This window comes from Pongo abelii, chromosome 10, assembly GCF_028885655.2.
Source record: "Pongo abelii isolate AG06213 chromosome 10, NHGRI_mPonAbe1-v2.0_pri, whole genome shotgun sequence".
In the NCBI taxonomy this organism is placed as follows: Eukaryota; Metazoa; Chordata; class Mammalia; order Primates; family Hominidae; genus Pongo; species Pongo abelii.
In genome coordinates, this window is record NC_071995.2 from 50,890,298 (window position 1) to 50,944,691 (window position 54,394).

The following is a 54,394-nucleotide window of genomic DNA, read 5'->3' on the forward strand; positions in this document are numbered from 1 at the left end:
AGATATGCTACTGTTATTGTAGTGTCATTTCTTCTAGGCCCTCTGGGGCAAGAGAGTTAGGTAATACATGTATGTATACTAACCATGTGCATATAGGTATCTATAATCATTTCTGTATCTATTCATCTGACTATATATTAAGCTAAATACAAGTTCACACTGCTGTTTCCCATTCTAACCCAGTACCACAGAGTTCATTATCTAGCCTTTCCGCCTTGTGGATCTGTGACTTCTCCCTCTGACAGTGAGAAACCTGGCTCCCAACATTCATTACTTATTTGTTCAACCCCAATATATATGTAAAGCACTTTCAAAATTTTTAACCCATACTCCAATAAGAAACAGATGTACCAGTTACAGTACAGTGTTTCTGTAAAGTGCATCCTTCTTTTTGTTTTTAGCCTTTGAGAGTTTCCAGTGAAAACACTGTTTTCCAAAGTTACTTAGGTCAGCTCCTTTTCTTCTCACCCTCCTCAGTGTGTGTCATAAATGTGTAATATAATTGGATTAATTTGTCACAGTCTGCATTCTATCCCAGAATACTCTGGCATCCTGGCTGATTTTCTCAGTTGTTTATCGTATGTTGGATAAACACATATTAGCACTAAGTTCTCTGGGAGCACAATTCCTGCTTATGTCCATATCTCCCAGTTACATCTACATAAATAGGTGCCCTGTGAATATATTGAATGACTGAATATACTTTTATTCATTTAAATATTAAAAAAAGCAAGACGCAGATCCTTAGTTGCTCCTTTTTGTTCACTAATGATTCCCAACTCCCAACCATCTGGCTGGCTCCAGCCCAGTCTAGAAAAGTCCTGTTCCCTTTCCAGCTCTCCTTCCTCTGATGTACTGAGACACTGGGGACCCAGGTGGAGCACACATGCACGCACACAAATCAACACGCATATGCTGTTTTGCTCTCCCTGCCCTTTTACCTTTACAACCGTTACACAAAGATGTGCTTTCCTCCTGGGGATGCCTTCACCATCCCCTCTCTTCATCCCTATCCATCTCTTCTCCCAAACTCTCTTGTAAAGCCCTATTCCCTGGGAAGCCCTGTTTGATTTACCCTCTGGGCAGTTTTCCCTCTCCTGACAGCATTCTGGGCCTTTACCTGAGAGCAGGGAGAGGATGAAGAAAAGAGAGAGGAAGCGCTGAAGGGGTGGGAGGGCCAAGAGAGCTCCTGGAGTAGGCTGGGCTAGCACTGAGGTCCAGGAGGATGGCGGAGCCTCCAGAAGTGTTGCAGTGTCTCCATCACCTCTCTGTCCCTCCCCCAGGACTGCCTTTGCTCCCACCAAAAACACCGATATTTCCTGGTGTCTATTCTAAACTCCTTCTATGGGCTGGAAGCTGGAGGCCCAGAGATAAAAAAGGAATGGGGGCCGTATTCTCAAAACACCCACAATCTAACTGGAAAAATGACGCAGGAAAAGAGGAGCAAAAATATAAAATAGCAACACAATAATGTGGATGAATTAAAAGGAAGGCAGGGTGTCAACTGGCCAAGTAGGTGAGGAAGAGGTGCCAGAATTTGGTTAGTGATGGGCTAGGTGTGGTGTCTCATGCCTGTAATCCCAGTACTCTGGGAGGCTGAGGTGGGAGGATCACTTGAGTCTAGGAGCTCAAGCTCCTATATTGTCCAGCCTGGACAATATAATAATAAGATCCTGTCTATATAAAAATACCTTTTTTTTTTGAGGGGGGTTTCACTCTTGTTGCCCAGGCTGGAGTACAATGGTGTCATCTCAGCTCACTGCAACCTCCGCCTCCTGGATTCAAGCAATTCTCCTTCCTCAGCCTCCCAAGTGGCTGGGATTACAGGCATGCGCCATCACGCCAGGCTAATTTTTTTGTATTTTCAGTAGAGACGAGGTTTCACCATGTTGGTTTCACCAGGCTGGTTTCGAATTCCTGACCTCAGGTGATCTGCCCTCCTCGGCCTCCCAAAGTGCTGGGATTACAGGCGTGAGCCACCACACCCGGCCTAAAAAATTAAAAAATTAGCCAGATGTGGTGGTGCATGACTGTGGTCCCAACTACTCTGGAGGCTGAAGTGGAAGGATCACTTGAGCCCATGAGGTTGAGGCTGCAGTGAGCTGTGACTGAGCCACTGCACTCCAGCCTGGGTGACAGAGTGAGACCCTGTTTCAAAAAAAAAAAAAAGAATGTGGCTAGCGATGAGGGGAGTGAAGGGAGGGTCCTTGTAAGCTGAAAGCTTGGAGTTCAGGGGAAGAAATGATCTCTGAGCACCAATTATGCCTCATCCTCACTTCCCCTTATCCCATTTCAATCCCCAAGATGAAAAACTACCAGGGGGTTCTGGGGAAGGTGATTCAGCCAGCTAACTGAAGCAGAGTGTGTTTCAGGGTCGTTGTCCACGGGACCCTGAATATCAGGTGGAGCACAGGTTCTATGGTGGGGGAGGACATCGAGGAACAACACACACCGGGACCTGTGGGGTCGGGGGGCGAGGGGAGGGAGAGCATCAGGTCAAATAGCTAAGGCATATGGGGCTTAATACATAAATATATGGGCCGGGCACAGTGGCTCATGCCTGTAATCCCAGCATTTTGAGATGCTGAGGTGGGCAGATCATGAGGTCAGGAGTTGGAGACCAGCATGATCAACATGGTGAAACCTCTTCTCTACTAAAAATACAAAAATTAGCCGGGCACGGTGGCACGTGGCTGTAATCCCAGCTACTCAGGAGGCTGAGGCAGAAGAATCGCTTGAACCCAGGAGGCGGAGGTTGCAGTGAGCTGAGTTCGCGTCACTGCACTCCAGCCTGGGCAACGGAGCATCAGACTCCGTCTCAAAAAAAACGAAAAACAAAAAACATAAATACATAAGTGATGGATTGATAGGTGCAGCAAACCACTGTGGCACACGTTTACCTATGTAACAAACCTGCACATTCTTCACATACATCCCAGAACTTAAAGTAAAATTTAAAAACTAAGAAATAAAAAGTAAAGTGCCCCCCAAGTCCTTGAGGAGAAGAGAATTATGGGATCAGGAGCACGTTTCAGCAGGACCAGTTTGGATGGTATGTGTGGGAGAGATGGCAGAAAACAGAGGCTTCAGTTTAGCTGAGGTTTACACAGTAGTTCCCATCAGGCCCACGTCAGCCTTAGGCCATGTCATGATGTGATGTGGTCATTGAACTTCCTCTCTGGGACTTTCTGTCTGTGGACTGTGCCACTGCTTCTCGTCTCAAATTTAAAGCTGAATATGGTCCCCACAGGCCCCTTCCTTTATCCCTTGTTCTCAAAAGGAAGTCAGCACTTGGGGCACCATGAATTTAGAGGGACGGGTTGAGTGTGAGAGACACAGCATGAAGGACCAGAAGACCAGGGTATAATGTAAATGAGGAGGAGGAAGTTCCAGCAGAGTTTGTTTATGGAAAAGCTTAAGTGATAGCCCAGGCTATTTAGACTTTCCTCAGCCTGGAAGAAACTTAGCAAACCCTTCTCACACAAAGGCCAGACAGAATCCCAGGGTTTTGTACCTTGGCCCACACTCTTTGTCTGAGTGCTGAACATGTGCTTCAGATTTCTGCCCTGGGTACTAAGGCAGAGGGCATCCCAATGGCAGGAAGGCAGAGTTCAAGCGTCTCAGTCTGCAAAGAGACTGGTTAGACTCTCAGCGCTGATAGCCATACAACTGGGGATCATGCTAGAGGGAGGGGGAAACAGGGAAGTGTAATCCTGGGGTGGTGGGTGGAACTGGACTATGCAATCGGGCTTAGAATCTAGAAAGTAACAGAGCTGGGCAGGTGGGAGCAGCAGGCAGGGAGAATCTGAGGAGGCGGTGGTAGCAGTGTGGGAAGGTGGGGCTGGAAATTGAGGAGGATTGAGGAGGGAGTGGTGGATGTTAGAAGGTGGCAAAGTGTTGGGCTTTTTCTGAACGATAACCTACAAAGGAGTAGCACAGACTTTTTTTTTTTTTTTTTTTTTTTTTTTTTGAGACAGGGTCTCACTCTGGTTGTTCCAGGCTGGAGTGCAGTGGTGTGATCTCAGATCACCCCTTCCACCTTAGCCTCCTAGGTAGCTGGGACTAAAGGCATGCGCCACCACATCTGGCTGATGTTTTGTATTTTTAGTAGAGATAGGGTTTGGTCATGTTGCCCAGGCTGGTCTGGAACTCCTGGGCTCAATTGATCCTCCCACCTTGGCCTCCCAGAGTGCTGGGATTACAGGCATGAACCACTGTGACAAACATCTTTAAAGAGCCAATCAATCTGGGTGCAGTGGCTCATGTCTATAATTCCAGCACTCTGGGAGGCCGAGGCAGGAGGATCACTTGAGCCCAGGAGTTCCAGACCAGCCTGGGCAACATGTCGAAACCCCGTCTCTGCTAAAAATACAATTAGCCAGGCGTGGTGGTGTGTGCCTGTAGTCCCAGCTACCTGGGAGGCTAAGGTGGGAGGATCTTCTGAACCTGGGAGGTCAAGGTTACAGTGAGCCGTGATGGAGTCACTGCACTCCAGCCTGGGAAATAAAATGAGACCCTGCCTCAAAAAAAAAAAAAATCTAGAACCAGACCAGAAATACCATTTTGACCCAGTGATCCCATTACTGGGTATATACTCAAAGGAATATAAATCATTCTATTATAAAAATACATGCACATATATGTTTATTGCAGCACTATTCACAATAGCAAAGACATGGAACCAACCCAAATGCATGGAATACTATGCAGCCATAAAAAGGAATGAGATCATGTCCTCTGCAGGGACATGGATGAAGCTGGAAGCCATCATTCTCAGCAAACTAACACAGGAACAGAAAACCAAACACTACATGTTCTCACTCATAAGTGGGGGCTGAAAACAATGAGAACACATGGACACAGGGAGGGGAACAACACACACTGGGGCTGTCGGGGGGGTGCGAGGGGAGGGAGAGCATCAGGTCAAATAGCTAATGCATGTGGGACTTAATACCTAGGTGTTGGGTTGATGGGCAGCAAACCACATGGCACACGTTTACCTATATAACAAACCTGCACATTCTGCACATGTATCCCAGAACTTAAAATAAAATAAAATAAAATTTAAAGTTAAAAAAGAGCCACACTGGAATCCTGAAAGAGCACAGCCATCTCTTTCCCCTTCCCAACTTCCCACAGGCTTTCCATCTTATTCAGGAGCACCAACCCGAAGTCCAGGAGAAAGACTCTAAGACCCTAGCCAGAACCATGTGTAGGACAAAATAAACAGTGATAAAGAGTGTGCGGCAGGACCCCAGTACCCTGGAACCCATCTCTGACCAGCCTTGGTTCCAGGGAGCTTGGTCAGAGCTTGTGGCAGGGGGTTGAAGAGCCTTGGTGGAAGAGGTGCTTTCTCTTACCCCTTTCCCAATTTTGCCCTTCCTCTCCTCTGCCCTGGTCTACTTCTCCCATCAGCAGTAGCTTCTCCCATCAGCTGCCCCACAACCCTCTCCTCCCTGCCTCTCCAGTCTGCATCAGTATCTCAGGGCAACAGGAAAACACCATTCTCCTAACACAGGTCCTAGGGTCCCAGGGTTGCATGGTGAAGGGGGCGGTGCTGACAATGAGGTTCGTATTATTTCTATTTACCTAAAAGTTCAAGAAGCCCTTGCTGACATTGTTGCTTGGGGCCCAGCATTTAAACTTAGTCACTGCCCAGAGCCCTTGTTTTAGGAAAGAATGAGATGGTCCCTGTTGCATAACCCAGAGCTGGGTGGGTGTGGGTTGCCGAAGGAAACAGTCCTTCTTCCTCTCTCTTGTGAGGCCTGGCTAGGAGTGCCTGGGATGGGCGGGACGTTGCCTGGGGAAGGTGGGTGGGGAGCGGTGGAACCCGACCCTTGGAGCGAAGGCGGACAAGTAGGCAGGCAAAGATGCTCAGAGTAGTCCCTCCCCATAATCCCCTGGGCACAAGACAGTCTGATGAATCTAGAAAACCCCATGGATGACTGACTGGGAGGGAAGGAGACGGATTCTGGGAGAGGAGAGGAATGGAGGAGCGAGCTTACCTGAAGGACGGGGATGGGAAGCGGGGTGGGGTCTGCTCTCTGGCCACTGTCCCCAAGGGCCTCCCGAATACGAGTTCCTCTAATTCTGTCCCTCTCTAGTTTCAACCTGCCAATTTCCCCCTTTCCCTGCCTTCCAGCCTGTTCTCACCCTGCACACAGCCCTCTCCAATCCTTCCAGACTCCGCATGCGCCCACCACAATGCTAGGGTCTCCCACGGTTCATTCAAAGTGTATCCCTCCCTGCCTCCCGGCCCTTCCCCCTATTGGCTTACCCCAATCTGGTTCCCCTCGGGCCCCTTTTCTCCATAGTCACATCTCAGGGGTGCTTTCTCTTACTCCTTTCCCAATTTTGCCCTCCCTCTCCTCTGCGCCGGTCTACTTCTCCCATCAGCAGTAGAATTTCCCAAGACCCCGTTATCCACCCTCTCCCTCTTTTCTCTGTCCCTCCACAGTTGCCCACTCCTCTCGTGATCCACACACACCATCTCTTCTCAGTTCCCTTTCAGCACCCGTCTTCTCACTCCCCACCGGGTCCCTGCACGCCCCTCGTCGTCCTACACACACACACTAAGTGGATTGCACTCTCGTCCTCCCCTTCTTCCGCTCCTCCCCACCCTCCAGTCCCTCCAGCCAGCTGTACAGCTCCCAAATTCCGGGCCGAGATTCCCGGGAACAAAGCAAGAAAAATCACAGCAATTTGGGAAGTAAACAGAAACTGGAAAGGGAGGGGGAAAGAAGAGTGGGGAGGACCCAGGTTGGGGGGGCCCTCTCCAGTCCCACCCAGTTTAGGGAATGCCCCTGCCCTCTCCCCCACCCCCCCTTCACCTGGTTCTTAAAGGGCCCGGCCCCTGGCCGGCGGCTACTTAAGACAGAGGGGCGGCGGCGGGCAGCAGCTGCGCTGCGACTGCTCTGGAAGGAGAGGACGGGGCACAAACCCTGACCATGACCCCCCATAGGCTGCTGCCGCCGCTGCTACTGCTGCTAGCTCTGCTGCTCGCTGCCAGCCCAGGAGGCGCCTTGGCGCGGTGCCCAGGCTGCGGGCACCGGGTGCAGGCGGGTTGTCCAGGGGGCTGCGTGGAGGAGGAGGATGGGGGGTCGCCAGCCGAGGGCTGCGCGGAAGCTGAGGGCTGTCTCAGGAGGGAGGGGCAGGAGTGCGGGGTCTACACCCCTAACTGCGCCCCAGGACTGCAGTGCCATCCGCCCGAGGACGACGAGGCGCCTTTGCGGGCGCTGCTGCTCGGCCGAGGCCGCTGCCTTCCGGCCCGCGCGCCCGCTGGTGAGTCCGCGCCCCGCCCCTGCCCCGCCCACGTGAGACCCGCGTCCTCCAGGCAGGGTCCCGGGGAGACGGGAGTGGGTGGCCCTGCAAGCCTTTCCGCCCTGGCCCTTGACGATTCCGACTTTGGGGGGCACATTTGTGTGGGGGAGAAGGGGCAAGTGCAGGAAGCTGAGGTGCGGCCAGGGGAGCTGGGGATACAGCAGAAGGTGTCTGTGCTCTCGGCCTTCCTTTTTGCTCCATTTATTTTCCCTTGATGGAGTGTGTGTGCAGGTGGGAACTTGGGGGAGGCAGGGGGAGAAATGGAGGGTTTTAGGGCCATCCCATGGGCTCCAGCAGGCCCAGCTCCTACAACCCTAGACGGCCAAGCTGGGGAAAGGACCCAAATGTTGTTCTCAGCTTCCACTTGGAGAAAGAGGGAGGGGAACCCCAGACTCCGAAATTCTGCACACACTGAGAAATGACTCTTTTCCTCCTAATACCAGTGTTCGAAGCACCTAAACAGGAGGGGTCTAGAACCGAAGAGGCCCCAAATCCAGAGCTGTATTAGACTTGAGTAGGGACTGAGGGCAAGCTAGGGCCTAGGGTAGGGAAGAGGGGAGAAAGAGTAGGGGAAAGAGGGAATCTGCCAAATCAGGGTTATGATTTAAACCTGCTCAGAACCGTTCACCCATCCTACCCCACCCTGCTCCAGGGAGGAGAGCAGAAGCTGAGTCACTGGGTGGGTGGGACAGAAATGAATCAGCCCTGAAAACATGGGGGGCAGCAGGGAGATGGGGAGGGCAGGAAATGCAAACTGCGCATCCCAGACTCTCTGGGTTCCTTCCACGGGAGGGGATGGAGAATTCACTTGGAGTTTCTTTCAGTCCCAAATGCCCGAGTGCAGGCTTCTGGGGGTCCTCCTAGAAGGTGATCTGGATGGATGAGAGGAGGCAGTTTGGAACTAAATGGTTGGGTGCTAAATGTAGGGAATGAAGGACAAGGTCTGGGGAGGGGTGGGCATCTTGAGGAAGAAGGATCAGACTCAGGATTGCAGGGGAAATGTCTCCTGGGTTGTGAGTGATAGTTAGCTGGGAGCTTGTCTTTGGGCACAGAGGGAGAGGATCCCTTCAGGGGTTCTGATATCTGATTAGATATTAGGCAAATTCCAAGGAGTCAGTACATGCTCCCCTTTCTGCCTTTTCCTATCCCTGACTTATTTCCTCACCCCTTCCCAGTCCTGAGCTCTCCCCGGACCCTCCGGAAACTTTCTCCAGAGCCAGCAGCAACCTGCAGGTTGGAAGCCCCTCATTCCTTGCACCTTCTTAATCTACCCTCAGCCTATCTTGGTTAAGGGTTAAATCCATGTGCTCCTGGGACCACTGGGGTTGAGCTGGCCTGGGTCACAGGGTACCAGAAGGGAGAGGTTCCCACTGCAGTGCCCCAGAAGTAACCACATCTCAGGCCTGGGAGGGGTGGGTTGAGTCATAGCAAGGTCACAGCAGGGACACACATTCCTTTTGGGTCCCTGTTGGCCCCCCTCCTACATCCGTTGCTCTTCTGCCCCAGCTCGCTGGCTTCATGCGCCCCCTTCTGGCCTCTGGTGGAACAGCCAGGTCTTTTCACCCAAAGCCCAAAGCCCCAAATAGTCCTTTGCATTTGTTCTCCATTTTTCATATATTATTTATTGTAATTAATTAATTGATTGATTTTTAAATTAATTATTTTTTTAAGGTATTTATTTATTTTGAGACAAAGTCTCACTCTGTTGCCCAGGCTGGAGTGCAGTGGTCCAGCATCTCACTGCAACCTCCGCCCCGCCGAGTTCAAGCGATTCTCCTGTCTCAGCCTCTGGAGTAGCTGGGACTACAGGAGCCTGACACCACGCCAGGCTAATTTTTGTATTTTTAGTAGAGACGGGGTTTCACCATGTTGGCCAGGCTGGTCTCGAACGCCTGACCCCAAGTGATCTGCCCACCTTGGCCTCCCAAAGTGCTGGGATGACAGGCATGAGCCACTGCGCCCCGCCAATAATTTATTTATTTTTGAGACAGGGTCTCACTCTGTTGTCCACGCTGAAGTGCAGTAGCACAATCATGGCTCACTGCAGTCTTAACTTCTGGGGCTGAAGCAGTCCTCCTGCCTCAGCCTCTCAAGTAGCTGGGACTGCAGGTGCACGCCACCACACCTTGGTAATTTTATAAATTTTTTGTAGAGATGAGGTTCTCATTATGTTGCCCAGGCTGGTCTCAAACTCCTGGGCTTGAGCGATCCTCCCACCTCCGCGTCTCAAAGTGCTGGGATTACAGGCGTGAGCCATCGCACCCATCCTCATTTTCCATTTTTGCTTTCCAAAATGCATCTCCTTTATAAGCCTTAAAAATCAGTATGGGAAATACTGGGGAATATTGTCAGGAAAAGTAATATAACTATCTGTCAGAGAAAGAAACTAGGGCCAGCGTCATGCAACAGCGGGGCATAAGGCCCTCCCTTCCTTACTTCAGCAGGTGATGTGGGCAAGGCCCTTCTCCACATGGCTCTGCCTGATTTCTGACCTCTCCTTCTCCTGTTCCTCCTCCAGTTGCAGAGGAGAATCCTAAGGAGAGTAAACCCCAAGCAGGCACTGCCCGCCCACAGGATGTGAACCGCAGAGACCAACAGAGGAATCCAGGCACCTCTACCACGCCCTCCCAGCCCAATTCTGTGGGTGTCCAAGACACTGAGATGGTGCGTTTGGAGCTGGTAGGGAGCAGGAGGGGTGGGAAGCCCTGGAGACTTCCATCTGAGACTCCTCCCTTGGGCTTGGAGACGTCTCCATTGTCTGTTCTGGGTGCTTGCCTGGTGGGCCAGAAGGTTAGAACGGGGAGCTGGGCTGGAGCAGTTCTAAGCTGCCTACTCTCCCTCCCCCAGGGCCCATGCCGTAGACATCTGGACTCAGTGCTGCAGCAACTCCAGACTGAGGTCTACCGAGGGGCTCAAACACTCTATGTGCCCAATTGTGATCATCGAGGCTTCTACCGGAAGCGGCAGGTGAGTATTTTTCTTCTCCTCCTGCTTCCAGCAGAAGGCTCCTGCCAGGGAGTGGGGGCGGTGGGGCTTACAAAGCTGCATAAATAAGACACTGCCCCATCTTTAAGGATCTTCCAACTTTAGGAGAACATAGAGAATATAATTTATTAAACAAACTTAGAGAATAATCAACCACACACTGTGAGAGAAAACCTACTTAAGGAATGGCCTAACTCAGTGGCTCTCGAACTTGAGGCATCAGAATCCTCCGGAGGGCTTATGCCGCACAGATGGCTGAGCCTTCCTGATACAGGAGGTGTGGGGTGGGGCCTGACAATATGCGTTTCTAAGATGTTCCCTGGTGATCCAGATTTGGGAACGTCACTTTGAAAACTACTGTTCCAGGCTAGCAGAATGCACACAATTTATTGGTTGAAGAGGGGCAACTAAAGAGAGGGAACCCTGGGCCGGGCGCAGTGGCTCATGCCTGTAATCCCAGCACTTTGGGAGGCCAAGGCTGGTGGATCACGAGGTCAGGAGTTCAAGATCAGCCTGAACAACCTGGTGAAACCCCATCTCTATTAAAAATTACAAAAATTAGCCAGATGTGGTGGCGTGCACCTGTAATCCCAGCTACTCAGGAGGCTGAGGCAGGAGAATTGCTTGAACCCAGGAGGCGGAGGTTGCAATGAGCAGAGATCATGCCACTGCATTCCAGCCAGGGCGACAGAGCGAGACTCCATCTCAAAAAAAAAAAAGAGAGAGGGAACCCAGTGGCCCTTGCTGTCCCGAGGGGACCCTCAGGTGTTTTTGCATCCTCAGACTCAGACGTCCCCTCTCATTCTCCTGCTGGAAGCCTCTGGCCTCACTCCTGACCTGTGTGCCTCTCTCTCCAGTGCCGCTCCTCCCAGGGGCAGCGCCGAGGTCCCTGCTGGTGTGTGGATCGGATGGGCAAGTCCCTGCCAGGGTCTCCAGATGGCAATGGAAGCTCCTCCTGCCCCACTGGGAGTAGCGGCTAAAGCTGAGGTATAGAGGGGCTGCAGGGCCACTGGAAGGAACGTGGAGCTGTCATCACTCAACAAAAATCCCGAGGCCCTCGATCCACCTTCAGGCCCTGCCCCATGGGCCCCTCACCCCTGGGCCTTTACACATGCGGTTGGAAAGAGTGTTGGTGTTGGCTGGGGTGTCAATAAAGCTGTGCTTGGGGTCGCTGGCTTGTGTCTCTGTGTCTGCCTCACAGTTCTGGAGCCCCTGGCCCTCTCTTTACCCCACTACAGCTCACTCACAGCATTTCTCCTTTCCTGTGGATACCTTTAGTCCTTCCTGTGACAGCCAGGCAGAAGCTTCAAGCTATCAAGCCTCACAGAGCTGCCCACCAGGAGTTGGGAATGGGAAGGGGAGACACTGAGATCATGGCCTTAATCTGAAGTTGTGACCTTGTTTCTAACACTGATCTTTGGACACAAAGGGAGGGGAAGGATTAATAGTTAATCCCAGCAGGAACCCAGCAAAGAGGAACTCTCAAAGCACGTACCCTTCTGTTACTTCCTACTAAAAAAAGAAGGAAATTATTACTAATATATGAGCTCATCCCATGGCCCTGAACCATGTGATTTTACCTGGACAATCTCATTTTGAGCTTACAATAACCTTGTGATATAGGGATTTTTGCCCCTATTTTTCAGAGGAGGAAACTGGCTTAAAATTTGGGGTCACTTGCCTGAAATTATATAGCTGGTAAATGACAGAGGGAGGTTTGCATCCGGTTCTTCCATATGTGACAATACCTGGTATTCCTTAGGTGCTGAATACGTGTTTGTTTAGCCTCCTTTCTGCCTACATGCTCACCCAAGCAGGTGTCAGGAAGTGCAGATGTTCGGGGGCCCTGACACTCAGCCTTTCCTGGAGGGGCCCCAGTTCCGTGAGTAGCACGGTGCCAACCCCATCAGGATATTACCACATGCATCAATCACACACCTTGTGGTGAAAGCGAGCTGAACGCATTGATACATGAAGGCATTTCTGACTCCTCCCTGACCTTCAGCCTGCTGGGAGAGAGACTGGAAGGCCAGCCATGCTAGGTGACAAGCTGCTGATAGGCAAAGTTCACCTCCCCACAATGTACCCAGCCACTATTCCTGTGTGTGTGTGGCAGGGTAGATAGCACCCTTGGAGCTGGGCATCTGGATGGTGGTTGGGGTGTTAGGGGATGTGGCCATCCCTGCGACAGACAGCAGAGTGAGGCCTGAATCTGAGAAGCTCTGCCCTCCAGATCAGATAACCTATCGCGCTCCCAGAGGCCCCCTCCTCCTGAAAGGACTTTAGTCTTTGGAGCTGTCACCTGAGCTGAGTGGGACAAGAGCTCTGCAGGGCAGGCCACGCTGCGAAGGAAGGAGGGAACACGGGGCAAGGGCTGCCTGCTGCCTACTGGAGACCGCACCATGGAGCCAGGCAGGGCCCGTCTGCGTCTGCAGAGGACAGAAGGGCTGGGAGGGGAGCGGGAGCGCCAACCCTGTGGAGATGGTGAGCCGCCCTCAGGGGTGCAGAAGGCACAGGCGGGTCGGGGGAGAGGAGGGGGAGAGATGCGCTGTGGAGAGAAGGCTCCAACTGCCTGATGCCAATCCTTCCTGCTGTCCAGAGAGGCCAAGGAAGGCAGACCCTGGCCTCAGCCTCGAGCCACTAGCTGGAAGATGGAACAGAAAAGAGCTATGTTAGAGCTGTGGCCTGGCCTTATCTTTCTGACTCTTCAGCCCCAGATAGTGAATGGAGTAGCTTCCCGTTCCCTGAGTGCCCTGTTCCCAGTAACGTCACCAGGCCCCCTGCTTGCCTATAGCCTCCTCACCACTGGCAACAGCAACTTCCCCTTCTAGTAGCCCCAACCATGATACTAGATATTGGCTGGTTGGGGTGAGGGCAGCTGCTGAGCACACAAAGCATTTCCTGAACACAGGATGCCTCTGGGTCTGCAGAACCCCGATTCCTCCTGTTGACTGTGCCTTTGACCCCTCCTCCCAGGAAACACTGAGACGCACAGAGCCCCGGACTTGGTACAATGGACCCGACACATGGAGGTGAGGGATGTCAGAGGTCAGAGGTCAAGTGGACAGATCCTTGGTAGCAGGAAGCAGGAGTGAGGCTTGGTGATAAAGATGACCTTTTTTTTTTTTTTGAAACAAAGTCTCGCTCTGTTGCTCAGGCTGGAGTGCATCGGCACAATCTCGGCTCACTGCAACCTCTGCCTCCCAGGTTCAAGCGAGTAGCTGGACTACAGATGAGTGCCACCAGGTGTGGCTAATTTTTTTTTTTTTTTTTTTTTTTTGTATTTTTAGTAGAGACGGGGTTTCACCATATTGACCAGGCTGGTCTTGAACTCCTGACCTCAAGTGATCCACCCGCCTTGGCCTCCCCACGTGCTGGGATTACAGGTGTGAGCCACCGTGCCCAGCCTGATGACTTGTTCCTGAGTGCAAAGATCAGGTTGGAATTAAGGATGGAGATGGAGGGGTTTGAAGCACAGGTCCCAAAGGTCACCAAAAGTCAGCCAGTAGATAGAGTCTTCCTGCTAGTGCGGCTGGAGGCCAGGGGTGAGGAGTGACAATCAGAGGTGACCAGGCTGGAATTCAGACCCAGGGAGGGGAAGCCTTGCTCCTGCTGTCACTCCCTGATCCTCACTGCTGCCCCAGGAAGCCAGAAGGAGATCAATTCTGGGCAGGAATCATGGCTTGTTCATCTTTTTATCACAGCTCTTAGCATTGCGGGGTCCTACCCCGCCAGCAGACCCATCACCACCCCACCAATGCCTGCCCTTCCCCCCACAGGCCTGCCACCACTGATCCCCCATTCCTGCTGACCCCCCAGATTTTTTCTTTTTTTTTAAAGCACTGTGCCTGGCATAGACAGAAACTCAGTGAATGTCTGGTGAATGAAAGGATGGCTGACTGGAGGGACAGTGGGCTCTGCCCTGGCTTTGTCCCGTAGGCTATGAAGGCACAATTGCTGGAGCAAGCGCAGGGACAACTGAGGGAGCTGCTGGATCGGGCCATGCGGGAAGCTATACAATCCTACCTATCACAAGACAAACCTCTGCCCCCGCCTCCCCCAGGTTCCTTGAGCAGGTGAGTCTGGGGAACGGCTGTGCAGGCTCCTCTGTAGCAAGGATCATGAGCTATAAACATCACGTTATGTGCCCTTGCCAGCTTTAGCAGGACCACAACTCCAGCCTTCCCTCTTTCCCCCTTGTCTTCCTAACACTGGCCTCCATCTACTAGGCCTCGCTCTGCCCTGGCCCTGACCTTCCACCCGGTCCTGCCCTCTGGCCCTAGCCCTGACCTTTCCCTACCACTCCCCTTGGCTCCCAAGTATTGACCTTCTGCATGGCCCTGCCCTCTGCCCACTTACTTTTTCCTGACCCTGAACAAACATCTCAATTCAGGACCCAGGAGCCATCCCTGGGGAAACAGAAAGTTTTCATCATCCGCAAGTCCCTGCTTGAGTAAGTCGGGGTGATGACAAGTAATGGGAGGAAAAGAAAGGGCTTTGGCTAGGGGTCAAGGTACCTCATTTCTCATCCCCAGGCTCTAGGTGGTTTGTGGGGAGGACTTGGAAAGGGTTTCTAAGGTGCGGGTCCCCTATTTGCCCTGGGCATGGTTGTGGAAGAAAGGCCTTTAGCTAGAAGTTCTGGATCGCTAGGCCCCATGCCTCATGTGTACAGTGTCTGAGCTAGTTCACACGACCCTGAGGACCCTCCCACACTGACTTTCGGGCCCCTGTCCCTCCAGTGAGCTGATGGAGGTGCAGCATTTCCGCACCATCTACCACATGTTCATCGCTGGCCTGTGTGTCTTCATCATCAGCACCCTGGCCATCGACTTCATTGATGAGGGCAGGTAGGTCCCCTTCCCACCTGGGACAGGCACACCTATCTGATCAGACCCTCTGGGTCCTCAGTGCCCCACCTGCCCTTGGGGCAAGAGGACACACGTTCTGCCTTTGGTTATTCGACATGTACCAACACTGCTCCCAACAACCTTCCCACCTGAAACACTCTCTAGGATCCCTTCCTTCCCCAGCCTTGGTTGGTCCTTTGTCTGTCCTCCCAGGGCCAGCCACTCTCAAATGCTTCTCAGTGACACCTTGCCCTGAGGCAGATGTGTGTGTGTGTGTGCACACATGCACACCCATACACACTCCTTTCCAAGTCAGTTCTATTCAAGTAACCTCTATTGAGCACCTCCCGAGTACCAGTCCTAGTGGCCAGAGAAATGAGGGGGGCAGACCCCACTCCTGTCTGTGAGGCACTCCCAGTCTTGTGGGGAAGACAGACATGTACCCAAGTGCCTGGGTGGGTCATTTCCCCCACAGAGCACCCCACCCAACTGTGAGGATGAGCCTCAGAGACCTGTATACCCCTGGAGGTCTGTATTTTCATGCCTCCCACTATTCCCAAACCAAACTGAGGGTTGGGCTGCTATTTCTCATGGCCCAATAACGAGATGCAGATGAACTGGGGAGGAAGAGAGTTTTTATTTCTGTAACCAGTTACAGGGAGAAGGCCTGGAAATTATCACCAGGCCAACTAAAAATTACAATTTCCAGAGCATATATACCTTCTAAGCTCTACATCTATGTGTAAGTGTGCATTCATCTAAAGACATAAGTGATTAACTTCTTTTAATCTATAATTAAAGTCTGAGTCTTGAAGACCTTCTTCTGGAGCCTCAGTAAATTTACTTAATCTAAATGGGTCCAGGTGCTGGGGTGATTACCCTTCTCTTGTCTCCTGCTAAATCACGGAGGTTTGGGGAGTTTCTTCAGACCCCCAGCAAAACTTGTTTAATCATGCTTTGAGGTTCAGGAAAGGCCTAGGCAAAACTCTTGGTGGGCTTTTGTTACATTCCAGCCTTTGTATAAAGGCACTGGTTTTTAATATTTAACTTAACCACTCAGTCAGTACTGAAACAGTTGTTATGGAGGTCTGCATTAGTGAGACCTGCTTGTCACAGTCCCCACTGTCAATTTACACATGACTTTTATCATGCGTGTATATTTATTTATCATGAGAATCGCAGGGAGATGGGGAGTCATAATCTTTCTGGCTACTTCCTGCTGAAAGGGGGTTGTCGTTATGGGGCACCAAAAGCAGCAGTGGAGTGGAAGAGGTTGATTTGTTCCCAGCAGCACTCTTTCGGGGCCTTAGAGGCAGCACCTGCTGAAAGATAATAGTATGCAACAACACATAAATAGGCTACTGATCTTTTCTTCTGAAGTTTAAGTTGTCTAGTCTTCAGTGTGCAGGGCTTTAAGAAAGCACAGCTTAGGTTTCAGTGATCACCAATTAGGAAGAATGGGGAAAAAGGAAAAGAGGAAAAAATTGAAAACATTATTTTGGAGACCTGTAGCCAGAAAAGTTAGAATTTAATCCAAACTGCAGAAAATAATAAAAACTGAAAAACATCAGGCAAGACTAGAATATAACAACAGATGTACTTTTTTTTTTTTTTTTTTTTGAGACAGAGTCTCAGTCCGTTGCCCAGGCTAGAGTGCAGTGGCATGATCTTGGCGCACTGCAACCCCCGCCTCCCGGGTTCAAGCGAATCTCCAACCTCAGCCTCCTGAGTAGCTGGGACTACAGGCATGTGTTACTGTGTTCGGCTCATTTTTGTATTTTTAGTAGAGACTGGGTTTCACCATGTTGGCCAGACTGGTCTCGAACTCCTGACCTCAGGCGATCTGCCCACCTCGGCCTCCCAAAGTGCTGGGATTACAGGTGTGAGCCACTGAGCCCAGCCATAGTTTTTGAAACATAATTTTTCTCTCTCCAGTTTCCCATTTTTATTAAAAGACAGATCATAGTAGGACTGGTTTGCTTTATTATACTTGGCTTAATTATTTGTATACAGTACAGCAAGAATAATTAGTTTCACATAGGCCTTTTAAATTGGCTTTGATGGAACTTTGTTCCATAAAGGAATCTGAGATAAGTCCTTTTAAAGCCGAGCCCAGCCATGGATTTGTACCAATAAATACCTATGAGTTGGGTGAATTCCTCTCCTCTTGAGGTTCCAAGATAACTTGGGGTTCCTGGCCTGTCAGAAAATACATTTTTTTACCTACCACAGATCAGAAACCCTGGACAGGGACTGTGTACACAAAATATGATGCCAGTTTTCAAGGGCTTTATTGGCTTCATAAGTCAAGTTTGAGTCCTTAAAAAAGAGTACACCATTCCAGTCAAAGCCTTGGCAAAATAACCAGTTTTTCCAATTATGTCCTGTTACAAAAGAAAACAGATTCTTATTGTACTTATGCAAATAACTATTTACAAATACTTTCCAAATTCTGGAGAAATCAGGTAGAGAGAAACAAACATGCTCCAAATTTTATTCATAGGAGTATACTTTACTTAATTGTTAAAAGCTATTAATAGCTCAAAAGAAAAGTTTCCTTGACTCTGCAAAGCAAAACAAAGGACTAGCAACATTTTAAGCAAAAAGTGAAAAAGATCACTTCAGTCTCCTATTAGTTCAGTTCATGCAGTTAATTCCTGTCCTGCTTCATATTAATGAATATTTTAACTCTTCAAGAGTCCTGAATGTTTTTCCTCCATTGTAATGTCACAATCTACAAAGTTATCAGAAACCTGCATTCAAGAGCACCTGTTAGAGCTTTATAGCTGAATATAAAACCACCTTCTAAAGAGGACCAAAACAAGACAACAATTGTTTATGGATGACAGTTTTAGGGTAGCCATAGTTAAAGACACAATTGACAAGGAAATCTGTTACCTCTGTAGCACACAACAATTTAACATAACAATGGCTGGGCACAGAGGCTTATGCCTGTAATCCCAGCACTTTGGGAGGCCGAGGTGGGCGGATCACGAGGTCAGGAGTTCAAGACCAACCTGGCCAATATGGTGAAACCCCGTCTCTACTAAAAATACAAAAATTAGCTGAGCATGGTAGTACGCGCCTGTAGTCCCAGCTACTTGAGAGACTGAGGCAGAAGAATCACTTGAACCTGGGAGGCGGAGGTTGCAGTGAGCCAAGATCACGCCACTGCACTCCAGCCTGGGCAACAGAGTGAGACTCCATCTAAAAAAATAAATAAATAAATAACAATTATAATTATTATCGATAATGTACACTAAGATATATCAGAATTATAGGAGTCTCCCATAACTTTGGAACACATACCAATAACATTTATACAAACATAGCCCAAAGAAAGTCAAACCCCATTTTATATTTGGTAATGCTTCCTGTATGATTTTTGGTACCAAATAAGCCAAATTTCACCTTTATATTAGTGTACTATTAACGTTAAACCCAATTATTTATTTAGTTATTTATTTTCTTTTTTGAGACACAGTCTCACTCCGTCACCCAGGCTGGAGTGTAGTGGCATGATCTTGGCTCACTGCAATCTCTGAATCCTGGATTCAAGTGATTCTCCTGCCTCAGCCTCCCAAGTAATTGGAATTACAGGCATACACCACCACACCCAGCTAATTTTTTTGTGTGTATTCTTAGTAGAGATGGGGTTTCATCATGTCGGCCAGGCTGTTCTTGAACTCCTGACCTCAAGTGATCCACCCGCCTTGACATTCCCAAAGTGCTGGGATTATAGGTGTGAGCCACTGCACCTGGCCTTAAACCTAAGTCTTAATAAAACCTTATACACATGTTTACCCAATTGTAATGTTTGACCATAAGGTAAGATTTGTATAGACTTTTTAGAACCCTTTACAATTTTTGTTAAAGAGCAGGTTAGTGCTCTAAGAGAAACCCATTGTGCTTTTATTTTAATGCTCAATTTACAGAAGAAACTGGATGATACCCCTTTAACTTTAGCCAATATGTTTACACACAGAATTTCCTTTACAATCAACCTTCCACAACTTGCTTAAACCTCTGTCTTTATCTTACCCAACTTAAAACAATCCTTTTACCTTTTAATCTAGGGAAAAATCCATATTCTCATGCCTTCTTATAATCTTTTTACCAAAAGTATATTTTACTTTTCTTATACACCTTGCACATAAATTGTTTCTTCAACAGTGTTAAATATATATTACATTGTTAACTCTTAGCAACTTTTATTTTTGGTGAAAACCTTGGTAAGTTTGGGATTTTAATTATGTACTAGGTGTGGAGCCTAGGACCTAGACAGAAGTACAGATAAGGTCTGACTTATTCCAGCGTCTAACTCCATGTGTCCTAGGACTTACCTAGCTGTAAAGCAGGTAAGCTGTACAGCTAAGAATCATAAAGCATTTAGGAGGCCTAATCACCTTTAAATTGTGTAACATTTCTTGTATAAATTTCCTTTTATAAATTCTTTCAGGACTTCCACAGACAATCTCTGAGTCATAAAGCATTTAGGAGGCCTAATCACCTTTAAATTGTATAACATTTCTTGTATAAATTTCCTTTAATAAATTCTTTCAGGACTTCCACAGACAATCTCTGACATGCCTTGACTTTCTGATTTGTCCTAAACATGTTTCTCTTTAAACAACCAGTTATTTTACTCTAAGACAAGAATTTACCATACAAGATCCTTTCTTATATAAATTCTCTTTTCTTTAATATATTTTTGCATATCTGGTGGGCATGGCTAATTTCACATGTCCCTAGCCTTATCTAGAATCTAACGCTCCAAAACAAATTTAACAATTTTTAAGTCAAAGAAGCAGTTTATGACCTAAAGCATTTAGCAAACCTAATATTTCACATCCATAATTTAAACCAAATGTTTATATTTTTGAAGATATTTTTATTTTACCAATAATCTTTAAAATTGTCTTTATTTTTATAACTTTCTTTGTCTCTCTTATTTCCTGTTTTTTTACCTTGTTTTATATATAACCTTTAAATAAGGTTTGAATTAGACAAAAATTAGTTACCCTTTAAAAAGGACACAATTTTTAGAATGTTTTCCTACAATATATTTTTATTGGAAAATACCCAAATAATATCTGTTGTTTAACTTTAGATTCTAAATTATGACAAGTTTGTTTGTATTTATCCCATTACATTTATCTAATTATTTATTTTAATCATTTGCCTAAACTATGAAAACTGCAATAGTCATAATTTAAAGTTATGAAACCGCCACTGCAAAATTATAACTGAGACAGTGAGAATGATCTGACCTGACTCCATCTTGCTTCTAACCTCCAAGCCATTCTTCTTCATTAACTTAGTTTATAGTGTAGCTTTATTTTATTTATTTATTTATTTTTGAGATGGAGTCTCGCTCTGTCACCCAGACTGGAGTACAGTGGCACAATCTCAGCTCACTGCAGGCTCCGCCTCCCGGGTTCACACCATTCTCCTGCCTCAGCCTCCCGAGTAGCTGGGACTACAGATGCCCGCCACCACGCCCGGCTAATTTTTTGTATTTTTAGTAGAGACGGGTTTTCACCATGTTAGCCAGGATGGTCTCAATCTCCTGACCTCGTGATCTGCCTGCCTCAGCCTCCCAAAGTGCTGAGATTACAGGTGTGAGCCACCTTGCCCAGCCTATAGTGTAGCTTTAAAACAGAGAATGATAGCAGTCCTTTCCCAGAATGAACTTTCTTCATGTCTGTGGACTAGACTGTCTAAGGCCGCAAGAGTAGAAGTTAGGGCATTTTACTAAATAATTCAAGATGTAGCTATCTTCATTAAACAATATTAATGTTTCATTTATTAAAAATGACATGAGCAAAGATCATTCTGTTTTGGGCTGAGTTATAGTTTTGTAGCCTCTATGCCAAATTTTGATACCTTATAGTATTTGGCAGAGATAAGTATGGAATTGCTTGATCAATAAATGCAAACAAAAATGTATGCTGGCAACTCTTAAGACATTTCTAGTATTACTTTACCAATAATTTTTAAAGCTAGCTGATTTATTAAAGATTTTATTTAAATCACATATACTTGAAAAAGCATTTGACTAATCTTTCCTTTTTTCTGTTAAAGTATTTAAGTGCTTTTATTTTTCTTTGAGCCAATTAATTAGAACACTTTTATGTATTTTCAGTAGTGAAACATGGTATACACAAGACATAAATACACAGACGAATTAGGCATGCCAATAGAAGTACATTTTATAGATTCCTAAGACCTCCTTTTTCCTCTCTTTTAACTGGATCTTTGTGCTCTGGGCAGAGCCAACACTGAATCCTGGGTTTTTAAAAAGGGAGAATTATTCTGAAGCCAGATCATGTAAGGCTTTTACAGTGCACTTACATTCTTTTTTCCCAAAGACACTTCTATGTCTCTCAATTACACTTCTTCTTAAAAACCCCAGAGTAGCTTCTGTTGTAATAGCTATTAATCAAGAAAACAGAATTCAGTCAACTGAGAAGGAAAAAAACTTTTACTCAAAAAGACAAGGTCCTGGCCGGGCGCAGTGGCTCACGCCTGTAATCCCAGCACTTTAGGAGGCCGAGGCGGGCAGATCACCTGAGGTCGGGAGTTTGAGACCAGCCTGACCAATATGGAGAAATCCTGTCTCTACTAAAAATAAAAAATTAGCCAGGCGTGGTAACACATACCTGTAATCCTAGCTACTTGGGAGGCTGAAGCAGGAGAATTGCTTGAACCTGGGAGGTGGAGGTTGTGGTGAGCCAAGATTGCACCATTGCACTCCAGCCTGGGTGACAGAGCAAAACTCTGTCTCAAAAAAAAAAAAACAAAACAAACAAAAAAAAAAGACAAGGTCCTAGGAGAGAAATAAAAACAAAACCAAAAACATGAAAGCCTTTTAAATACAAACGTGCAAACATGCACACATACATATACACATCTTGGATGTTAGCTTTTAATTAAGCTGACTCTCAACCATTGAGCGTCTAGAAGATATTTCTCCTTCCCAGTGGCCTCTCAGCAGGAATGGACCCAACATCTCCCATTTTCTTTTTTTTTCTTTTCTTTTCTTTCTTTTTTTTTTTTTTTTTTTAAGACAGAGTCTTGCTTGGTCGCCCAGGCTGGAGTGCAGTGGTGCAATCTCAGCTCACTGCAACCTCTGCCTCCTGGGTTCAAACAATTCTCTGCCTCAGCCTCCCAAGTAGCTGGGATTACAGACGTCCGCCACCACGCCTGGCTAATTTTTTTAGTAGAAATGGGGTTTCACCATCTTGGCCAGGCTGGTCTCAAACTCCTGAACTCATGACCCAGCCACCTCGGCCTCCCAAAGTGCTGGGATTATAGGCGTGAGCTACTGCACCCAGCCAATACCTCCTATTTTCAAGTTTACATGCTATCAAAGGGAATAAGACAGATACACAAATAAGTGGAGACAAATTTTGGACAACACAAGGGGGAGTGCACTCAGGCAAAACAGACTCAAAACCAGCTCAAAACCTGATCTCAACCAAAATGCAAACCAGGCGTATGAGTGAGCCCTATTGCTTCCCTGGGTGGTACCGGACAAATGGCTTAACAAGTCCAATAGGAAAACAATAGGCTCCCGGCATATGATCTGTTTAACTCACCCTTTGAGCGTGTGTGCTTCTGATCTCTGTTCTTCCCCAGTAGTGAAAGGGACGTGCAGTTTTGCACACGGGACAGCCTTCGGGAGGGTCCCCAAGAAAAATCTCACAGGCAGCTGCTTGGACCCTCCTGAAGACCATCTCATCACAAGCCGCTGGTGGCTGAACACAGCACCATCCCGGTCTCTCCTGGCTGGCTTGCCACATTTTGTTCCCAGATCAAACTGAGGGTTGGGCTGCTATTTCTTGTGGCCCAGTAACGAGATGCAGATGAACTGGGGAGGAAGAGAGTTTTTATTTCTGCGGTTACAGGGAGAAGGCCTGGAAATTATCACCAGGCCAACTAAAAATTATAAAATTTTCCAGAGCTTATATACCTTCTAAGCTCTATGTCTATGTGTAGGTGTGCATTCATCTAAAGACATAAGTGATTAACTTCTTTTAATCTGTAACTAAGGTCTGAGTCTTGAAGACCTTCTTCTGGAGCCTCAGTAAGTTTACTTAAGCTAAATGGGTCCAGGTGCTGGGGTGATTACCCTTCTCTTATCTCCTGCTAAATCACAGAGGTTTGGGGAGTTCCTTCAGAATCCCAATAAACTCATTTGTGGAGGCCTGGGGAGTTTCTTCAGACCCCCAATAAAACTTGTTTAATCATACTTTGAGGTTCAGGAAAGGCCCAGGCAAAACTCTTGGTGGGCTTTTGTTACATTCTGGCCTTTGTATAAGGGCACTGGTTTTTAATATTTAACTTAACCACTCAATCAGTACTGAAACAGTTGTTATGGAGGCCTGTATTAGTGAAACCTGGCCTGCCACATCCCCTCTCCCTATGTGGGGCTTGGGAAGCAATTAAAAAAACAGCTCCAAGGATCCACAGGTTCAGCAACAGCACTGCCTTTTGGTAAAATTTTTGTTGTCAGTTATACAAGTATTAAAAGGACAAAATCTACTGCTAGGTTTGCATAAGAAAAAAATAAATTAAAAAAACTAAAAATGATAAAATCTCAGTAAAAAGCTCAAATACATGTTTTCCTGTAAAGGAGGTCCTTCTTGACCACCTCCTTCAATCCCACACTGCTCTCGGAGGATTTTAAACAGTTTCTGGCTGGGTGCAGTGGCTCATGCCTGTAATCCCAGCACTTTGGGAGGCCGAGGCAGGCGGATCACTTGAGGTCAGCAATTCAAGACCAGCCTGGCCAATATGGTGAAACCCTGTCTCTACTGAAAAAAAAAAAATTAGCCAGTCGTGGTGGTGCAAGCCTGTAGTCCCAGCTATTCAGGAGGCTGAGGCAGGATAATTGCTTGAACCTGGGAGGCGGAGGTTGCAGTGAGCAGAAATTGTGCCACTGCACTCCAGCCTGGGTGACAGAGCGAGACTCTGTCTCTAAAAAAAAACAGTTTCTGAGTTTCCCTCCAGAGCATTTTCCATGCATTAACATTCAGTACCAAAGACAGGTACATTGTGGAGGTTTCACGTAAATAAGAAACTGTACCTATTATTTTGTAATTTGATTTTACTCCCTAACAATTTATTTTAGGGATCTTTTCATGTTAGTCCATTGGTTTGAAGGACTGCAGAGTATGGAGGTGCCAGATTTGTTCACTTAGTCCTTCGGACACTTAGGTTGTTTTCAGTTTTTCCCCTTAACAAACCATACACTATTAACCTAGGCTAACAAAACACTGAACAACCGGCATCCTATTAGCTCCAATCTACAACAACAGACGCTCCAAAGGAACAAAACTAAGGAAAGTCAGTCTAGTTACCTCATATCCTAACGTGTTGTATATAGAGTACTGAGCCCTTACCAACACCATGAAATCAGAGGGGGCTCTCAAGGTCATTTAGAATCAAACTCATGCCATGACTGAGTCTCCTGGAGAAACGCCCTGTGCCACAGACGTGCCGTCTTGAACACCTCCAGAGATGGGGAGCTCACAACCTGATCGAGATACCTCAGTTCATCTTCCAGGAGCTCAGACTGAAGAGGAAGGGGACAAGAATGGGCTTCACTTGTCTACTTTGTCTCTCCTTCCCCACTCCAAGGCTGCTGCTGGAGTTTGACCTACTCATCTTCAGCTTCGGACAGCTGCCGTTGGCGCTGGTGACCTGGGTGCCCATGTTTCTGTCCACCCTGTTGGCGCCATACCAAGCCCTGCGGCTGTGGGTCAGGCAGGGGGCCAGGGGCACCTGGACGCCGGCGACCGGCCTGGGCTGTGCGCTGCTAGCCACCCACGCCGTGGTGCTCTGCGCGCTGCCGGTCCACGTGGCCGTGCAGCATCAGCTCCCGCCCGCCTCCCGTTGTGTCCTGGTCTTCGAGCAGGTGAGGGCCGAGCCCTGCTGAGGGACAGGAAGGAACGAGCTGGTGGGGCCATCTCAGCTGTCCCCCAAAGAGGGGGCGGGGCCCACGAGAGGGAGGGCGCTGGAGACGGCATTGGCAGGGGCGGAGCTAGTTACCAGGGGTGGAGTTCATTATGAGGGATTTGGGAAACCTGCAGGCTGGAAGGCAAACACTGTGACACCGCTATCACAGGAGGTTGACCAGAAGACTCCGCTCTGGCCTCTTATCCCAGCAGCCTTCATTCATCCCAGCATACGTTAGGCTATACGGCCATCCAACAAATAGAAAAAGTATGGGCTCTGACCAGACAGATCTTACACTCTGCCTGCCTCTCAGAGGTAACCCAGAGCACAGAGAGGTTAAGCGATTTGCTTAAAGCCACACAGCAACTTGGCCTCCCCTTCCACTCTGCCACAGGTTAGGTTCCTGATGAAAAGCTACTCCTTCCTGAGAGAGGCTGTGCCTGGGACCCTTCGTGCCAGACGAGGTGAGGCCTTCATCTTGCCCGGTTGTGAACTCAGTCCTCTTGGCTGACTGAATGAAGCCAGCAGGTTCAGGATCCTGATAAAAGCCCTGCCTTCCTAAGCCCGGGTTGCCCACCAGGCACAGCCCTGGCATCCAGCTGGGCTCTGTGGGCCTTCATTGTTAGGCATTCTCAGCCCCTGCCTCTGACAGATGGCACCTCTGTTACCCAGGACTTCTGGCACTTTCCTATTTCCTATTTCCAGGCCCAGCCTGTCACCCAGGCTTTGTTGTTCCATTTATAGAGCACAGGCAGAGTATATTTAGCATCATTCTTAAGGGCCCTAGAATTTTTGGAATGACAAGTTGGCACTGGCTCCAACTTAAAGTCACCAGCTGCATTAGCCCTTAACAAGAGCCCTTAAAGTCACCAGCTACAGGCTGAGCACAGTGGCTCACACAGGTAATCCCAGCACTCTGGGACACTGAGACAGGAGGATCGTTTGAGCCCAGGAGTTCAACACCAGCCTGAGCAATATAGTGAGATGGGGTCTCACTTCAAAAAACTTTTTTAAATTAGCCAGGTATGGTGGCTAATGCCTGTGGTCCCAGCTGTGTGGAAGGCTGAGGTGAGATTACTTGAGTCCAGGAGGTGGAGGCTGCAGTGAGCCATGACTGTGTCACTGTACTCCAGCCTGGGCAACAGACTGAGATCCCATCTCAAAAAAAAAAAAAAGTGAGGGACATGCAAATCTTTCTTTCACTCACTTGAACACTTAAAGACCATTTCAACGTTATTAATTGGCCTAATTTCAATTTTTTTCTTTTTTTGAGATGGAGTCTTGCCCTGTTTCCCAGGCTAGAGTGCAATGGCATGATCTTGGCTCACTGCAGCCTCCACCTTCTGGGTTCAAGCGATTCTCCTGCCTCAGCCTCCTGAGTAGCTGGGATTATAGGTGTGCGTCACCACACCCAGCTAACTTTTTTGTACTTTTAGTAGAGACAGGGTTTCACCATGTTGGCCAGGGTGGTCTCGAACTCCTGACCTCCAGTGATCCACCCACCTCGGCCTCCCAAAGTGCTGGGATTACAGGAATGAGCCACCACGCCCGGCCAATTTTTTTTTTTTTTTTTAGAGACAGGGTCTTGCTGTGTTGCCCAGGCTGGTCTTGAACTCCTGGGCTTAAGCAATCCTCCTGCCTTGGCCTCCCAAAGTGTTGGGATTACAGGAGTGAGCCATTGAGCCTGGACCCTAATTTCAATATCGTTGTATCTCAAAGAATAGGAAGGCTCGAGGAGAACAGAAGAGATGGGAGAATGGCCAGTCAGTGGAGTAGTCAAAACATACACAGAATTTGTCAGTTAAGTTTGCTCTCTAATTTGGGTGTGTTTCATGATGCCCTAAAACAATTACAATAGTAACATTAAAAATCACTGGTCACAGTGATTTTTGCCGAGGTGAGAAGATGGAGTAGAAGGGTGGACCTGTGACTCATGGTGGTGGAGAGGGGACATTTCTGGGAGGCCTGGGGAGGCAGTGGGAGGGTGGTGCCAAGGGAAGAGGAGGCCAGTGCTGGGCCAGAGGTCCAATGCCACCGGCAGCTGCCAGTGTCCCTCTCCAGTTATGTGTCCCCACACCCCCTCCAGGTCCTGGGCTGTGTGCTCTATGCCTGTGCACCATACCACATATAATAATAAGAAGAAAGAAATATTTCAGGAATTACCAAAATGTGACACAGTGGCATGAAGTGAGCACTTGCCGTTAGAAAAAGTGGCACTGATAGCCTTGTCTCTTGCAGGGTTGCCACAAACTTTCAATTTGTAAAAGAGGCAATATCTGGGAAGTGCAGTAAAATAAGATATGCCTATATTAGGAAGTCCAGACAGAAGGGGAAGGAGAATGGGTTGTCGAACGTGTGGGTACCAAATGAAGCTCTGGCCACAGCAGGCCCTGCACTGGAAGATAGGGTGCCTGAAATGAAAGCAGAAGAGACAGTGTTAAAGAGCCAGTTCCGCTCCTGCCCAGCTTAGCTCCCCTAGCCTGCAACCAGGTCCTACGTCCAGCTCCTTGCTTATCCCCCACCCCCACCCTATCCATTTCTCCACTCACCAATCCCACCACCCTTCCCCAGCAGCCCCCTCACCTCTGCCCTCCGCCCTTCCCCTTACTAATCCACCCCTCTCATTCCTCCCCAGGTGAGGGGATCCAGGCCCCCAGTTTCTCCAGCTACCTCTACTTCCTCTTCTGCCCAACACTCATCTACAGGGAGACTTACCCCAGGTAAGACCCTGCACTCCTTCCCCAAATACCCAGGCCCATCAGGAACCTTACCCTTCTACTCTCCCCTCCCTGAGGTCCTCAGGCTCACCTCAGGCACTGGCCACTTTCTCAGGAAGCATCTCATAATAAAGATGGGAAATAGGTGACTGCTAGACTACGCTGTCTCCTTGCCCGGCCTATGATGACACTAGGGCAACCCACTTTCCTGGTTTACCCAGGACTGTCCTGATTTTAGTACTGAAAATCCTACCTATCCTACACACCCTTGTTGACATCCATGCTTAAAACCCACTTGTCATCTCTGTTATGGAAAGTTCAAAGTATCCTAGACCCCACCACCCTAGATAATCCTCCCAGGCCTGAGCAATTAAGGGAACTGAGGAGAGAGGGCCCCAGAACCTGTGCCCAAGCTGAACAGAGAACAACATGAAAGAATGAGAAACATATTGTCCCCATTGCCGCTGCAGGACGCCCTATGTCAGGTGGAATTATGTGGCCAAGAACTTTGCCCAGGTGAGAAGATAAGGTAGGAGGGTGGACCTGTGACTCATGGTGGTGGAGAGGGGACATTTCTGGGAGGCCTGGGGAGGCAGTGGGAGGGTGATGCCAAGGGAAGAGAAGGCCAGTGCTGGGCCAGAGGTCCAATGCCACCGGCAGCTGCCAGCATCCCTCTCCAGTTATGTGTCCCCATGCCCCCTCCAGGCCCTGGGATGCGTGCTCTATGCCTGCTTCATCCTGGGTCGCCTCTGTGTTCCTGTCTTTGCCAACATGAGCCGAGAGCCCTTTAGCACCCGTGCCCTGGTGCTCTCTATCCTGCACGCCACGTTGCCAGGTGAGCCAACTAAGGTAGGGCTAGAGCAGCTGTGCCCTGGGGAAGGCTAATCAAGGAAGGCCTTGCTAGTTACCTTCCCTCGGTTTCAACATGTTCTCCTTCTGAGTCTCCCCTCACATCTGTCCCCTCCTATCAGGGCCATTGCCATGGTCTCAGTTCAGACCATCTGCTCCCCCTCCACATCAGCCTCCTAACCCATCTCCCTGGCATCCAGATCTTTCCTGTCCCATCTACCCCAACACTGCTGCCCAGGCGAACTTTCCTACTACAACGAATCATTCCCTACCCTCCTTCAAAAACTCTAGTGATAAGTCAATACTGGCACTTTCGGATCAGATGTGAACCCTTGATGTGGCATCCAAGGCTCCCTCCCACACAGCCCCAGCCTATCTTCTCATCCTACCACAAGCCCTGAAAGATATGTACTTCCATGCCTCCAGGCCTTTGCCCATACTGGCCCCTCAGCTTGAAATACCCTTTCCTAATTTTCAGCCATGGAATCTAGTTGCTTCTTGGAGGCCCATGGCTGAGATGCCCCCTCCTGTGGGAAGCCTTCCTTTTGTAGCCATCAGTTACCATGACCCACCTGTTTCTCTGTACTCCCAGGCACATCAATGCCACCATACTTAGCTCCCATTACATTTGCCCTGGACACATGGTTGGACATCTTTCTGTCTCTGTCTCTGTGTGTGTCTCACTTCAATTACTCTGTGAGCTCCCAATGGCCCTTTGAGATTCATCTCTATCCCCAACATCTGGCACGAAGTGATGCCAAGTAAATGTACATGAACACATGGATGAATAAATGAATGCATAAGGCCAGTCACAGTGGCTCACACCTGTAATCCCAACACTTTGGGAGGCCAAAGGAGGAGGACCGCTTGAGGCCAGGAGTTGGAGACTAGATTGGACAATATAGTGAGATCTCATCTCTACAAAAAATTTAAAAATAGCCGGGCATGGTGGCTCACTCCTGTAATCCCAGCACTTTGGGAGGCCAAGGCGGGTGGATCACGAGGTCAGGAGATCAAGACCATCCTGGCTAACACGGTGAAACCCCGTCTGTACTAAAAATACAAAAAATTAGCCAGGCGTGGTGGCGGGCGCCTGTAGTCCCAGCTACTCGGGAGGCTGAGGCAGGAGAATGGCATGAACCCGGGAGGCGGAGCTTGCAGTGAGCTGATATCGCGCCACTGCACTCCAGACTGGGAAAGAGAGTGAGACTCCATATCAAAAAAAATAATAATAATAATAAATTAGCTGGGAGTGGTGGCTCACGTCTGTAGTTCCAGCTACTTGGGAGGCTGAGGTGGGAGGATCACTTGAGTCCAGGAGTTTGAGGCTGCAGCGAGCTATGATCACACCACTGCAGTCCAGCCTGTCTCAAAAAAAAAAAAAAAAAAAAAAAGGAATGCATAAATTTGTGAATTACCAATAAATGAATGGTAAGAGTTGGGGCCCTGGTTTCTGGGCAGGGGCTCCTCAGAACCCAGATCAGGGCTGCCTGTGGGTCCATGTGGGCCAGCCTGACCTGCAGCCTCTTGTCCCCATCCACCAGGAATCTTCATGCTGCTACTCATCTTCTTTGCCTTCCTCCATTGCTGGCTCAACGCCTTTGCCGAGATGCTACGATTTGGAGACAGGATGTTCTACCGGGTGGGGCCTGGACCTAGGCCAGTTGGAAGCTGGAGGCAGGGAGGGTTAGGGAGGGATCTGGGGAAGATGGTGGCCAGGTTGGGCGTCACTTCAGCCATGCTGTTCACCTCCCATAATAAGAAATGTAGTCCTCCAGATGTGGTTATAATGCCACCCCTCCACCTCCTGACAAGCCAGGGCTAACTGCTTTTGTGTGCATGGTACTACAAAATCTTCTCCTGAGAGAGGGAGTAGGAGGGAGGACAGGGCCTCCATGACCTGAGGAGGGAGCTGGGAGGGTGTCTGCTGTCACTGTTCTGCCAGGAGCCAGCCCTTCTGGAACACTGGGATGGGGTGCAGGCAGAGGGAGCAATGGGGAGGAGCCGGAACCCAGATGCTTGCTTACCTCCTTTCCCCCACCCTGACCCCACCTTCTCCAGGACTGGTGGAACTCAACGTCCTTCTCCAACTACTACCGCACTTGGAACGTGGTGGTCCACGACTGGCTATACAGCTACGTGTATCAGGATGGGCTGCGGGTATGAGCCCTGCAGACCCCTTCAGCTCCCACAGTTAATGGAGGCTCTCCTTCCTTCCCTCTCCTTCCCTCCTGCTGCAGTGTGGCAACTACACCACTCACCTTTCCCAGGCCTAAGGGCCCTTTTGATTTCATCTGTCCTCATTTTCTCATTTTACCCAACCCAATGGATAAAAAATCCTTGCAATCTTAACTTTCTTCCATCTTTATCCTTAATTCCACCCCGTCCACAGGGCATTGTTTCCCACCTTAGCCTTCTAAGGAACATGCACATAGCAATTTTCAGCTACCAAGGGTTTTTACATACATTTAATCAGCACAGTAACCCTGAGAAATAAGTATTATTATATCCTCATTTTAAAATGGCACATAAGTCCCAATGGGATAGTAGCATGCTCTTTTTTTTTTTTTTTTTTGAGATGGAGTCTCGCCCTGTTGCCCAGGCTGGAGTGCAGTGGCACGATCTTGGCTCACCTGCAACCTCTGCCTCCTGGGTTCAAGCGATTCTCCTGCCTCAGCCTTTTGAGTAGCTGGGATTACAGGCGAATGCCACCATGCTCAGCTAATTTTTGTATTTTTAGTAGAGACGAGGTTTCACCATATTGGCCGGGCTGGTCTTGAACTCCTGACCTCGTGATCTGCCCGCCTCGGCCTCCCAAAGTGCTGGGATTACAGACGTAAGTGACCGTGCCCAGCCAGCATGCTCTTAAATAAGATTGATGTCACCCCTTCTGACCTCAGATCCCATATTCTTTCCACTGCACCACACTCCCCCTGGCTTCCTTAAGGTGGGGGCTCTTTGTGGAGGAGCTCAGGGAGACTCACTCTTCACTCCTTTCCTCACCCTGCCAGCTCCTTGGTGCCCGGGCCCGAGGAGTAGCCATGCTGGGTGTGTTCCTGGTCTCCGCAGTGGCCCATGAGTATATCTTCTGCTTTGTCCTGGGGTTCTTCTATCCCGTCATGCTGATACTCTTCCTTGTCATTGGAGGTGAGCTGGCCTCTGTGCCACTGGAGGGGAGCCATCCAGAGGGAGGCCTGGGTCCTGCTCCTAGAGATCCCAGACTGATGGTGGGAGGCCTCGCCCCCAGGACTGAAGGCGAGGCTGCTGAGACTGAGAGGTGGAGTTGGGGGGGACTTGGAAAGCAGGGAGGGAGGCAGCATTGGGAGGCAGCCAAGCTGTATCCCGGGGCATGTGGGAGGAGGTTTCTGGTTGGAGAAGAACATTTGAATAGATCACTCATGGAGGAAGACAAAGAGGAGGATGAGGTTGAGAGGCTCAGTATGAGATTCAGGATATTGAAGTGCAAACTGAAGAATTCTGGTTTTTTACATGGGCCACTTTAGACCTCTACGAATTTCTGCACCTGAGTTCAAGATCTTCTCCAATGGGGCCTTCTTGTTCCATCTCTTCCCAATACCCTGGAATGGGAGGGAAGCCAGGGAGACAAGGCACTCCTGGAGCTGGAATGACAACCTTTCCTCCTGCACCAGGAATGTTGAACTTCATGATGCATGACCAACGCACCGGCCCGGCATGGAACGTGCTGATGTGGACCATGCTGTTTCTAGGCCAGGGAATCCAGGTCAGCCTGTACTGCCAGGAGTGGTACGCACGGCGGCACTGCCCCTTACCCCAGGTAAGAGACCACAACCCTCATCCAGCTCCCCATCCATGAGGACACACAGACCAACAGCCAGTCCCTGCTTGTTCCCCAACTCACCAGCTACAGTCAGGCACCAGGGCCTGGCTTGGGGGTGATGGACTCTCACGTCTTGGATGCATGGGTTGGTCACCAGGAATTATCTCATTCACAACTTATTCTTCTCTGGCTCAGAGAACCTTCTGGGGGCTGGTGACACCTCGATCTTGGTCCTGCCATACCTAGAGGTCAGGACAGATGACGCTACCTGCCCAGATGACACCACCAAGTTCTCTGCCTGCAAAACCTGGGACCAGGACTCCTGTCTGCATTCCCAAATTGGCTCTGAGTCAAGGCAACCTGCACACAAGACCCCACCAAGGAATGTGCAAGGACTGAGATCTGCAGACTTGTGGGTAACTGAGCACAGACCTCAGCATGGGGGTGACCAGGGTGATTCTTCAGTCCCTATCCGCATGGGCTGGGTATAGGATACCCTCCTACCCCCTGACTGTCTTAGGGAGACTTGGGGTACCTTATGGATTTGATGAATGTGGGGGAACTCAGAGGAACTGGGGCCACCAAGGTTTGAAAAGGGTTTGGTTCTTGACTTTGTATTCCTTCCAATACAGCAATAAACTTTGTCTCCCTTTTTATTCATTCATTTATTCATTCATTCATTGATAATTTGTTGAAGGCTCACTTGGATTTTTGTAGAGTTGTGTCTGTAGAGGCAAGACTTTGTGGTAGGATGCGTGAGAATCTTGGGTGCCCCCTGCCTTACCTTCTCTATGCCACCCCCATCTCCCAGAAACCTGACCCTTCTTCCACCTTTTCTCCAGCTCATATTGAATTTTCTAGCCCCTTTAATCCTTCTGCTCCTGGCATGCCCTAGCACATTTTGAGAGGACACGTAGCAGGCCCCTTTCCTTTAGCAGACCCAGGAGAGGAATGCCTTGTATAGACCTGAAGCGAAGCTTTTAATTTCGTGAACCCCAGTTTCTACAACTATAAAAGGGACATTAAAATTAGGAGTGTCCTGACTGAAAGAGACAGAAGGTCAAAATACTTCTGTTCAAAACTATTTCAGAAACCAGACTGTGTGGTCTGCCCTCCCCACACTGATTCCCTGCCTGATGTGGTTCTGGGGAGACATCTGTGTAAGAAAAGTGGGGAACATTAGTCTCAGGGGAGCTGAGGACCAAAAAATCCAGGGTCCCTAAGAGAGAGAGATGGGGTATTTCTTTTTTTTTTTTTTTTGAGATGGAGTCTCGCTCTGTCGCTCAGGCTGGAGTGCAGTGGCACGATCTCGGCTCACTACAAGCTCCGCCTCCCAGGTTCACACCATTCTCCTGCCTCAGCCTCCCAAGTAGCTGGGCCACAGGCGCCCGCCACCACGCCCGGCTAATTTTTTTTTTTTGTATTTTCAGTAGAGACGGGGTTTCACTGTGTTAACCAGGATGGTCTCAATCTCCTGACCTCGTGATCCACCCATCTCAGCCTCCCAAAGTGCTGGGATTACAGGTGTGAGCCACTGCGCCTGGCATAAGACATCTTTTTATGTCAATAAATATAGATCTATCTTGTCACTTTTATTTATTTATTTGTTTTTGTTTTTTTTTTTTTTGAGATGGAGTCTCGCTCTGTCACCCAGGCGGGAGTGCAGTGGCGTGATCTCGGCTCACTGCAGCCTCCACCTCCTGGGTTCAAGCGACTCTCCTCCCTCAGACTCCCGAGTAGCTGGGACTACAGGTGCCCGCTACCACGCCCAGCTAATTTTTGTATTTTTAGTAGAGACAGGGTTTCACCATGTTGGTCAGGCTGGTCTCAAACTCCTGACCTCATGATCCACCCGCCTTGGCTTCCCAAAGTGCTGGGATTACAGGCGTGAGCCATCACGTCCAGACTCTTTTCTCCCTCTTTTTATGCCTTCTTTTGAATAAATTATGATTCCACAAGTGGAATGAATGGTACATTTTTATTTCATTTCTGTTATCTTATTGTATGTTCTTTACTCATCCCATGATTTAGCTTTTTAGCTCATGTTGCTACTCATTTCATTTCCCCTACCCCATTGTTATTTTGGATGTTCTACTATATTTTTCCATTCTCTTGTTAGTTACCTTCCCTTCCAGCAATAATAATAAAACACACATTATGATTATTTGAAAATATGCCAATTATGTATTCCATTAAGATGTTTCATGTCCTGCACTTCTACCAATAAGAGACATTTAGAATACTTTTTCTTACCTCTCTCACTCTGCTTCCAACTCCTAGGTTTTTCTGAGATAGGATAGTACTTTTGGTTGTAGATATAATTAGATGTCTATCAAGCTCCATGAACATTTAACTGTGTAATATTTTTCTTTCTAAGTTTGTTGCTCATTACTTGTTCTTTATTCTCTTCACCTTCCTCTATCTTGATTTCTCTGTTCTGTTACCAAACCATTCTTTCAGGTGAGGTATGAGATTGATATACTCTCTGAATCCTTTGGATCTCCAAATATGTATCTTTTGCCCTGACAGGTGAAAGTTTTCTCAGCTGGGTATGAGATTCCTGTGTAAGGCTGGGTGCAGTGACTCACACCTGTAATCCCAGCACTTTGGGAGGCCAAGGTGGGTGGATCACTTGAGGTCAGGAGTTCGAGACCAACCTGGCCAACGTAGTGAAACCCCATCTCTACTAAAAATACAAAAATTAGCCAGGCGTCATGGCAGGTGCCTGTAGTCCCAGCTACTCGTGAGGCTGAGGCAGGAGAATCACTTAAACTGGGAGGTGGAGGTTGCAGTGAGTTGAGATTGCACCACTGCACTCCAGCCTGGGTGACAGAACAAGACTCAGTCTCAAAAAAATAAAAATAAAAATAAATAAAAGACTCCTGGCCAGGCGCAGTGGCTCACGCCTGTAATCCCAGCACTTTGGGAGGCTGAGGCAGGTGGATCACAAGGTCAGGAGTTTGAGACCAGCCTGACCAACATGGTGAAACCCCGTCTCTACTAAAAATACAAAAATTAGCCAGGAGTGGTGGCGCATGCTTGTAATCTCGGCTACTCAGGAAGCTGAGGCAGGAGAATCACTTGAACCCAGGAGGCGAAGGTTGCAGTGAGCCAAGATTGCGCCACCACACTCCAACCTGGGCAACAGAGCAAGACTCCATCTCAAAAAAAAAAAAAAAAAGAAAGAAAGATTCCCATGTAGTCATTTATTTCTCTCAGTTTTCCCACTTTGAGTTTCCAGTGTTGCAGATGAAAAGTCCCATACCAATGTGATTTGTTTCCTTTTGTAGATAACTTGCTCTTTCTGTCTAAAAACTTGAAAATGTCTTTCTTTAACCTTGAAGTTTGGGAGTTTCATGCCTGTGTGTATGTCTTTTCTTGTTGTATCTTCCTGTTTCCTTGCAGTCTTCAAGCTCAGATATTTCTTCACATCAGCAAAATTTTCTTCTATTCTTTATTGCCTCTCCTCCGTCTGTTCCTTTTCCCCCTTTTGGAACTAATATAGTTGAATTTTAGGACTACTGGATCTATTCTCCAAGAATCACATTTTCCTCATTATTTCCATCTCTTCATAGTATTTGCGCCATGCTTTGAAATATTATTTCCACTTGTTCTTCCAAGCCACTAATTTGAGTCTCAGCAGTGACTATTCTCTCTTTCAATACATATACTAATTTTTTTTGTTGAAAATGTTGTTTTTTTAGTTCCAGAAAGTTGTTTCTTTATTTTTCCTTTTTTCTTTCTTCTTCCTCTTTTTTTTTTTTTTTTTTCATACTACTTGAATCTCTTTAAGTGCTCCTAATGGTTTAAGCTATCACATACCTCTTTCAGTGGCTACTGTGCTTTCTGGTGGGCAGGGAAACCAGATATCATAACTGCATCCCTGTGGGGCCCAGGCTCTCTGAGTCACATTCTTCCAGTGTTCCCATGGTCCTGATCTCTCTGCTCTGGGTGCTTCAAAGCTGGTCTCTATGCAGTGAGAGTGAGGAAGCTCCTCACCAGGTCTCCACACCAGGACATCCACCCTTTAACCCTAAGTGAAGCCTTTACTTGGCACCCTGCAGCCTGGCTCCAGCAGCAACATGGCTAAGTGTTTGGAGATAAGGGTGGAAAAGAGTGGAAACTGCCTTAGAACTGTAGTTCTCAAACTCCATTGTGCATTAGAACTACCTTCAGGGTTTGTTAATACAGAGTTTCTGATTCATTAAGTCTGGGGTCAAGCCTGAGAATGTGCATTTCTAACAAGTTTCCAGGGCAAGCCCTTGCTGCTGATCGAGGGACCACTGCTTTAGCATACACCAAACCAAGCCCTCTTTCTTCTCCTCCTTTTTTTCCTTTTTCTTCTTCAAAATTATACTTTCTTTTCTTTCTTACTTTTTTTCTTTTTTTTTGAGACAAAATCTTGCTCTGTCATCCAGGCTGGAGTATAGGAGTGCGATCTCAGCTCACTGCAACCTCCCGCTCAAGAGATTCTCATGCCTCTGCCTCTGGAGTAGCTGGCATTACAGGTGTGCCCCACTGCACCTGGCTAATTTTTTCTATTTTTAATAGAAATGGGATTTCACTGTGTTGGTCAGGCTGGTCTTGAACTCCTGGACTCAAATGATCTGCCTACCTCAGCCTATCAAAATTCTGGGATTACATGCATGAGTCACTGCTCCCAGCCCAAAATTATGCATTCTTTTTATGGTAAGGAAATTAACCCAATGTCAGGGAATTATCTCCTAGTTTTATGTTTAGTCTTCCTACTAGTTCACGGTACTGAGACTTGTACACGACGGAGCTCCATCCAGGCGCCTCCTCCACCGAAACGCTCATGGGTGCATCCCTGACGAGCCCAACTGTGTCTAAGGAGAAGGCACCGGCGGGGACCCGAAGGCACTCCAGGCAGGACAGCACCACTGGGCTCACCTGAAGATGAGTAAAGGTGGGTCAGACCAGAAATTGCCATCTGTGCGTGGCCTCAGGACCCCTTCCTCTTTGGACACCCTTTTATTATTAGCTTTGTGCCCACACAGCCCTCCCTTCAGGATCCTCAGGGGTCAGAGGGCTGTGGTTCGGGAAGTACCTAGGGTGGCGGTAGGTGGTGAGGCTGCTGCCCAGCAGGAGTTTCCTCCCCTGCTGGGAGCCACCTTTCTTCCTGTCTACAGTCTGCGAGTGTTGTCCCCTGTGTGTCCCCAGACTGCACCCAACTGCTTGTTCCAGCCACCTTCCCTTCACCCCTTTGATTTTACCCAGTGTTTTCTCTTCTTTAAATCACCTTGCCTGTCCTGGGACCCTTATAGCACTTGCTCTGCTGTCCTATGGTCCCCTCCCAAATCTGTGCTGTCCAGTGTCTGTGACCTCTGTAACACCCCACACCTCACTATCCCTGCTCCTCTCATGCTCTACCATGCGGAGCCCCTCTTCCATAACACACACTCCACCGTTCTACAACACAGGCTTCAAATGGGCATTTCAGCAAAGTCCAATGACCCTAATCTTAATCTGCATGCAGGAGTTCCTTTCTTTTCTTTCTTTCTTTTTTTTTTTTTTTTTTTTGACAGAGTCTTGCTCTGTCTCCCAGGCTGGAGTGCAGTGGTGCAATCTTGGCTCACTGCAACCTCCGCCTTCTGGGTTCAAGCGATTCTCATGCCTCAGCCTCCCGAATAGCTGGGACTACAGGTGCATGTCACCATGTCCAGCTAATTTTTGTATTTTTAGTAGAGACGGGTTTTCACCACATTGGCCAGGCTGGTCTTGAACTCCTGACCTCAGGTGATCCACCCACCTCAGCCTCCCAAAGTGTTGGAATTACAGGCGTGAGCCACCATGCCTGGCCAGGATTTCCTCTCCATTCTTCAAAGGAACTATTTCATTCATTCTTTCTTCTCCCATCATCCCTCTCCAAGCCCACAGAACTCCCCAGCAGCTCTCCTCTGCCCCAATTCCTTCCTGTTAACTGAAGGAATTCGCCCTCTTCCCTCTCCTCCTACCATCTCGCTCAATGATATCAGCAGCTCCGGCACCATCCCTCCATTCTCCCTTCTACTAGATTGCTCCCAACAGCAGCCAGCTATGCTCCTAGTCTACTCTCCCCATGTCTAACTGTCCCTCTCCTCACCCACAGCTGCATCAGGCTGCTGTCCCACTTCTCAGCTCCCTGTCACAGCCACACTTCTCCAAAGAGTTGCTTGTCCCCACTGTTGAGGTTTTTCACCTCACATTCACTCAAGTGTTGATCATAGGTCTGCAAAGGGGCCTCTCATATTTTAATATGGGTTATTTGCTCCGGTACCCAAGCCTTCCTGTTATTTCCCCTCTCATCAGGTGGACCCACTCTAACACGCGACAAATCTGTATAGATTCTTGAAAATATAGTGCTGTATTGCACCTTTTAAATTTATATAAAGGGTTTAGTCAGCTTTATTCAAATATAATTCACATATCATACAATTTGCCCACCTAAAGTGTGCAAGTCAGTAACGTTAGTATATTCAGATTTGTGCAACCATCACCACAGTTAGCACATTTTCATCACTGGCCCCCAAAATCTCATACCTACTAGTAGTCACTCTCCATGTCCCGAAAACCTCCCAGCCTTGGGCAACCACTGATTTACTTTCTGGATATTTCTTTTCTATTTCTTTTTTCTGTTTTTTTGAGACAGGGTCTCATTCTGTCACCCAGACAGTGGTTTCTGGGTGCAGTGGTGCCATCATAGTTCACTGCAACATTGAACTCCTCGCACAAGCGATCCTCCTACCTCAGTCTCCTGAGTAGCTGAGACCACAGGTGCACACCACCACACCCAGCTAGATTTTGTACTTAAAAAATTATTTTTGTAGAGATGGGGTTTTGCCATGTTGCCAAGCTGGTCTCAAACTCCTGGGCTCAAGTGATCTGCCCACCTCAGCCTCCCAAAGTGCTGGGATTACAGGCATGAGCCACTATGCGTGGCCTATTCTGGATATTTCACATAAATGAAATCAGGCATCAGTGGTGGGGATGGCTACAGGCCGGGGCTGCTGACTGCCAAGCTAGGAGAGGGCCCAGCGCTCAGAATCTTGGTGGGCACTGCTGAAGCACCGCCTACACCATGCCTCTCTCTGCCACCTCCTTGGAGCATTTTGAGCAGCTGCATGAGATGTGCCTCCAAGGGGTGCACTAGTGGCTGCTGGGTATGGCAGGGACCCAGAAGAAGTTGATCAGAGATTTTGATGAAAAGCAACAGGAAGCAAACAAAATGCTGGCACAGATGGAGGAGGAACTACATTATGCACCCCTATCTTTCCATAACCCCATGATGTCTAAGCTTCGAGACTATCAGAAGGACCTTGCCCAACTCCATCTGGAGGCAAGAAGTACACCTTTGCAGCCATGCCTAGGGACCGAGGAGACATGAAATATGGCACATATGCTGTAGAGAATGAGCATGTGAATAGGCTACAGTCTCAAAGGGCAATGCTTCTCCAAGGCACCAAAATCCTGGGCCGGGCCACCCAAGAGACTGACCAGATTGGCTCAGAAATCTCAGAAGAGCTGAGGAACCAACAGGACCAGTGAGAAAGTACCAAGAGTACACTGGGAAACACAAGTGAAAACTTGTGCAAAAGTCGAAAGATTCTCCCTTCTAAGTCCAGAAAAGTGACAACCAACAAGCTTCTGCTTTCCATCATCTCACTGGAGCTAGCCATCCTGGGAGGCTTGGTTTACTTTGTGTTCTTTTGCAAGCATAGGACTTGCAATAGGGAAGGGTTGTGGACCAGAACTTTGACCTTGGGAATGCATGGTGTTAGGGATGTGGATGGAATAAGCATGTTGCTCCTGTGGGCTAACAGTTCAAGGATGCACTGTGTAGCCAGACTGTGGGAGAAGGGAGGAAAGGTGGAAAGCCACTTAAATGTGAAGTGACCAACAAGACCAGTATGATATACCAAGGTAATAATGCTGTTTATGACCTTTTTTTGTTGTTGGTTTTTTGTTTTGTTTTGTTTTGTTTGTTTTTGTTTTTGTTTTTGTTTTTGAGATGGAGTCTCACTCTGTCTTCCAGGCTGGAGTGCAGTGGCGTGATCTCGGCTCACTGCAAGCTCCACCTTCCGGGTTCACGCCATTCTCCCGCCTCAGCCTCCTGAGTAGCTGGGACTACAGGTGCCCGTCACCATGCCCGGCTAATTTTTTGTATTTTTAGTGGAGACAGGGTTTCACCATGTTAGCCAGGATGGTCTCCATCTCCTGACCTCGTGATCCACCCGCCTTGGCCTCCCAAAGTGCTGGGATTACAGGTTTGAGCCACCGTGCCTGGCCATGACTTCTTTAAAAATACGTAAGCCTGGCCAACATAGCAAGAACTCATCTCTACCAAAAATAAAAAAAAATAGCCAGGTGTGGTGGCCACATCTGTAGTCCCAGCTACTTAGAAGGCTGAGGCAGGAGAACTGCTTAAGACCAGGAGTCTGAGGCTGCAGTGAGCTATGATAGCGCCACGGCACTCCAGCCTGGGTGACAGAGTGAGACCTTGTCTCCAGAAACAAAATTAATTAATTAATTTTTAAGAATATGCCAAGGCTGGGTGCGGTGGCTCACACCTGTAATCCCAGCACTTTGGGAGGCCGAGGTGGGAGGATCACCTGAGGTCAGGAGTTCAAGACCAGCCTGGCCAACATGGTGAAACCCTGTCTCTACTAAAAATACCAAAAATTAGCTGGGCTTGGTGGTGTGCACCCATAATCCCAGCTACTCTGGAGGCTGAGGCAGGAGAATCGCTTGAACCCAGGAGGCAGAGGTTGCGGTGAGTTGAGATTGTGCCACTGCACTCCAGCCTGGGTGATAGAATAAGACTCTGTCAAAAAAAAAAAAAAAAAAAAAAAAAAGGCCAGCCATGGTGGCTCACACCTGTAATCCCAACACTTTGGGAGCCCGAGGCGGGCAGATCACCTGAGTTTGAGAGTTCAAGACCAGCCTGACCAACATGGAGAAACCCTGTCTCTACTAAAATTACAAAATTAGCTGGGCATGGTGGCACATGCCTGTAATCCCAGCTACTCGGGAGTCTGAGACAGGAGAATCGCTTGGACCCAGGAGGCGGAGGTTTCGGTGAGCCAAGATCATGCAGTTCCACTCTAGCCTGGGCAACAAGAGTGAAACTCCATCTCAGAAAAAAAAAAAAAAAAGTGCCATACGTGGTGCCGCATGCATGTAATTCCAGCACTTTGGGAGGCCGAGGTGGAGAAATTGCTTGAGCTCAGGAGTTCAACACCAGCCTGGCCAACATGGTGAAAACCCGTCTCTACTTAAAAAAATACAAAATTAGCTGAGCATGGTGGTGCATGCCTGTGGTCCCAGCTACTCTAGAGGCTGAGCAAGGGAGAATCACCTGGGCCCAAGAGGTCGAGGCTGCAGTGAGTCAACATTGGGCCCTGCACTCCAGCCTGCTGACAGAGTGAGACCCCGTCTCAAAAATAACAATCAACCAATAAATGAAATCATACCCTATGTGGTCCTCTGAGATGGCCTTCTTCTTAACCTGTTTTGAAGATTCAATCATGTTTTAGCATATACCATACTTCATTTCCTTTTCTTTTTTTCAAGACAAGGTCTCCCTCTGTTGCCCAGGTTGGAGTTCAATGGCCTGATCATGGCTCACTGCAACTTTGACCTCCCAGGCTCAAACGATCCTCCCACCTCAGCTTCCTGACTAGCTGCAACTAAAAGTGGGCACCACCATGTCTGGCTAACTTTTTTGTATCTTTTTTTTAATAGAACAAGATCTCACTATGTTGCCCAGATTCGTCTCGGACTCCCCAGCCAAGGAATTTGCTGCCTCCGCCTTCCAGAGTGTTGGGACTACAGGTGTGAGCCTATAGAAATAGAGACCTCACCCAGTCCTTTATTTCTTTTTTCGACTCACAAGTGCTTGATGTTCCTTCTTATTGTCAAATTATATTCCATTGTATAGATATACCACATTTTATATATCCATTCACCGGTAATGCAATTGAGTTTTTTCCACTTTTTTGGCTATTCTGAATAAAGCTGCTATGAATGTTTGTGTACAACTCTTTGCCTCAATAAATGTGTTTTATTTCTCTTGGCTGTATACCTGGAAGTGGAATTACTGGGTCATATGATAATTCTGCATTTAATCATTTGAGGAACTGCTAGACCATTTTCCAAAGTGGCTGCACCAGTTTATAATCCCGCCAGCAGTGTATGAGGGTTCCAACTTCCCACATGCTCACCAACACTTCGTTATTATCTCTTTTTGATTATAGCCGTCTTCATATGAAGTGGTATCTCATTGTGGTTTTGATTTGCATTTCCCTGACAACTAATGATGTTGAGCATCTCGTCATGTGCTTACTGGCCATTTGTATAGCTTCTTTGGAGAAATGTCTATTCAAATCCTTAGCCCATTTTTATTTATTTTATTTATTTGTCTTAATTTTTTTATTTATTTGTCTTTATATTATTGAGTTGTAAGAGTTATTTATATGTTCTTGATATAAGTCCCTTATCAGATATATGATTTACAAATATCCTCTTTCATTCTATAGATTGTCTTTTCACTTTCTTGATGGTATCCTTTGAAGTGTAAGTTTTTAATTTTGATGAACTCCAGTTTACCTATTTTTTCTTTGGTTGCTTGTGCTTTCGGTGTCATATCTAACCTAACCCAGGCTCACAAAGATTTATTCCTATATTTTCTTCTAAGAGTTTTATGGTTTTAGCTCTTAAGTGTATGAATTAATTTTAGAGTATGATGTGAGAAAAAAATGACATTATTTTGCATGTGAATATCTAGTTGTCCCAGCAACACTTGTTAAAAAGACTATTCTTTCTCCAATGAATTGTCTTGGCATCTTTTTAAAAATTTTATTTTATTTAATTTTATTTATTTATTTATTTATTTAGAGACAGGGTGTTGTTATGTCACCCAGGCTGGAGTGCAGTGGTGCTATCACGGCTCACTGCAGCTCAACCTCCTGGGCTCAGGTGATCCTCCCACCTCTGCCTCCCAAGTAGCTAGAACTACAGGCATGTGCCACCATGCCTGGCTAATTTTTTTTAATGTTTTTGTAAAGACAAGGTCTCACCATGTTGCCCAAGCTGGTCTTGAACTCCTGGACTCAAGCTATCCTCCTGTCTGGCCTCCCAAAGTGCTGGGATTCCAGGCATGAACTACTATGCCTGACTGTCTTGACATTCTTGTTGAAAGTCAACTGACTAAACGTGAGGGCTTATTTCTAGATTCTCAATTTTTTTTCCATTGATATACATGTATATCCTGTAGACTACGTTGTCTTGAAACTACTGTAGTTTTGTAGTACATTTTGAAATCAAGAAGTGTGAGTTCTCCAAGTTTGTTCTTTTTTTTCAAGATTGTTTTGGCTATTATGGGTTTCTTGCATTTCCGTATGAATTTTGGATCAGCTTGTCAATTTCTGCAAAGAAGCCAACTGGGGTGGTTATAGAGATTGTGTTCAATCTGTAGATCCACTAACATGAAATGTCTTTCCATTTATTTAGATCCTTAATTTCTTTCTTCAATGTGTTGTAGTTTTCAGAGTATACCCTGGCCGGGCGTGGTAGCTCATGCCTGTAATCCCAGCACTTTGGGAGTCTGAGGCAGGTGGATTACAAGGTCAGGAGATCGAGACCATCCTGGCCAAGATGGTGAAACCCTGTCTCTACTAAAAATCCAAAAATTAGCTGGGCGTGGTGGCGCATTCCTGTAATCTCAGCTACTTGGGAGGCTGAGGCAGGAGAATAGCTTGAACCAGGGAGTTGGAGGTTGCAGTGAGCCAAGATCATGCCACTACACTCTAGCCTGTTGACAGAGTGAGACTCCGTCTCAAAACAAAACAAAACAAAACAAAAAAACGGAGTATACATTCTACATTTGTTTTGTTAAATTGATTCCTAAGTATTTTATTCTTTTTGATGTCCTTGTAAATAAAATTATTTTATTAATTTCATTTTTAGATTGTTTGTTTCTAATGTATAGAAACACAACTGATTTGTATGTTGATCTGTTATTTATTTATTTATTAAAAAATAGAGACAAAGTCTCACTATGCTGTCCAGGCTGGTCTTAAACACCTGGGCTCAAGTGATCCACCCACTTCTGCCTCCCAAAGTGCTGGGATTACAGATGTGAGCCCCCATGCCCAGCTGTATATGAAATAAATTTCATTTTCTTACCTAATTGCCATGGACAGAACCTGAAGTACAGTGTTGAATACAAGTACAGAGAGTGGACATTCTTGTCTTGTTCCTGATCTCAGAGGGAAAACATTTAGACTTTCATCATTAGGTGTGACATTAGCAGAGGGTTTTTGTAGCTACCCTTTATCAGGTTGAGAAAAATCCCCTTCTATATCTAGTTTGTTGAGTTTTTTTCTTTTTTCTTTTTTCTTTTTCTTTTTTTGTTTTTTTGAGATGGACTCTCACTCTGTCACTCAGGTTGGAGTGCAGTGGCGTGATCTCAGCTCACTGCAACCTCTGCCTCCCGGGTTCAAGTGATTCTCCTGCCTCAGCCTTCTGAGTATCTGGGATTACAGGTGCCCGTCACCATGCCCAGCTAATTTTTTTTTTTTTTTGTATTTTTAGTAGAGACAGGGTTTCACCATCCTAGCCAGGCTGTGTGTATTGAGGTCATCAACAGACCACCTTGAAATGTGGGTTTTGTCCTCTATTCTATTGATATGGCATAATACATTAATTGATTTTGGATGTCAAACCAACCTTGCATTTCTGATACAAATCCTACTTTGTCATGGTATATAACTCTTTTTTTTTTTTTGAGACAGACTCTCGCTCTGTTGCCAGGCTGGCGCATGGTGGCGCGATCTTGGCTCACTGCAACCTCCGCCTCCTGGGTCAAGCAATTCTCCTGCCTCAGCGTCCCTAGTAGCTGGGAGTGCAGGTGCATGCCACCATGCCCAGCTAATTTTTTTGTATTTTTAGTTGAGACAGGGTTTCACCATGTTGGCCAGGATGGTCTCGATCTTTTGACCTCATGATCCGCCCACCTCAGCCTCCCAAAGTGCTGGGATTACAGGTGTAAACCACTGTGCCTGGCCAACCCTTTTTATATGTTGCTGAATTTGGTTGGCTAGTTCAGGATTTTTGCATCTAAATTCACAAGACATATTGGTATATAGTTTTCTTCTGATGTTTTTGTCTTGTTTTGGTATCAGGATTAATACTGCCCTCATAGGATGAGTTTAGAAGTATTCTCTCTTCTGTTTTTTGGAAGAATTTGTGTTAAGTCTTTAATGTTTTGTAGAATTCACCATTAAAGCCTTCACTTTTCTTTGTGAAATGCTTTTAGATTACTAATCCAATTACTCTTTCTCTTTTTATTATAGGTCTATTCAGAATTTATATTTCTCCTTGAATCAATTTCAGTAGTTTGTGGTTTTCTAGGTATTTGTCTATTTCATCTAAGGTATCTAATTTGTTGGCATAGTCATTTATAGTATTCCCTTATAACCTTCCTTTTTTTTTTTTTTTGAAACAGAGTTTCACACTCTCGCCCAGGAGTGCAGTGGCACCATCTCAGCTCACTGCAGGCTCCGCCTCCTGGGTTCACGCCATTCTCCTGCCTCAGCCTCCCAAGTAGCTGGGACTACAGGTGCCTGCCATCAGGCCCAGCTAATTTTTTGTATTTTTAGTAGAGACGGGGTTTCACCATATTAGCCAGGATGGTGTCGATCTCCTGACCTTGTGATCCGGCGCCTCGGCCTCCCAAAGTGCTGGGATTACAGGCGTGAGCCACTGCGCCCAGCCAACCTTCCTTATTTTTGAAAGGTCAGTAGTAATGCTCCCTCTTTCATTCCTGAGTTTAGTATAATTTGAGTCTTCTCCGTTTTTTGTTTCTGTTCTTGTTTTAGACAGACAGGATCTCACTCTGTCACCCAGGCTGGAGTGCGGTAGTGTGATTGTAGCTCACTGTAACTTTGAACTCCTGGGCTCAAGTAATCCTCCTGCCTCAGCCTCCCAGGTAGCTAGGACTACAGGTACATGTCATCATAACTGGCTAATTTTTTTTATTTTTCATTTTTTGGAGTGAGGGGGTCTCTCTCTATATATTTTTTTTTCTTTTTTTTTTTTTTTTAAGACAGAGTTTCACTCTGTCATCCAGGCTGGAGAGCGGTGATGTGATCTTGGCTCACTGCAACCTCCACAACCTCCACCTCCCAGGTTCAAGCGATCTTCCCACCTCAGCCTCCAGAGTAGCTGGGATTGCAAGCATGTGTCACCACATCCAACTAAATTTTTTTTTTTATTTTTAGTAGAGACAGTGTTTCACCATGTTGGCCAGGCTGGTCTCAAACTCCTGACCTCAAGTGATCCACCTGCCTTGGCCTCCCAAATATATATATATATATATATATATGTTATACATATATATAAATGTTATAATATATATATACATATACTTTTTTACAGGTATATATATTTTAAATTTTATAATTTAAATATATTTACATCTATTTTCTTAATTTAAAAATTAAAAATATGGAACACTTCAAAAATGTGCACTTCATCCTTGTGCAGGGGCCATGCTAATCTTCTCTGTATTGTTCCAATTTTAGTATATGTGCTGCCAAAGAGAGCACACCCAGGCTGGTCTTGAACTCCTGGCCTCAAGTGATCTTCCCACCTCAGCCTCCCAGAGGACTGGGATTACAGATGTGAGCCACCATACCCAGCCTTTCTCTGTTTTTTTCTTAATCAGTCTAGCCTTGTTGATCTTTTCAAATGACCAACTATTCATTTTGTTGATTTTCTTTAGTGTTTTTCTGTTGCCTGTTTCATTAATTTAAACTCTAATATATATTATTTCCTTCATTCTTCTTGCTTTAGGTTTAGTTTGCTCTTTTTCCAGTGTCTTAGGGTAGAAGCTTAGTTAATTGATTTGAGATCTTTCTGCTTTTCAAATATAGGTTTTTACAGTTGTAGATTTTTTTTTTTTTGTATATGCTCCCATGAGGTTGAGAAAGTTGCCTTCTACTCCCAAGTCAGCCAAACTGCAAGGTCTAAGAACCCAGTCCTCCACAATACTGTCCTTACTTCTGATATTAGCTGCAAGTTTGGGGTTTTCCCGAAACCACCCTCTGGTCGAATAATTCACTGAGGAAGTGACAGAACTCAGGCCAGATGTGGTGGCTCATGCCTGTAATCCCAGCACTTTGGAAGGCCGAGGAGGTTTTAGATTTTTCTTCTTCAGGAGTTTGAGACCAGCCTGGCCAACATGGTGAAATCCCATCTCTGCTAAAAATACAAAAATTAGCCAGGCATGGTGGTGCATGCCTGTAGTCCCAGCTACTTGGGAGGCTGAGGCAGGAGAATTGCTTGAAACTGGGAGGTGGAACAGTGATCCGAGATCGTGCCATTGCACTCCAGCCTCGGTGACAGAGTGCGACTCCATCTCAAAAAAAAAGAAGTGACAGAAGTGACAGAATTCAACGAAAGCTAGCTATTATTCTCATGGTCACAGTTTATTCCAGGGAAAGGATACTCTAAAATCAGCCATGGGAAGGGGCACATAGAGCAGAGTCTAGGAGGATTCCAAATGCAAAGCTTTCATTGTCATCAGGAGATGTTATCCTCTCAGCATCGATGTGTGAAAGTGCACACAGAGTGTTGCAAATCCAGGAAGCTCGTCCTAACTTCAGTGTCCAGAGTTTTATTGGAGTTTTCATTATACAGGCATGATGGCAGTTGAACTCAGTCTCCCATCTCCCTCCCCTATCCCTGGAAGTTAGGCCAGTATCATGGTGAGATCCATCAAGGAGGCCATCATGAGTCACCTCATTAGCATAAACTATCAGATGTAATCTTAGGGGCCCACATGAATAACAAAGAAATATATAATTTTTTTTTTAAGAGACAGGGTCTCAGTCTGTCACTCAGGCTAGAGTGCAGTGGTGTGATCAGAGCTTACTGCAGCCTCAAACTTCTGGGCTCAAGTGATCCTCCCACCTCAGCATCCTGAGTAGCTGGGTGCACACCACAGTGCCCAGCTTGAGAAATATTCTTACCACTTGGGGAATTCCATGGGTTTAGAGGCTACCTCTCAGGAGCCAGGGACAATGGCCAGGCCTTTCCTTGGGCAAGGCCAAATTCTTCACACTTTCTATTCCTAGTCAGCTGAATTTTGCTTTTTTGTTTGTTTTGTTTTGTTTGAGACAGAGTGCTGCTCTGTTGCCCAGACTGGAGTGCAGTAGTGCAATAATAGCTCACTGCAGCCTTGACCTCCTGAGCTCAAGCAATCCTCCCATCTTAGCCCCCAGAGTAGCTAGGACTACAGACTTATACCACCACACACTGTTAATTTAAAAAAAAATTTTTGGTAGAGATGAGATCTCACTACATTGCCCAGGCTGGTCTTGAACTCCTTGTCTCAAGTGATCCTTCCACCTCGGCCTCCCAAAGTGCTGGGATTACAGGTGTGAGCCACTGCCTGGCCAGCTGAATGTTTTTACATGTTTAATATTTCTTATCTGAAATGCTTGGGACCAGAAGTGTTTTGGATTTCAGACTTTTTTTGGATTTTGGAATATTTGCATTATACTTTAAATGAGCATCCCTAATCAGAAAATCAAGATTCTGAAATGCTACAATAAGCATTTCCTTTGAGTATCATGTCAGTACTCAAAAAGTTTCAGATTTTCAGACCAGTCAGGGTATGATAAGAAAAAAATAAGTTTCAAATGTCAGAGCATTTCAGATTTTGGATTTTGGATTAGGGATGTTCAACCTACACTAGGAATGGATATTGGGGCCGGGCACAGTGGCTCATGCCTGTAATCCCAGCACTTTGGGAGGCTGAGGTGGGTGGATCACCTGAAGTCAGGAGTTCGTAGACCAGCCTGGCCAACATGGTGAAACCACATCTCTATAAAAATACAAAAATCAGCCAGGTGTGGTGGCACGCACCTGTAATCCCAACTACTCAGGAGGCTGAAGCAGGAGAATCACTTGAACCTGGGAGGTTGCAGTGAGCCAAGATCATGACACTGCACTCCAGCCTGGGTGACAGAGCAAGACTCCATCTCAAAAAAAAAAAAAAAAGAAAAAAGAAAAGAAAAAACAGGAATGGGTATTGGATTTTATTAAATGTCTTTTCTGCATCTATTGAGAGCATAATGCAATTTTTAGTTTTTAGTCTGTTAATATTCTGAAAGGAAAATAAATCTTAGGACACCCAACGCACTACACCAAAGGGAAAAGTCAACCTGGGAACTGGGTCAGGCAAACCTGTCTCCCGTTTTGTTCCTAAATAAGATAGCTACAAAGATTTTAAAAGCTACGTACTGGCCGGGCTCGGTGGCTCACTCCTGTAATCCCAGCACTTTCAGAGGTCAGGAGTTTGAGACCAGCCTGGCCAACATGATGAAACCTCATCTCTACTAAAAATACAAATATTGGCCGGGCATGGTGGTGGGTGCCTGTAATCCCAGCTGCAAAGGAGGCTGAGGCAGGAGAATCTCTTGAACCCTTGAGGTGGATGTTGCAGTGAGTGGAGATTGTGCCACTGCACTCCAGCCTGGGCAACAGAGCAAGACTCTGTCTCAAAAAAAAAAAAAAGGCCGGGTGCAGTGGCTCACGCCTGTAATCCCAGCACTTTTGGAGGCTGAGGCGGGCAGATCATGAGGTTAGGAGATCGAGACCATTCTGGCTAACCCGGTGAAACCCTGTCTCTACTAAAAAAAATACAAAAAATTTAGCCGGGCATGGTGGCAGATGCCTGTAGTCCCAGCTACTCGGGAGGCTGAGGCAGGAGAATGGTGTGAACCTGGGAGACGGAGTTTGCAGTGAGCCGAGACTGCGCCACTGCACTCCAGCCTGGGCAACAGTGAGACTCCGTCTCAAAAAAAAAGAAAAAAAAAAGATACATACCTTGCTCACAATTACCTACAAGGAAATTCTTCGTAGGCCCCAAGATCTTTACCCTAAAACAGCTCTGTTGAAATGTACCCTGACAATGTACATTGATAGCTTATCTTATCTTCACAGGTATGAGACAAAGGACAGAATTAAAAAGTCATCCCTCCGCTCATCTGAGACAAATGCATACCTGACTGCTTCCTCTGCCCTATGTTTATCTTATGTAAAAATGCGGATTCACTGAGCATGAGACAAACATCCAAGTGACTATCCCTTCACCCCTCCCACATGTAAAATGTGTATTCAGTGAAGGCTCATCAAAGACTCAAAAGAAAACAACCCCTTGCCTCTTTTATCTACCTTCCCTTTTTTCTTTCTTCCTCTTTCCCCCAATATCCACTCTTCAATATCCCCTTCAAATATTGAGATCCCCAGACTGTCTTCAGAAAAGTGCACAGACCACAGATTTTTCCTGTGTTTCTGTATTCTTTTTCCAGGGTGTGTCCTTAACCTTGACAAATAAACCTCTTAAATTGATTGAGACTCACCTTGGTCATTTTCTTTGAGTTACAATATATTGAATTACATTGATTAATTTTTAAAAATTAAACCAACATTTGGCTGAGCACGGTGGCTCATGCCTGTAATCCCAACACTTTGGGAGGCTGAGGCGGGCAGAACATGAGGTCAGGAGATCGAGACCATCCTGGCTAACATGGTGAAACTGTCTCTACTAAAAATACAAAAAATTAGCCGGACGTGGTGGCAGCCGCCTGTAGTCCCAGCTGAGGCAGGAGAATGGTGTGAACCCGGGAGGCGGAGCTTGCAGTGAGCCGAGATCTCGCCATTGCACTCCAGCCTGGGCGACAGAGCAAGACTCTGTCTCAAAAAAAAAAAAAAAAAATTAAACCAACATTGAATTCCTAGGGTAAACTCCACTTAGTCGTGATGTATGTTTTTCTATACTGTTAGATCCAATTTGCTACAACTGTTTTAAGGATTTTTGTATCCGTATCATGGTGGATATTTGTTTGTAGTTTTCTTGTAATGTCATTATCTAATTTTCATATCATATTCCTATTTGGTAGCACATTCTGGGCAATAAGACATGTCTCAATAAATGTAAAAGGATGCAAATTATACAAAGTATGTTTTCTGACCAAACTGGCTTAAATTAGAAATCAACAACAGAAGCTGGGCACGGCGGCTCACACCTGTAATCCCGGCACTTAGGGAGGCCAAGGCAGGCAGATTGCTTGAGCCCAGGAGTTTGACGACAGGTATGCACCACTGTGCTTGGCTAATTTTTATATTTTTTGTAGAGGTAGGGCTGAGTTTTTAAAATTAGCTGGGAATGGTAGTGCACACCTGTAGTCTCAACTACTTGGGAGGCTGAGGTGGGAGAATCGCTTGAGCCCTGGAGGTTGAGATTGCAGTGAGCCAAAATTACACCGCTGCACTCCAGCCTCAGTGACAGAGTGAGACCCTGTCTCAAAACAAACAAACAAACAATAACAGAAATATACCTGGACAGTTCCCATATATTTGGAATCTGAAGAACACACTTCTAAATAACCCATAAATCAAAGAAATTAGAAGGGAAAATAAAAAGTATTTTGAACCAAATGAAAATAAAGACAACATATCAAAATTTATGAGATAAAATTTATGGGATAAAACTGAAGTTGGGCCAGGAGTGGTGGCTCACACCTGTAATCCCAGCACTTTGGGAGGCCTAGGCAGGTGGGTCACTTGAAACCAGGGGTTCGAGACCAGCCTGGCCAACATGGTAAAACCCCATTTCTACTAAAAATGTAAAAAAAAAAAAAAAAATTCTTTTTAAAGAAGAAGAAAAAAACCTGAAGCAGTACTTAGAACTTTATAGCACTGAATTCCTATGGTAGAAAAGAAGAAAAATCTAAAACCAATGTCCTCAGCTTCTACCTTAACAAACTAGAAGAGGAGATTATACTCAAAATAAGCAAAATAAAGGAAATAATAGATTAAAGCAGAAATCAATCAAGTAGATAACAATAAAGACACCAGTGAAACCAAGGCTGGTTCTTTGAGAAGATCAGTTGCAATTGTATTAGTCAGGATTCTCCAGAGAAACAGAACCGTTAGGATATATGTAAATATGTAAGAGATTTATCATGGGAATTGGCTTGCACAATTATGGAGGTCAAGAATTCCCATGATATGCCATCTGTAAGCTGGAGAATCAGGAAAGCTAGGGGTGTTATTCAATCAGAGTCCAAGGGCATGAGAACTAGGGCAGCCAGTGGCAGAGCTCCCAGTCTGAGGCCAAAGGCCTGAGAACCAGGGCAGGAAATGGTGTCATCCCAGAGTCCAAAGGCCTGAGAACCAGGACCTCCAGTGTCCTCGGGTGAGTGTCAAGGGCATAAGATTGATGTCCCAGCTCAAGAAGAGAGAGAATGTGCCCTTTCTTCACCTTTTTGTTCTATTGAGCCCTCAGTGATTGGATGATGCCTGCATATTGATGAGGACAGATCTTCTTTCCTCAGTACACCAATTCAAATGCAAGCTCTTCTAGAGACAGCCTCACAGACACACCCAGAAATAATGTCTACCAGCTCTCTAACCTAGGCCAGTTGACATACAACATCAACCATCACAGGCCAGTCATGAGGGCTCATGTCCCTAATCCCAGCACTTTGGGAAGCTGAGGCAGGAGGTTCATTTGAGCCCAGCCTGGCCAACATAGCAAAACACCATCCCAGGCCAGGCACAGTGGCTCACGCCTGTAATCCCAGCACTTTGGGAGACTGAGGTGGGCAGATCACTTGAGATCAGAAGTTCCAGACCAACCCGGCCAACACAGTGAAACCCCGTCTCTACTAAAACAAAATACAAAAATTAGCCAGGCGTGGTGGCATGTACCTGTAGTCCCAGCTACTTGGGAGGCTGAGGCTGGGGAATTGCTTGAGCCCAGGAGGCGGAGGTTGCAGTGAGCCGAGATCACGCCACTGCACTCCAGCCTGGGCAACAGAGCAAGGCTCCATCTCAAAAAATAACAACAAAAAAAAACATCATCCCTACAAAAAAAAAAATCAACCATCACAGCAATAAACCTCTCACTAAAATGAACAGGAAAAAAAAAGGGAGAAAACACAAATAATTAATATCAGAAATGAGAAAAGTGACAATATAGGTTCTACAGAACTGAAAGGATAATAAGGAAACAAGTTTATGTCAATAAGTCCTGAAACTTAGATGAAATAGACAAATTTCTGGACAGGTTTGGTGGCTCATGCCTGTAATCTCAGCTCTTGGGAGAGTGAAGCGGGAGGATCGCTTAAAGCCAGAAGTTCGAGACCAGCCTGGGCAACAAAGTAAGACCCCATTTCTACAAAAAAAAAAAAAAAAATAGCCAGGCTTGAAGCATGCTTCTGTAGTCTCAGGTACTCAGGAAGCTGAGATGGAAGAATCGCCTGAGCCCAGGAGTTTGAGACCAGCCTGGGAGACAGAGTGAGACCCCATCTCAAAAAAAAAGGAAAGAAAAGAAACAGACTTTTTTTTTTTTTTTTAACTGCTTCTTGTGGAACAGGGCTACCTCATAGGCAGGGTCCCCAAGACAAATTTCTTTCTTTCTTTTTTTTTTTTGAAACAGGATCTCACTCTGTCACCTAGGCTGGAGTGCAGTGGCCCCATCTCAGCTCACCGCAACCTCTGTTTCCTGGGCTCAAGTGATTCTCTAACCTCAGCCTCCCATGTTGCTGGGATTACAGGCATATGCCACCAAAACCTGGCTAATTTTATATATATATATATGTATATACGTATATACGTGTATATATACACGTGTGTGTGTGTGTGTGTGTGTATATATATATATATGGTTTTTTTTGGTTTTTTTTTGCGGTAGAGATGACGTTTTACCATGTTGCCCAGGCTGGTCTCAAACTCCTGAGCTCAAAGCAATCCACCCACCTCAGCCTCCCAAAGTTCTGGGATTACAGGCGTGAGCCACCATGCCCGGCTGCCAAAACAAATTTCTTAACAGATAAAAACTA

The 54,394-nt window shown here is 46.8% G+C and overlaps 2 protein-coding genes, 1 non-coding gene and 1 pseudogene across 3 annotated transcripts; 3 read left to right on the forward strand and 1 right to left on the reverse strand.

Moving 5' to 3' along the window:
• The first annotated feature begins 4,622 nt into the window (after nucleotides 1-4,622).
• Nucleotides 4,623-11,479, forward strand: IGFBP6 (insulin like growth factor binding protein 6). Its single transcript, XM_002823306.5, has 4 exons — nucleotides 4,623-7,281; nucleotides 9,839-9,984; nucleotides 10,168-10,287; nucleotides 11,163-11,479. Exons 1-4 carry the CDS (start codon nucleotides 6,948-6,950, stop codon nucleotides 11,283-11,285), a joined length of 723 nt encoding a protein of 240 aa, XP_002823352.3. The 5' UTR covers nucleotides 4,623-6,947; the 3' UTR covers nucleotides 11,286-11,479.
• Nucleotides 11,480-12,480: 1,001 nt separating this feature from the next.
• SOAT2 (sterol O-acyltransferase 2) lies at nucleotides 12,481-33,294 on the forward strand. Its single transcript, XM_024257112.2, has 15 exons — nucleotides 12,481-12,789; nucleotides 13,282-13,337; nucleotides 14,245-14,381; nucleotides 14,699-14,758; nucleotides 15,045-15,152; nucleotides 24,798-25,074; nucleotides 25,510-25,579; nucleotides 27,751-27,835; nucleotides 28,303-28,348; nucleotides 28,538-28,667; nucleotides 30,226-30,323; nucleotides 30,743-30,841; nucleotides 31,693-31,828; nucleotides 32,332-32,477; nucleotides 32,676-33,294. Exons 1-15 carry the CDS (start codon nucleotides 12,708-12,710, stop codon nucleotides 32,724-32,726), a joined length of 1,581 nt encoding a protein of 526 aa, XP_024112880.1. The 5' UTR covers nucleotides 12,481-12,707; the 3' UTR covers nucleotides 32,727-33,294.
• A 6,264-nt stretch (nucleotides 33,295-39,558) lies between these two features.
• On the forward strand, nucleotides 39,559-40,373 carry LOC100443426 (vesicle transport through interaction with t-SNAREs homolog 1B-like; annotated as a pseudogene).
• A 6,606-nt stretch (nucleotides 40,374-46,979) lies between these two features.
• On the reverse strand, nucleotides 46,980-47,086 carry LOC112136045 (U6 spliceosomal RNA). Its single transcript, XR_002917245.1, has one exon. It is a non-coding gene; the product is annotated as a U6 spliceosomal RNA (small nuclear RNA).
• Nucleotides 47,087-54,394: the final 7,308 nt, after the last annotated feature.

Coding starts and splice junctions, on each gene's coding strand:
- IGFBP6 (XM_002823306.5), top strand. CDS start 6,948: ATGACCCCCCATAGGCTGCTGCCGCCGCTGCTACTGCTGCTAGCTCTG. Junction 7,282..9,838: donor TCCGGCCCGCGCGCCCGCTG/GTGAGTCCGCGC, acceptor TTCCTCCTCCAG/TTGCAGAGGAGAATCCTAAG. Junction 10,288..11,162: donor GCTTCTACCGGAAGCGGCAG/GTGAGTATTTTT, acceptor CTCTCTCTCCAG/TGCCGCTCCTCCCAGGGGCA.
- SOAT2 (XM_024257112.2), top strand. CDS start 12,708: ATGGAGCCAGGCAGGGCCCGTCTGCGTCTGCAGAGGACAGAAGGGCTG. Junction 12,790..13,281: donor GCGCCAACCCTGTGGAGATG/GTGAGCCGCCCT, acceptor CCCTCCTCCCAG/GAAACACTGAGACGCACAGA. Junction 14,382..14,698: donor CCCCCAGGTTCCTTGAGCAG/GTGAGTCTGGGG, acceptor ATCTCAATTCAG/GACCCAGGAGCCATCCCTGG.